Source organism: Carex rostrata, chromosome 16, assembly GCF_964058835.1.
Source record: "Carex rostrata chromosome 16, lpCarRost1.2, whole genome shotgun sequence".
NCBI classification, from domain to species: domain Eukaryota; kingdom Viridiplantae; phylum Streptophyta; class Magnoliopsida; order Poales; family Cyperaceae; genus Carex; species Carex rostrata.
In genome coordinates, this window is record NC_135933.1 from 1,343,938 (window position 1) to 1,409,901 (window position 65,964).

Below are 65,964 nucleotides of genomic sequence, written 5' to 3' on the forward strand. Positions count from 1 at the left end.
GAACAGCTTTCAGTTTCATTTTGTTCCCTTAATTATGTCTCTCTAACTCGTTTTTTCATAAATTAAGCTTAGAAATATGTAGCACTACAAGGCTACAAGCTCAGTATTAGTCAGGGAAATACTCTTGGGAAAATCCTTCTAGTATGTTGCCGAGAAATGATAATAGTAATCATACTAGTGAGACGGTCATGACAGTAAAACCAGTAGCAGCAGTTATAGTGACGGTGGTGATACAAGAGGAAAAAAAAAAAGAGAGATGTGGATTCAGCCAATGATTGATATTTCATAAGCTACCTTTCAAGAAAAAGGATACAAGCAATTGGTTGTATCATGTAGCTTGCACTCAGAAATGGCACAAAATATATGGTGAACTGATATAACTAAAGATAAGGATAAATTCTTTCTCATCTAATAAATAAAGAAAGAAAGAAGTTAGGGGTGAATACGGATTAAATAGTGATAAAACCATATCTGTTTTTATTTTTCAGATATAGTCAGATACGGATCAAATATTAGATGGATATATATCGGATATTTATCTAATTATAACGGTGAATAACATAATTTTTTTTCATAATATAAAATTTAAATCCATATCCGTATATGCACAGATATTCAGATACCGTATATCCATATCTAATTTTTTAGTACGGATCAAATACGGATTGGACATTATCTGCTCCGTTTTCACCCCTAGATTTGCACGGTGCAATGGCCATCTGTATTGCCTGACAGAGCAACATGCCATAAAATTGTGCCATTTCTGAGTGCAACCTGTCTACATGATACAACCAATGAAAATTGGACAGTATGATTTCTGAGTATAGTACCTTAAAAAAGGAGTATCAATGTACATCCAGACAGCAGTTTAAAAAATTAACAGAGTCAGAAAAAGAAGAGAAATAGACACCACCATGTTCTTAAGATAACTGAACTCCAGCACACTTGAAACTTGAAATAGAAAACTACAACTCAATTTTGCAAATACAGTGCTTGTTTTTTTTTTTGATTGAAACAAATACAGTGCTTGTTGAAAAGGGAAAAGAAAGGGTAAGTCCCTGAAAACAGAGAAAAAGAGGATTGCCTAGCGGAAAGGGACACTTAGAAACGGAATAGAACTAAAAACCATACCCCAAATCATCCTCATCTATTAGGCCTTTAGGGGGAGGGCCAGGGGGAGGGGTAGGGCCAGGGTGAGGAGGAGTCTTGTTGGTTACACTCTTGAAACGAGCTGCAACATTCTCCTTCAAACGGGTTGACACGTTGTCTATCGCAGTATTGAGCTGCTTTATCTTTGAATTCAGCATATCCCTCGTCTTCTGTTTTTGTTGAAAAGAAATATAATGAATGAATAAAAGGATACAAGACTGCAACTAAAATTTGATATTTTTATCATCATTTTAATAATTTTACAAAACAATTCCTAGTTTTGGGTTTCAACATGCACCAGAAAGTATCATTTTTATAAGACCAGATAGGCTTGGATAAGCCCAAGGGCTTCAGAATTTTACTTTGAAACTGTTCCATCCTACAGGCCCGCAAGGAAATCACTAAATGCATAGGAACATGACCAATGTAGGTGGTTTGGGTTTTGGGTTTTGGGCTTTGGGGTTTAGGTTTAGGCATAACCTCCAAGTGTACAACACCTCTTAGCTGGAACAAGAAACAGAAATATAATAATAAGAAAATAAACAAACCTCAAGACCCTCGTCCTCATCATCATAATAGAAGTAGACATCACTGGAGGAATTTTCAATCTTTGGTATTTTGAACCCATGCTCATTCTCATGCTCTACTACTCGACGGATCTAAAAGCAATTGGAAAAAAAAAAAAAATGTTTATGTAATACACAACAGTGGCAATTTATTTGAAAAAAATATTAGGCAGAAGGCCAGAAGCATTTAATCACATGCGTACTCGCATCCTAATGAATAAACTGGGGTTCTCTAAGCCCTAAACATAAACTCTGACTAGAATTAAGTAAAAGATCGTAAACAGTGGCCCAATTGACTGTAAAGTAATTGGCAAGGGCATACAACCATGCTAATTGCAAGTCAAGAAGCGATTTAAGTAAGCCCAAACTAAGTGACAGTTGGTTCAAAGAGCCATTAAATCACTGTGTAAAAGGTTGATTTAGTACCTGAGGAGCATAGTAATAAGCCAGGGCACCAAAGATAGCACCACCTAGAACAAAGCCAGTAAGGAACTGTCCTCCTCCCGAACTGTCTCTGCATAGTTTATTTCATTAACAGCTTATGGTCAAATAGATATCAAATATCTTATATACCTCTCCAGAACCCCAAAATATCTCATATAATCACACTCCCTTGTTAAATGAAATTTCGCTGATTGAGAATGAGACCAATTTATTTTACCTCCTGGCACAGACGGAAAGATTGCGGCGTCCTTTGATTTGATATGATTTCTGGTTAATATGCAACCCAGGTAGATAAGCACTGGAGGCTTTACCGGCCAAATTAACATTGCTTTTGTTGGACATTACTCCACCTAGCATGATACAGCAAAAGGACCCGGTGACAAACTGAAATTTTAAATGACGAACTGTCTTCGTAATGGGTTTTAAATGAAAGAAGGTATTATCCGGGACATTGAAATCAAAATTTCAGTAAAAATAATTAGATAGGTAAGGTAAGATATCTTATTGCTTTTAGGATAACAGCATAATAAAAAAAATTCCAATAGTGGTTTCTATCAACTAAATCTCCTGGAGACCTCTCGAATCACATCAAGCGAGATACGAAATATATTGGGAACGACGTCGATCGAGAGCCAGTAGAGGATATAGACAGATCCCAAATGTAAAACGCATAAAAAAAAATCAACAGGGCATCAACTCAGGATCTAGGTAAAATCATAAAATAAGTTTTGTAAAGGTGTGGAATATAAGCACGAACCAGTGAGAGCGATAGTAGCTGAAGAGGTAGCGATCGCCATTGGAACCAGTGAGGAGAGAGAGAGAGAGAGAGAGAGAGAGAGAGTGCGAGTTCGCAAGAAAGAGAAGACTACAGTACAGAACTCTTGAGTGGAACACAAAATTGGGCAAGTGAACGGCGATGAAACCGAAGAAAAGTGGATAGCTTGCTTTATCCATTAATGGGCTTTTCTGTTAGTTCATTATCGAATTAAATTGTAAGCCTAAAAGAAATGGGCCGGGTACAATTCCAAGTCCGACTAAAACCATTGAGCGAGCCATTTCAGCCCCGAATGCCGAAGCTCATCGACAGGGGGCTTCGAAATAACAACAACTACACCATCATCATCATATCAGAACTGTCTGATCGGACTAAGATTCGATTAATCGTAGGGCCCAGCTATGTCTAGTAAACATTTTTCGTGAGTCCGAAGTTTATGGCATAGCGCGTAGTGAGTGATACATGAACATCAATTAAATTGTATTTTTTAAAAGCTTTTCAGAAGTTGCGAATTCGTGAGTGGAGTTTGAAATCTCGGTTGTTGGATAACCACAACTTAGGATCTTTTCTTCTAATCAACTGTATTACCGCCCTATCTTTAGAAAAGGAGTCCGTATTTGTTACTTTTTCAAAAATGAAAAAAATAAGATCAAACTATTTAATTTGGATCATTGGTTTTAAATTAATGGATTTATTTAATCCAATTTGAAATAATTAAACTTTATTTGTCTGCTTAAAAGAGTAAGTGTTATAGTAAAGACTTTATATTTTTTAAGAACTGAGTGGAGGATGTCAAGCTTGTACAAAAGTTAAATTAAAGAGAAATATTCTGGTACCCCGAGCCGTCATACTTGAGCACATCCCTCAAGTAATTTAATAGAAAAAACTTTCAATGTTGTCTAACTTTCATTTTCAGCACTAATATCAAAATATTTAAAACTATGTTTATAACATTTTATAATGCAACACGTAAGCATGTAAACATCTGTCTGAAAGTATTAAAATTCTAAATCTGCATAGTTTTAACTCATAACTACTTTTGTCTTTAAGCCAAAAACGGAAATATTCATTTCACCCACTCTTTTTTATTTTTTCTATGATCATTATAATTTATTTTTCCGATGATCCGTGATGAATTTTACGAATCTAAAAAATGAACGTTTTCTATTCGATTTTATCTTTCAAATAAGATCCATGAAGAAATAATTTTGAGTAATTTTAAAGTCATTTGTTTTTTTTAAAGTAAAACTCATGAGCACTTTAAATTTTCAAGTTTTTAACTCTCAGTCTACACTCTACAACCATTAAAATTTTCAAGGCTTTGTACATGAGGTTTATATGCTTTGTAAATGAGCTTTGTAAATGGAGTGTTATTGTTGAGGTTTATATGCTTTTAAATATTATTGTCGAGGTTTTAATTCTTTGTACATGAGGTTTATATGTTTTATTCTAGAGATTTAAAGTGTTATTAATGAAATTTATATAGTTGCACATAAGGTTTATATGCTTGTGAACAGAGGTTTAAATTATTTTGAAGCAAAAAAAAAAAAAAACTGAAAGTCACAAAGATTTAAAGTGGTAAAAGAAATTACGACACAAATATAACTCGAAAGTTATTCTTCATGAATCTCATTTGAAAGAGAAAATCGGATAAAAAACGTTCATATTTTTAGATTCACAAAATTCATCATGGATCGTCGAGAAAATGGATGAGAATGATCAAAGAAAAAATTAAAAAAAACAGTGGGGAAATGAATCTTTATGTTTTTTGCTTGAAAATAAAAGTAGTTAGGAGTTAAAACTATACAGATTTAGAATTTTAATGCTTGCAGATAGAGGTTTAAATGCTTGCGAGTAGCATTGTAAAATGTTATAAATAGAGCTTTAAATGTTTGGATATTAGCGCTGAAAATGGAAGTTAGATAACATTGGAAAAGTTTTTTCTGTTAAACTACTTGGGGGACACGCTCGAGAATTTTGTTTGAGGTACAATTATTAGACTCCTAAATTAAATCCATTGGATTATAAACAACAAACTCTACTCAGATTTAGCTCCATCGAGTGCTCTGTTGGCAGTTATTTTTCCATAGCACCGCTCCTTGGATACTCTTCTTTGCTAACGAGCCTGGTGCTCATGTTTTTCCTTAAAAGATCTTCTCATTGTGTTGTTTCCAGATTAATAAAAGAAAATTCAAACATCGTAATTTTATTCATAGAAAAACAGTAGCGCTAATTTTCTAATATTTTTTTAAAATAACTAAATCGAATTATCGGAATGAAGTGCATCGGTCATCCGTCTGTGACGAAACAAAAAGTCCAGACTTTGGCAGTGACAAAATATTATGTCCATATTTGCACGAATTATAATAGGAAGCATCTAATAGTTCCCCAACTCTAATCCCTCAAAAATTTCCGGATATTTTCAAAAATCCTGTAAACTAATGTAGCGAATTCGGTAAACTTCAATACTAAATCATGTAAACCAAATTCAACGAATCCTGTTAATAGAAAACTTCTCATTTCTGTGTGGTCCCCAATAACTTCCACTGTAACTACCACTTTAACCTCCGCTTTAACAACTTTAATGTTTTGATTAGGACCACTTTTAGACCTTTGATCAGGACCACATCTAGAAGATCTCTAACAGTTTTTCAAAACTAATTACTAACCAATACCACTTTAAAATTCTGTAAATAGATATATGTAAAAAAAAAAAAAACTTTTTTTTCAAAATTAATTTTTTTTTTCAAATATCCTTCTAGGTGCTACTTTCAATTATTTTAAATTATGTAAACCTTATTACATAGTTCTGTAGATAGTTTCGTTGAGTCATGTAAACGGTAAAAAAAAAATTCAAAATTTCATTTTTTAAAATTTGCATCTAGATGCTACTTTCAATTGTTCTGAATTATGTAAACCTGATCACAAAACTCTGTAGACAATTTCATTTAATACTGTAAACCGGTAAAAAAAGTTTCAATTTTTTTCAAACTTTTTCTTTTTTAAATTTGCATCTAGATGCTACTTTCAATTCTTTTGAATTCTACCTTATCACATAACTCTATAAACAGTTTCGTTGAATACTGTAAACCGGTAAAAAAAATTCAAATTATATTTATTTTGAATTCTATAAACCTTATCACATGACTCGGTAGATAATTTCATTGAATCATGTAAACCGGTAAAAAAAGTTATAATTTTTTCTATTCTACATCTAGATACTACTTCCAATTATTTTGAATTCTGTAAACCTTCTTTGAACACTGTAAATCTAGATGCTACTTATTACTTAAAATTGTACACTGTAAAATTTAATACATGAATTCAAATACAAGCATGTAATGTATACAAACTATAAATCATTCACTCAGCCTATACATCAGTTCTGGCATCGACCATGATTAAGCATCTCCTTGTAATTCAAAATTGGATTTAAACTTTAAATCTTAAGTTGCTTCTTGAACTGATTGATGAAATCATTGGCTCTAGACTACATATAAAATAAAATATGATAGTTACTGAACTACTAATTATCTAAGTATGATGATCCTATGTACAATTCCATCCAAAAATAAGTGACATTCAAACCTTTTAAATGGATAAATCAAATTAATACAAAACTTGAAAGCAACCAAAACTTTCTTTTTTCTCTTTAGTTTCCTTTATTACTTTTATTTGTTTAAAACTCCTCTCTTCCGGATATTGAACCCAAACTTAGGATTGTTATAATAACCCCCCCCCCCCCCCCCCCCCCCCATTCTACTTTACTTTCTTCTATTTTCTGAAATTATTTCATAAAATCGAAAATTAGTTTTTAACCATACTCCATGTGGTTCGACACCTCAAATACTACATTGATAGGTTGTGCGCTTGCAATCAACTATTCATTTAGTATTAAGGTTAATAAATTTAAGAGATAAAAGAGTATAAATGAAGCACAAATAGCCATGTACTCCCTTAGGGTACGTTTGGATCGTGCAAGGATTTGTGCAAAAATACCAATTTTTGGGTTAGTGATTGAGAACAGTGCTAACCCAAGTGGTTTGAAAATAGCACTAACTTTGGACTATTCGGATTAGTAAAAATGTCACTTGGGTTATATGTTTGGAATAGCGATGGAGGAAATAAATAAAATAATGATTAAAATAATATGATATTTAAACCAATATTATATTACGTTGAATCTAATATTTTCTAATACTAATTAATATTTATTTAATACTAATCTAATTTAATCTGACGTTATATTTATTTAATGCTAATTATTAATATTTTATTTAATAATATAATATTTAAAGTAATACTATATTACATTTAATATTTAAATTAATATTATATTAGATTTAATATTTAAAATAAAATTATTTTATATTTAATCTAATATTTTTTTTAATTTTAATCAAATGTTAAAAGTAATCTAATTAGATATTATATTTATTTAATACTAATATTATATTACATTCAACACTTAACATTTACACTAATATTATATTAAAGATTTAAATTAATATTATATTATCTGTTATACTAATCTAATTTGATATTGATATTGTAGATATTGTAGTTATTTAATACTTATTTAATATTTAAATTAATATTATATTATATTTAATATTTAAACTAATATTATATTACATTTAATATTTAAACCAATATTATATTATATTTAATATTTAAATGACTACAATATAATATTTAATCTAACATTTTATTTAATATTAATCTAATTCAATATTATATTTATTTAATACTAATCTATATTTTAAATTAATATTATATTATATTTAACATTTAAACTGATATTTTTAATGTAACACTATTCTAATCTAATATTATATTATATCTAATACTAATTTAATATTTAAACTAACTCTACTTGAAAAGAATCAAATATTTTATTAATATCACTAACTTCACTAGCTCTATTCTTACTAACTCATCATTTTTATTAATTAGTATAATAGAGCTATTCTTGAGCTAACCCAATTTGCTAAAGTATGTTTGGATTAGGGAACATTTATAAAGTAACATTCTTCGAAAAAAGTTCAAACAAAATGCCCTCATTTAAAATTTATTGACGAAATGCCCTTGTGGGACCCACATGCACACTCTCATTTACTCTCTTTTCTTTTCCTCCCATCTACTCCCAACTATACATCATTACACCCTCATTTGTTCACACTGGATCCCTTATACAGTTCTATTAATATAAATATACCAGAACGGTAAGACGTTTTACGACTTTTAGCATTCAAGCAAACAAATAATGGAGTTTATACGACTTAAATCATTATGTTATGTAACAACTAGTATCGTGCCCGTGCGTTGCAACGGGACATATTATAAGATTTAATGTTAATATTAAACAAAGAGACAAATAATAAATAATAGTAAAAGAAAAAACAACACATGATTCTATAATTCAACAACCTTCCTTTCATGTCAATGCATACACAATTATTTATTGTTTTAGAATTATTTACAACACAAATGAAAATATATATTAAATTCGAAGCTAAATATGAACTAATAATTATTTTATTTCTTCATTCAACAAAGATGGTGGCAAAAAAATATTTACTTCAATTGATGATATCACAAAAATGTAATTTTTCTTACTATCTACACCAAGAAAACACAAATAAAATCATTTGATGTACAACAAACATATCAAATATAACATGACAAAAGTGTTGGGGTTTACGGTGCTGCAACCAAAACCCGTTTAGGCTTAAGCTGCGGAATGACCGTAGAACAAAAATTTCTACAGCCAACTTAAGCTCAGGATTAAACGGGGTATGTCAGGAAACTTTCCAAGGCGGTCCACCTTCAGTATTCCTTTGGCATCAAAACCCAATTTAATCCTTTTTACAGATCTACTCCATGATTGATTTCTAAAACTTTAATCTACTTACCAATTAAATAGATTAATATAGCATATTTATATCTTGTTTCCAAATCACAGTTGGAATGCAGACCGAGCGAGTAGAGCCTCACTAAGAAAGGAATCGACTCGGAGTATCACACGTCTGATACCTCTATCGGTTATCCACCAGGACTAACCGGAGAGCGGTTTATTTCTTCTGCCAGAAATATCGTAAACCGCGGAATTATGCAAAAACACTATTCATTGGGAAAAAGACGAAAACCCGTAAACACGAATTTTCGGTTGCTCAGTTTCATCAATATGCAAAACTGACATACCGCGAAATTTGATAAAACACTATTCATCGATCCCGTAAATATACTTCACAACAACTCCCAAGATTATACGTCAACTACGTATAACTTTCTTTTCTCAACCGAAACACTATTTGGGAGAGAAACCGAGAAAGAGAGAAAATACCGATTCGATTATGCACGAAATGATACGTGTGAATTAGTCGTTTTTCTCTCTACATGCACCCCTCTCTATTTATAGGCTTTTGAGGAGGTTCGCAAAAGACCGAAATACCCCTCAACATATGCCTATTTACAATATATGTCATTGAATGGATAAGGATGGCATGTCATGTGGATAGGATTGATGACGTGTCATCTGGATAGGATCGATGACGTGTCATGCAGATAAGGACGAATCTGAAAAGACCCGAATGCCCTCGGCCCGAATACAAATAATATTCGTATAATTATTCTGAATAATTATATATATATTTATATTTTATTTCTTGCGGTTGTTGCTTCGGTAATTTATACAACGTGTCCTGCACATTTATAAATTAACCGGTTAACTTTTATACAACGTGTCACATGTTCGCATGAAAGCGCAACGCAAGTTTCGGTACGCTTGGGAGCGTACCTTTTAAAACCGCGGTTACACCTTCCGATTAGGGTTGCAAGTGCACAACCCTATCGAGGAGTATAATCGGGTATCGATCCACAGGGACGGTTCCTTTATCTAGATATTTACTTATCTCAACTAAAGACTAGAAGTGAGAAAGAAGGAGTTTTGGTATTTAATCTTCCTAAAGGATCAATTCAAACAATCAAACAATGCAATAGAATAGTAACTGTGCAAGGAAAAGTATAAACTGTGTTTTGATTTAGGATAAAAGATGTTTCAAGGGTTTCAGACTTCATCTCTGATTTGCCTCTAGTGGTACGGGTCTTACCAAGTTGGTACGGCTAGGCCGCACCAACCTGGTCCGACCAAGCCGTGTGGGGCTTGGTACGGGTAGGTCGCACCACTCTTGTAAGACCCGTACTGATGTACCAGAACAGAGTTTACAAGTTCGAGTTGATGCATTTCTTGCTGGTACCTCGTATAAAACTCTTGAGAAATGTTCAATTGACCATACCTAAGGTTCCTAAACCTCAACTCTCATTTGTTGGTTCAAGATCTAGGTTTTGGAGTCAATTCTTCACCTTCTAGGGTTTCTAAACCTCAACTCTCGTGTTTTGGTCCAGATCCTCTAGTTGATTGATTGGAGATCTCAGGTATCCTCTAATCTGTCAATTAGAGGAGAATTCAACCTTTCGGCTTCAATTCGAACAAGTCTACCTAAAGGGATTGGTTTGGTTGAGAGAAGGCAATGGTCACATGACCTTGTTAGGGTTGATCTACCACTATAGGCACACCATATGCAATCACAGAAAGACAAAGCAATCAAGACAAGCAAATACATAATCAATTCAATCAAAAGAGTTCATACAAGATCCAAATTAAGAAAAGCAAAACAAATCAAGAAAATCCATCATCAAACCCTAGAAACAATGATCAACTACTCACAAGTCATAGATCTGTCCAGAAATACAAATAAAGAGATAAAGAGAGGCATGATAGAACTAGATCGAAGATCGGGAGTTGAGAAGAGGTTGATCCGTCGATTCTCGCCTCTTCCTCTTCCTTCTTCTTCTCTCCTTGCTCCTTTGCTCTCTTTCTCTCTTTCTCTGAGCTCTCAATCTGGAATGGAATGGAATCCTCGAAAATGGAGAGATCCTTCGCTTTAAATAGCCTCTGCCAAGATTTGAATTCTGTCAGGCGGCATCTATGTACGGCCCGTACCAAGGTGGTACGGCCAGGCTGTACAAGATGGGAAAGATGCTGGATCGGCTAAGTCTGGTAAGGGCCGTACCAAGTCTGGTAAGGGCCGTACCAAGTCTGGTAAGGGCCGTACCAAATCTGGTAAGGGCCGTACCAAGCCTGGTAAGGGTAGGCCGTACCAAGCCTGGTAAGGGCCGTACCAAGCCTGGTAAGGGTCGTACCAGGGAGTCCAAAAACGCCGTTTCTTCGTGTATTTTGCTCCAATCCTGCAGAAAACAAACAAACTCTCAGCAGTACCAAATTCTAAGGATATATCAATGAAATGCACATGATTTTGACAATTTAGAACGTGAATTTGGTACGAAATCAAGTCAAATATAGGCTAAATATGCGAGGTATCATCACACACGTTTATAAATTAATCAATGTTTTTGCTTGTTATTTTTACATAACATTTATAATTTAATTATAACACGTATAATTAATTATAACCATCTTACTATTGATCATAACCAATTTATAATCAATCACAATAAGATTCTCCGATTAACTCCTATATGGTGTGACCCAATAGGATCTGTGTTATGTTGGTAAATAGAGTTAAAACTGTTTTAACTTCTATAATCATGAGCGGCGTCTAGCAACACATCATGACCATCCAATTACACAGATGATGTTGTACAGTACAATATCACGATCTAGTAAACAATTTACTTATGTCTATTCTTATGTCTAATAGCTATCAGATTAGTTTCAAGGTAGGTGTGTGTCATCCTTGTAAACTTAATCTTTTCTTGATCTTGAGCAGATTATCAAATATGATTACTCTTGTAATCATACCGCGCGCTGATAATCTTATTCTATCAAGGGGCCCAGTGATGCTATAGCTCGTATAGAGATACGAGGGACAATAGTACTTTTGGTAAACCATCACTACCTCAGCTAAGTCATGTATACCGAAGAGCTATCGTTATAACTGCATTTTACCGACAGCGTTTGATAACAATCACACATATACATTTCTTAGTAGGAAAGATGAATACCTCATACTTTAGAACTTAACACTGAATGAAAACATTAATGACACGAACACAATTATGTATAATGTTTCATTCGGGGTCTGTCAGATATCATGTTCCTGGAACATATATCTATGTGATTAAAATGACAACTCCTTGTCTATGGTCTGTAAAACTTGACCATCATTTAATCCACATACTAACCTTACAGCGGTAATTAGTGTTCCTGCTAATTACCTTGGTCAGTGACCTTTTAAGAGTATATATCATCTATATTATGGAGTTTCACAATTTCAGTCATGAACTCAAAATGATCCATAAATGCAATAATACTCAAGGAAACAGAATGATATTAATCATCCAATTCATGAACAAAGCTTTATATATAATCAATTATCGTATTATTGACTTCTAGATTATTACACTAACAAAAAGTTCTTCAAGTATCATTGTCAGTGTGATGCTCTTCGATGTAGTCCAACATTTTTGAAATTGAACAAACAAAATATAAAAAGTAGAGCTCTCTGATTCCTAATATATGATAATTACATTTACACAAACTGGCTCGAAATATGATTTTTTAAGTAAATAAATTAGACCCATAACCTTATATCGTAAGGATGGGCATGATTATATTTTAGTTGTATCATGGCCATCTTTTAAGTCTGTAAATAATGAAAATGCCTACTGCCATTAAGATCGCCATCACAACAATTGGAATTGCAATAACAATGTATATTTTAGAACTGTTGCTCTTCTTTTTGAATAGATTGCATGAGGTCACGTAAGAACAAAGTTTTGTATCATCTGCTACTAAATGAAATTATTTCAAACAAAAGATGTAGAATAAAAGTTGGTTATTGAGTCTTAAAAATTAAAAGATACCTTAAAGTAAGTGAACTATCTTGTGACTTTTTTATGAGACCAAATGAAATTGACTGTATTGAGTTGGTTGCCCGTTAAATCTCTATTTAATGAGAAACAACTTGGATCATGTCATTAAATTTAAAGGAACTAAAAATTACAAGAAGGTTGCTTGAGTTTACAAACTTACAACAGTCGGAAAGATCAGATATTTATATTATATTATAAGATTTAATGTTAATAAGTTGGTTGAAAATAAACGATGTGGGGAATTTACGACAAATATTTAGATTATATTATTGATTTCCTTCACAAGTTGAAAAATATCATATATGGCCGTGAGGTGATCTTTCAAGTATGACAAGATCAGATAATTTCCATATTTATTTTCTTGATTGTCTCCACAAAACATTATACGATTTATATTATATTCTTGATTTTTCACAAATTCAGAGATAATTTCCATATTTATTTTTGAAAATATAGCAAGAAATGTTTGGAAAGATTGAATAATTGCATCATAGAGATCTGAAGAAGAGAAATAAGGAAAGAAGAGCAAAATTTCTAAAACCTGGAGTCTCTTCAAATTTTATTCTAACAAGATATTGTGTGCAGTGTGTGTGGTAGTTCATGTAGTGAGTAAATATCTAACTAAATTTAAACTTATACACGTAAAAAATATGTGTTTAATTAAAAAAAAGACAGATTATGTCATTGGAGAGTTGAGATTAAATCTAAAATTCTATTTTTCAATCGTAGCCGTTGGCGGATCGAACACCTAACGTGCTTAATAATAGAATGAAGATATACAAAAGGCCTTTCTCTTGTTTTAATTTGTTAAGCTCTGATGTATTATCTTTCCACGTTGATAAACAGTTTAGACTCAGTAGTTGACTGAAGTCAAAGTGGTGCAAAAGTGTGCTTAACAAACTCTTTGGTTAGTTACAATCTTGTATATATTAGTTGATATCACCTTATTAGACCTATTATTTCGACTTGTTTCCATACAAAAATCTATGTTTTGAACCGACAAATAGTGCCTTTTACATTGAATATCCATAGAATGTGGTACTGCTATGTTTTGGTTCTTACTTTGCAGGAATCAGGCGAAATCGGGCAAAATCAGGCAAATGGCAGACTTCAGGAAGATCTGATGCGAGTCACATCACCCAAGAAGCGGGTCGCATCAAAGCCCAAAGCGACCTGCGATGCGACCCTCACTCCTCACTTGAAGACCAGATGATGCGAGTCGCATCACGTGTTGCCGCCTAATTCAAATTCAACCCGATAAGCCCCAAGTCAGATCCGTTGCCTATATAAGCAGGTCCTATGCCAGAATTTCGAGAGCTTTTTCCCCCTTTACATTCCAGATCACTTAGAGAGCAGAGATCAAGAGAGAAGAAAGAGATTGGAGCTTGCTTGAAGAAGAAGAGAAGAGAAGATTGCAAGATCCTCTCCAATCCACCTTGGATCTTCGAGCTTCATCATGATCTGCCTATTCTCCCTCTTTTTTATGCTTTCTTTCACCATGCTTGAGTAGATCTTTAGTTCCTAGGGTTAGGATGTAGTCTCTAAACTTTGTCTTTGAGTTGCATGTTGTTTTGATCTAAGTTTGAACTTGTGTGATTCTTTGTTTGAGTATTCATTGATTGCTTGATTTTGATTGCTTGATTGATTCTTGATTGTCTACTGTTAGATGTCTATAGCATCTCTTCTAGTAATTTGACCTTGATGTTTCTTGCAATTGTGATTGAGTATTTGAAGTAGATCTAAGATCAATAGTAGCCGAGAGGTGAACTTTCCATTATCGAAAGGTTGTGGATACTTCTAGCAAACCAGACAATCAATTTAGGTCAGATACCAGTAGGTGAGAGTTACAGGTTGAAGCCTCGCACAAGAAATCAACTTAGATACGAACACATGTCAGCTCTGCTCGAGGACCATGCGACCCTCATCAGAAATGATGCGAGTCGCATCAAACGGGTCGCATCAGAGATGATGCGAGTCGGATGATAGGTCCAGAGAGGGCAAAGTTTGGGATGAAACCTGAAACCCTGGGAGCGCCTTTTATCATTGTTCAAAACCAAAACCTTTAATTGCTTCATTTACTGTTAATTGAATTGTCACTCGAAATTAGGAAATATAAACAAACCAAACCCAACTTTTCACACTTCTAGTACCTAACTCAGATTAGTAAGAATTTAGAGTCGAATTATACCGTCCCTGAGGATCGATACCTTATTATACTATACGGATAGGATTGTGCACTTGCAATCTTAGACGAGAGTAGATTCAAGGTTTAAACTGGTACAGCTAGCTGTACCTGAAACTTTGTAGCATACTTTTGTAAGCGAACATTAGTCTCTAAACAACTCTTTGTATTGAGAACACTGTGATAAAGAATTGAAATAAATTCAATTTGATTCTTCTATCAATCAACATACTGCTATATATCTCTTATCCCTCCATATTATATTTCTATCACTCTTTTATATGTGTAAGTGAAAAGCAACATAATTTTCACTCACTCTTTTCAAGGATGAAAACAAATTTTGATGTAATTCCCTGATATGTTATCATGTAATCGGCCTACGAGCGTTTTGAACTGCACAAAAAAATGGATAATATGATACGGTGCTATGTATCAAACAGGTTATTGTTACCTTTTTATATATGTGAGAAATAATTTATAGTATTTGACCAACATTCAATATTAATTATACGTTAATTTTATCTTACTTAGAATCTCAAAATTAAATATGTTTGTTTGTATCAAAGTTTTTTATAACTTGTACACAAATGAAAATGCTATTTCGGTTATGAGCTAGAGTTCATGATCCTTTCTTTTTATTCTATCCTTACTCAAATTTTATTTTTTTGGTTTTTTTCTAGTTAAATACTTACCTAGATAAGAATTATTATTTTATCACATGTGAACATAAATAAAAAATAATAATAGATTCAAAGAGCATTTTAATGTAGTCACAAAATTAGAACTTGTATCAATTATATGTGGGCATGAATATGCTCTAACAATTTAATTATATAGTATCTTATCACACAAACCAAATTTTGACGAGTAAATACTGAAATTGTTGGGAGTAAATGGAAGGAAGAGAAAAGAGAGTAAATAAGGGTGTATATGTAGGTCCTACAAGGGCATTTTGTTAAACATATTTAGATGATGGTATTTTGTTTGAACTTTTTTCAAAGAAGGTTATTTTATAAATTTTCCCTTTAGATCACCAAGATTTGAAAATAGTGGAGCTAAAAAAGCACCCTTAAAAAAGATCGGCCGAATAACCCTGTGATTGGAATGGCCAAGCGATTTCTCAAACGCGAAATGGAAAAGGAATTCGCGTTGCGTTTGTAACATTATATAATTTTACGTACGTGTGATCTAATTGAAAATTTCATTTTAAAAATATAAATAACTATGTAACACCACGTAATTGAAAATACTAAATTAAGGTACAACATAAATATATGTCAACTTTAAAATAAAAACCGATCAAGAAGTTATATAATCCAATTAGATATCGCCCAGGAGTTGCATTCTGCCAAAAAGTTGCGACTCTAAATTCAAATATATAACTTCCCAAAATAACCGACTCTCTGATCCAAGTTATGAACTATTCGCTATATATATATATATATATATATGATTAAACCCTAATTCCGCATCAGGCTGTTGATTGAGCACCCTTTTAATGTTTAAATTACACAACCCTTGATCTAACCCCCAGCCCCTATATATATAAATCCCGATCAACCTTTCATCATTTAACACTACAAACCTTTCCCTCTCTGATTTCTCTTAACCGCTTTCCCTTTTATTTCCCTGCCGCTCTCGCCCATCATGTACAATTGGATATTAGTTAACCTGTTCAATTCCATGCCACATCTCTCTCTCCTCTCTTCTTCACAGCCATCGATCAAAGAAGACATCCAAATTAATCGCACCCGTTAGCAAACCGATGTAATCTGTCTCTTTGATTGAAAACCCTGCATTTAAGGTACTCAGACTACGTTATTTGTTAAATTGATTAGAATATGATATGAATTAGAATAGGTTAATTTTTATAAATAGAGTATGATAGATTTATGAAGCGAATCGATAAGTAGATCTATATTGAGTAAAATAATTTTTGGTTCTGTAATTATTTTCATTTGCATTATAAATTATTTTCGATAATAATAAAATCTGAAAAATCAGTCTTATGATTTCATCAGTTTAGTATCTAATTTTGATTATATTAATACTTAATCTCTTATCTCTTGAAGCAAGTATTATTAAATTAACATATGCTCATAATTAAATTATGACAGGCGTTATTATTTTTATAAAACATTAGATAATTTATTTTACATATCTTTTAAAGTTTCATATATGAATTTAAACCTTAAATAAACAATATCAAATATATGTATTAAGTTAGTAGTGCAATTATGTTACATTTCTAGATAATCATATTTTGTGATCTGCATTTACTCTTTCAGAATTGATGAGAGTAAGAAGATTTTTCCGTACAATCTATATATAAATGATGTCTTCTAAAACATTACTAATTTCCTTGTACACACATGTATATTTTATCAAAGCATTATACTAATTTAATTATATGTATTTTATATAATATATTCTTCTTCCATCTCATCACTAAATTAATATTTCGATTATACAATTCACATTAATTATCATTAATATTAACATTTTGAATTTAACTTACAATTAACCTTCCTAACTTGAAACTAATTTATTTGTTTATATGTCTCCAGTATATACAAGCATATACATCATACTATGTATATATTCAGAAATTGATTCTAATTATGTTATTTACATTAAATAGTAAAATTTCACCAAAGATCCCGGGATTATTAGCTGATGACCCTGAAGTCATTTTCATTATAAAACAGCCTAGTTATTATCTTATAGATATAATTTTGTTCAATGAGAAGTGTATATAAATATTAATTAGAAATCATGTTTCGTGGCCTAGATCTAGATCCGAGTGTCGAAGTAGGAAAAGATGTAAAGACAACAGTGAACTGCTACACGACAACAGGTACGGGTTTCCTGGACCTTGTCAAATTGTACTTACCGTTTTGTATGCATATTATTTATTCAATTGTTTGGAATTGTGCATGTTGAGTCGAACGATCCCTTTGGCTTGTTTAGAATTACAATAGGACTATTTCATATCGATCATGAGACTCGTAAGTAGGGTGTGTTGAGCATGATATCATGTAGTGTTAAGTGACGAACGTAAAAGGTAACAGATATGTTAAAGGAAAGGGGCCAACATGTGTTGAATGCATGTTGGAATGTATACATTGGGTCTAGGTTCGACTAGACCCCTCGTCAACGTGGCGTTGGATGGATTTCCCGTCACGGGTCAAGACCTAGCGTAGGGTGGATTCCCCGTCTAGTGAGATAGCCAATATCTAGCGTAGGGTGGATTCCCCGTCTAGTGAGAAGTCTTCCGTTGTTGGATGGATTTCCCAGCGGAGTGGCGGTCTTCCGGTGTTGGATGGATTTCCCACTGGATTGGCAAATAAATGGATTAATGGAAAACTTGAAAGATAATTAAAGAAGTGTATGTGTGTGTGTGTGTTTTAAATATTGCATGACATGTGAGGATATAATAATTATATTCTATTTGTAATAATAAGTAAATTTGACAAATTCCGGGACTGGAACTAAATCCCGTACTGAGAGACTGTTCGATCTCTCACCTGTTTCCACTTATGTGGGTTCCAGGAAATGATGAAGCCGGCGAGGAGAACGAATAGGAGGGATGCGGATCAGGAAGGCAATGAGCTAACTGCTCAAGTATCTTTTTAATTTCTTTAGTTAAACTTTAAATTCTCTCTTTAGAAGTGATTACATTGACTGACATGGCAATTATCGGTTTATTTACCATGTTTGTCTTGATCTCATGTTGAATTTATGTGGTGTGTTTGAACTACTTGTGGTGTTAAAAGACTTCGTTTGACTTTTACATATTGCATAAGTATTTATTATTGATAATGTATGTGATGTGCACACGCCTTACGTATCATTACGTGGCGGGTTGTCTCGGGGTGTGACAGCGTTCATGATCAGAAGCGAAGATTAAAGACAGCGAGAATCGAGTCGGTAGGATTTGAGAAGAAAAAAGTTGCTCAGCAAAATCGCGTGAAAAGTGAAGGTATTTGACAAGAATCGAATTCAGTGAAGTGTTAAGACATAATAACCCTTTGTCTTCTTCTCTTTCTTCGTACTTCTGTGTAGAACTAAGATGTGGTTCTTTTGAGCACTTAGCGGAAGGTCAATCTTCTGATTAGACTCTTCACATTTACTATGATTCTCTGTATGCGGCTTTTACTTTGTAATTATTTTTCTTACTTAATTCCAAACCCTAGTTGTTAGACTTTAATGGCAGCTTTTGTAAATTAAGTAAAAACTTTGATTTTTTTTGCTACTTCAAATACTGAATTCTCTCTCAATGCTTGAAGGTTCCGATTAATAAAATTCAATTCTATATTATCTCTTTTCATCTCTTTTCTATTGAATTGAACTAATTTTTTAATGCTGAACATCATGTTTGGTTGTGGCCTAAAGGGTGGACCAAGGAGCTTAAGCCTCGTTATTCCACCAAACGAGCATTAATTGAGCCAGACTAAGATGGCATAAGCCGATCTTTAAGCCGGTCTAAATAAAACCACCTCACATGATGGTTTAATTTTATTCCAGCTCGTGGCCTAACTTGAATGATTATAATAATATTTTATTTGTATATAATTAGTATATTATTATTAATAATAATTATCAGTATATAATTATATAATTAATATCTTATATTGTTAATACATTAAATAATAATTATAATAATATTATATAATTAATATCCTTTTATTAATAATTATTATTAATAAATAATTATATAATTATTATGCTATATTGTTAATATATTAAATTATTATTATATAATATTGTAATATATTATAGTAATTATTGATATATTAATATTATGTAATTAGTATCTCATTAACGATATATAATTATATAATTAATATGTTATATTGTTAATATATTAAATAATTATTATAATAATATTATAATATTTTATAGTTATTATTAATATATTAATATTATATAATTAGTATTTTCTTATTCATAATTATTATTAATATGTAATTATATAATGAATATGTGATATTGTTCATATATTAAATAATTATTATAATATATTATAGTTTTTATTAATATATTAATATTATATAATTAGTATCTTATTATTAATAATAATTATTAATTATAATTATATAATTAATATTGTTAATATAGTAAATCATTATTATAATAATATCATAATATATTATAGTTATTATTAATATATGAGGAGGGATCAAGTTACAATAATTTTTGAGTTACAACAAGTTACAACAACCATTTTCTACATTTTTGATGTCCAAATCGTCGATCCAACCCGTTAGATGTGATCTCTACAATAAAATGTGCTTGGAGACCAAATTTTATATTTTTTTGAAATTTTTTTACTATTTATTAAGAGGAGTACAAAATTCAATGGTCTGAATTTGACTTGTTTTTGTACCCATCTTAATAAATAGTAAAAAAATTCAAAAAAATGTAAAATTTGGTCTCTAAGCACATTTTATTGTAGAGATCATATCTAACGGTTTGGATCGATGATTTGGGCTTTGAAAATATAAAAAATGGTTGTTGTAACTTGTTGTAACTCAAAAATTGTTGTAACTTGATCCCTCCTCTTAATATATTAATATTATATAATTAGTATCTTATTATTAATAATAAATATTAATATATAATTATATAATTAATATTTTATATTGTTAATATATTAAATAATTATTTTAATAAGATTATATAGGTAGTATCTTTTTACTAATAATTATTATTAATTTATAATTATATAATTAGTATTTTATTATTAATATATAATTAATATTTTATATTATTTAAATATTAAATAAATTTTATAATAATATATAATATATTACAGTTATTATTAATATATTAATATTATATAATTAGTATCTTATTATAAATAATTAACTAATTTAGGCTTTCAAAACTTTAGTCCTTTACCAACTCTAACCAAACAAAAAATACTTTAAACTATGATTTAACTTTAGATCTCAACTCTCAACTAAATATGAATAATTTAGATCACAATCAAAGTGTTCCAATCACAGTGTCAATGGTGACCCATTCCTTGGCAACGAGGAAAAGCGCAAGCTGCGCAACGCGGGAAGACGGAGAAAACATCCACAGGGTCGTCTCAGTGCATTGATTTATGGAATACTTTAGCGGTTTAGCCAATTGTCCCGCCTAATTGCCCCAAGGTCACATATCAATATTTTATTCCCCGGGACCCATTCTCACAAATCCGTTACAGGAGTAGAAGCGCATTCTTAGCTACATGAAATCTGAATCGGGTCCTCGGCCAAGTCCTCAATCCTCATCCTATTTCCACGCGTTTGAGTTTACAATTTGCTCCCTCCTCCTTGAAGATTCCCTTTCCGAGGAAGTCCTTTTCACAATTACAACCTCTAAGACTTATGTTTCGGTTTCTAAGATCGATCAACCCAACGATCACTATCTCTTCCATCTAAATTCACCATTATTAAATTCCAATCACCTTTTTCTCTCAGCAGGAATATATAATTTTTTGGACAAAACCCTTAATTTTTATTGGTCGATCTGAACTGTTCATTACAAAAGCAAATTAAAACAAAATGATGGGTGTAGGTGTAAAAGTTCACTGAGACATTACATTAGACATTTTTTCTCCTAAAAGGCTAAAACCCATCTGTCAAAACAAAATACAAAACATAACCATTAACGCCAAGAGATCAGTAATCCAAGGAAACCGCTAGATCCGTCTCAATTCCAACTTGTCCCCCAAAAAATTAAGAGCTCGGAACTCCGAAAAAGCTGCTGCTCTTCTATCTACTATCTAGCTGAGTTCTCTCAGCACGAAAATTTAGTCTAGAATGGCGAGGAGGGGAAGGGTTTTGGACAACTGGGAGCGGCTAGTGATAGCCGCCTCGCAGCGGCAGCATCTCAGCTCTTCTTCCACCTCCGGCCCCGGAGGCGCCGCAGCGGGCCTCGCCGGAGCTGCTCCATCCTCGCTTGGTGGCAGGGCTTCTGATATTGATCGGATCCTACAGGCCGCAAATGAGATTGAGGAGGATGACCCCAATGTTGCGCGAATTTGTAAGTTCCACTGTAATTTTAAGCTTTTGTAAATTCAAATGGCCTGTAACTATATTGGTCTCTTGAAGAACCGGAGAAGCTTACCATTTCAAAGGCCATCTGGAAAATTTTTGTGAAACTTATAAATTTTCTACCTTCCAATTGTTTATTTATTTCTCGTAATTTGTTGACTGCTTTGTCCAGTATGTGAATCGGCATTCACCATGGCCCAAGAACTGGATCCAAGCAGTGAAGGGAGAGGCGTCTTGCAATTTAAAACTGCCCTGATGTCTGTTATCAAGGTCTGAACAAGCACACTTATATTCTACAATTTTGGTTTCATAATCTTACAATCCAGGGTCATGCATTGTTTCTTTACTTACTGGATAGGCAAACCGCTAGTCGATTCAGATTAGATACATATAAACTGTAATAATTATGGTAATAATAGTTCCAAGTTCCAACATCTTAATGGGTATAAAACCTATACCATATATGATCCCTCTACCTGGCAAACATATGAAGGCCTGCCCACTCTAAATTTTTGCCTGAGAATCCTATTACAGGACCTCCATAAAATCAAATTAAGCACAAAGTATATGCAAATATCCAAGATTGTATAAGCAACTAGCATTTAAACCATTGAGCATTTGGTTCCGTGTTTAATATGTATTCTCTTTTTGGTACAACTGGTGTAGACAAAGAAGAAAGAAGGGACCTCGCATGATCGGGATCGTGATATACAACACCTGTGGAACTTCTATTCGAGATATAAGAGGCACAAGCGAGTTGCTGAGATGGAACGTGATCAACAAGACTGGAGAGAGTCTGGGACCTTCAGTACTAATTTTCAAGAGTATGTCAAAAGATTATAAATATAACTTAGTTTAATTTTTTACCATATGCCCTTTTTGGAATCCATCCCTCCACATGCAGTCATTTATGGAGCATTAAGACTGGCATTTTTTTTACCCATTTGAGGCTTCATTGTCCAAACTCCAAAGCATTGTAATGCACTGGTAGCAGCTGCTATGTTTACTTGGGATTTTCTTGAAACTATTGGAACATCTTGTGCAAAAGGTTTCCTTGGAAGTATCTTAGCCAAATATTTCCAATCATCAACATTATCTACTCGTTTTACATGATCTTTCAAAGGAATTTGTTCCAATATTCTTCCAACAACATATATTACTTTTCAAACTGTAGATAAGATCCATGCTCATTATGACATTTTAGACATATGATAAAGAATATCCTCTTTTTTCATATTAACTGTTTAATTTTTTGATAAAATTTTATTTAACAGAATGGAAGTGAAGGCTGGTCAAATGAAAAAGGTCTTTGTTACTTTGAGAGCCCTACTTGATGTCCTGGAATTTTTGGTTGGAGATTCCACTGATAGCCAGAGTAGACAGATCCTTGTGGAGGTAACATACCCAAGTTGGAGATAAGCTTTTACATTTATGCTTTGTAGAATTAGATATTAGGAGGCTTGTACTGTTGCCAAACCGAGCTGTTTCTATACCACAGAAAAAGTAAACAAATGATAAAACCACTGTTGAATATATTCACTGACTTGTGCTGATTGGTAAAATAGTCTTATCAGTACTAATTCAAAGTCCACTCCTGTTGTGGAGGCCTCTAATATGCATCAATTACATTATTTTTTTAACATCAAGAACATTCTTCATGTTTCTATGAGATGATAATATATGATGTGAACTGGTACAGGTCAAAAAAATCAAAAGATCTGACGATGTGCTGAGGGGGGAACTATTGCCATACAACATTGTGCCACTTGATGCTCCTTCCTTAACCAATGCTGTTGGTTATTTCCCTGAGGTAATAACATCCCTGTTTCTGTACCTCCTTTTGACATTTAAATTTTTTAGGTGCCTTCAAATGAACAAACCTAAGTAGCAATTAACATAGATATCTATCGGGGTACACAGCAATACCCAATCCCATGGGATTTTGTGGGCTTTTCAGATTGATGGGTATGATTTTCCATCACCGGTAGGCATCAAAGCCCACCAAACCTCAAAATCCATGGGAAGAAAAGAACTTTGGTCGGACCAACTTTTTTTTTTTTCAGAAACATTGTGGCTCCTTGGTCGGCTTTGCCTCTCTCAAAATGATCCGAAGAAAGGAAAAAAAGAATATTCATTTAGTATGCTCAGATGTTCTTCTATTCTCTAAATGCTAGTTCAATAATATTAATACAAGGGAAAATTTTATGTTGTTTTGTTTTCCCTTGTTTACCATATTTTTTCTTTCTTTCATTGTTACTTTTTTTTTTACTAATTTGTAGATTATTCTCGTCTTTAACATATTAAATAATTTCCATTAATTCAATATAGAAAATAGATTGAGAATAGTACCATGACATGCTCCGTGTGATCAGAACACTTCTTTCACACACATTCAATAGTTTTTTGTTATGACACAGATTCCCCTCAATTGAGTGGGACAGACCCATGCCAGTAAGATCCTATTCTGCTAGACAGGTCCTGACTGCACAAAAAGATCCATGCATGCACATATCCATGGAAAAAAGAGAGGAAAGCAAGAGGAAATGCTATGTTATAAATAAATTAAGTGAATCAGGAAACTGCAAATAACTATAGGCTAAATTTAGAACCTGACTATTACAGTCCATGACCATGTAATATTAAAAAGTTGTTATGACTGTATTTACTAGGTGTTATATAAAGTTATTTTATCTGATAAAGTATCGTTATCCAAATGCAACGTCTTCTAAAGTTCATTAATAAAACATTGAATAGGTGCGAGCAGCTGTCGCAGCCATAGGATACACACCAGATATCCCTCGGCTTGCTTCAAGCTTTGAGGCCCCAGAAATGAGAAAACCGGATATTTTTGACCTCCTTCAGTTTATGTTCGGTTTCCAGGTTAGCAATCCTTCTTTTAAACCAATAATATTAGATTGGTACTTTTAGAGCTGCCATGCAAATTATCGAGGCCTTGTTTTGAAGTGAGATGTCGTACACATATTCACATCCAAAGCCAACCATGCCAAGCTATTTTAAGATAAAGCTCTATTTTTGAAAAAAGTGTATTTGCATGGTCTCGAGGGTTGTTGTACTATTTCTAAATCACAATAATAAAGTGATTCCTTTTTGGTCAGGTGGATAACATCAGAAACCAAAGAGAAAATGTGATTCTGACAATTGCAAATGCTCAAGCTCGGATTGGATTACCTTCTGGAACTGATCCGGTAAGCTCTTTTCTTCCTTCTTTGTTACAAATGCTGGGCTGTTAATGACCAAGAAAAATAAAGAGAACTCTAAAACATAATGAAAGAAACATGAAAAGAAGAAAAGATATTGAAACACTGCACAATGGTTTTAAAGGTGTACCTTATCATAGATAAAGGTTTACTAAATCAAAGTGGTTCACTGCATCAAAAAGCTTGAAAAAAAGTATGGTGGTGGCAGGTGCTCTTTTCATGATAAACATGTTTCTTTATTTATATTTGTTTTCGTATCAGCCTCCATTTCATCAATTATTCTCTTGTGATTGCATTTGTGCTTCTCTTTCCTTGTGTTACCTGTGAAAGCTGTTATTAACTTGTTTTCAACCCCTTGGGTGTGGATGTGGTAGTGTAAGTTTGAACTTTGGCTGATTATTGAAGGATGTCCAAGGTGAGGCATGAGTGACGCTTTCTTTTATTTTTCTTGCCTTTATATATTTGGAAAATGTAGACTGCCTTTTGAGTAAACTAAAGTATGGGATTAGAATCTTTTAGGTCATACATGCAAATTTATAATTTGAGGCAGTTATCTTCTTCTTCTTCTTCAAAGCCTTTATTTCCAAACAAGTTGGGGTAGGCTAGAAATGAAACCCAACCGGAATCAACAACACATGGACTTCCCAGGAGGTCACCTATCCTAGTACTACTACTGTCTAATTCGCGAGGGTTTCATTTCCATAAAGAGGCTGTTTTTTTTTGCTGCTGGCTCGCCAAGCCTATCACGAACCCTCCTCCTTTTTTCTGGCTTGGGACAGGCTGTGTAGCTTCACAGGCAGAGTTAATTTGAGGCAGTTATCTGCATTGAATTTTTTACATTCCAAGCAATCATAACTTTATGTTAAAAAAAAAAACTAAATAGTATCAGTTTTATTAAATACAACTGACTTCGATAAACTTTTGAATAATAAATAGAAAATTGAAGATGCAGCTGTGATGGAGGTTTTTAACAAGGTACTAGATAACTATATGAAGTGGTGCACATACCTGGGACTTCGTATTGCATGGAAAAGGTATCAATTTGTCTTTTCCTGATCAATTCTTAATTACTATTTCTTACTTATAATTGGTGATAATAATTGTTACTTATGTAGAACGCCAGCATTGAACAAGACCAGAAAGATCATATTGATTGCTCTTTATTTCCTCATATGGGGTGAGGCGTCCAATGTTCGCTTCCTGCCAGAGGGCATTTGCTATATTTTTCACCATGTGAGCATAACATAGCTTTTGTTTCATATATGATTTTTTTTTTCTTGTTATCAATTAAGATGTCTCAAACAGTTCTAAACTCTTTGCCACTTTCCATAGCACTTTTTTTTTTTTTGACAAAAGTGGGTTGTACCCACCAGTTTCATTACGAAACATAATAGTTCACACTTTTCATAGCACTTAAGTCAACAAATCATGGACATATCTGCTTTCTATTGTGAAACAGTTTGACTTGTTAATGTTAGTAGATTTTGCCAAGAAAGTATGAATCTGGTTTGCTGGAGATTAGTTTACTGCCAATTTCTTTGTCAGTAACTATTTTTTTTTTTTGAAATTCAGATGGCAGAGGAGTTAGAAGAAAAGATAGATTCACAAGAGGCGATTCCAGCAACAAGCTGCATACGTGAGGATGGCTCAGTATCATACCTAAAGAACATTATTTATCCTATATATGACACTATGAAAGCGGTTTGTGACAACTTCTTTAGCTTTGTTGTGTTAATATGTTTATTCTAGTTTCTATTAATGTTGGATTCAGGGGTGTGAATTATAGCCAGTAAGAACTAAACCATAAAGTATTGTGGGTTGTAGGCTATATATTTCTTGCTTAGAATAAAATAAAATCTAATAGATACCATCATATCTGGTACCAGGTGGTGCCAGAAATCAGTTTTGCAAATGTTGGTTCAAATGTAATGTGCTAAGTTGTATCTTTCCTACATTGTTTTCTTTGACAATACTTCCAGCTCTATTCTCCCTTGTTATTAACTGTTGAGGTTATTATCATCAGGAAACTTTAAATATTAAAGGAGGAAAAGCTTCTCATGCTGCTTGGAGGAATTATGATGATTTTAACGAGTATTTCTGGTATTCCTTTCCTCTTCTTGCAGTGTGTTTGGTTGCATTTAAACAGAAATCAAACAAAAATAATTTTTCTACCACTCACGTAGGTCACCTAGGCGTGTCAAGCATTTGGGCTGGCCACCTAAAGCAAGCTCTTCATTTCTCCTTAAGCCGAGAAAGGGTAAAAGGGTATGTGACACACTCTTCTCTCCGATACCTTTAAATTGCTGGCTTCAAATGTATTGCTGAAACTTAGCCTCTGAAATGCCTTTTCCATTTATTCAATTATTATTCTTTCTATAGAAGACACCCAATCTTGTAACTGGACCTTTACTTGAAAAATCCTCTTTCTCATGTGCTACTTCATTAGGATCTGCCAACAGTTACATTTGCTATCTGATGCTGACCTAACCAAAATAAATAGAAGGAATAAGAATCCATAATATAATCAAGAAGTGCCTAAATTTTATGCCTTCTGTATTATTCAAGAACAAAATATACAAAGTTATGCATGAAAGAGCCTGATAACTTGTCCTATTTGCATGAAAACTCGTAGTAATTGGATATACTAGTTATTATACACTTTTTTTTTTTTTTTTAACTTGTGAAATTGAACAGATGGGAAAAACAAACTTTGTGGAGCACCGCACATTCTTGCATCTGTATCGGAGTTTTCACCGCCTGTGGATTTTCTTAATCTTGATGTTCCAGGTTATTTTCCTTTTCTAGGTCGACATTTGTCTTCTCTTGTTGTGTTATAGTGGGTGCTAGCTCAAGATACAATGGTGAAGATTCTTTGGTCCGGAACATGAAATTCACATTCAATAGTATTTGAATCACCAAAAAGGGATTTAGGGTATGCTCCCAAATTGGTTATAGGGGTAAGATGGAAAGGGAAAGGACTGACTCCCATTTATCCTTGCTCCTGAGTTCATATTTGAGGGGATTACTGGAGAAATGAATAAAAAAGGGGTGAACTCTTCAATGCATTTCACCATGATATAACAGGACAGAACTAAAGATTGTTAATCCTTGGGGCTGCTGTGGTTGATATATAGATTAGGCTCAAGCCTTCAAAGAAAAATGAAGAGGATTATAATTTAATCTAAAACTTCTTTTAATTTTGTTCAGCTGTTAACTATAATAGGCTTTCATGATGGCACTATAAACACCAGAACCTTCAAAGTCATGCTCAGTGCTGGGCCGGCCTTTTTTATTCTGAATTTTATTGAGTGTAAGTCCCCCCACTGGCCCCTCTCTCTCTTCTGTACATATCATTCTAGTCTTTTTGGTTCCAACTATATCTTTCTTTCTCTAACTCCAGTATCTTGTTGTGCAGGCTGTCTTGATGTTTTGCTGATGTTTGGTGCTTACAAGTCTGCCAGAGGTTTTGCAATCTCAAGGCAGGTCATAAAGTTCATCTGGTATGGCGTGTTATCAGCATTTGTTTTCTATCTGTATTGGTGAGTTAAGCTTCTTCGTTTTGGCTTCTATTAAATTTTGCATATAGGCAATGGTCATTTTTGGAAGATGCAATACATTGGATACAATTGACTTGTTAGCGTAGTCCTTTGCTGAACGTAGGTCCAAATTTCGGACTTAATAGTTGAATAATAAAAACTAGGATTCATCTCTTGTATGTTTGTGTATCATGGGATAGAGACTTCAGGGGAAAGCTATTTTTACAGAGATTTAGAGAGAGAGAAAAGTAAAAAAGGATATAGTTTGCCTAGGAATAGTTCCCTCTTATACCTAAAACTGTCATCTTTTAACAGGGTTTGAGGATAAAGATGACTGATATTTTTATTCCCACAGAAGTAATGGAATGAATAACCTTCTTAATGTTCTCCATTGCAGGAAAGTAATGGATGAGACTAATAGTTCAAATTCAGACTCGACGTACTATCGAATATACCTTCTGGTCCTTGGGGTGTATGCAGCTATTCGATTGTCCTTTGGATTGTTAGTCAAGATCCCGGCCTGCCATAAACTCTCAGAGATATCGGATCGACATGCATTTTTTCAGTTTTTCAAATGGATTTATGAGGTGGGCAACATTACACAAAGTGACAGATATATTATGCAAAGCATGTACATGCGTTCATGCATAAACATACATATGCAAATTGGATATACATGAAGCATAAGCTGCATCAGATTTCAATTCCAGATACTGGTATGATTAAGGTTGCATCTAGTACGAGTACAGTGCAGGGGCAAGCCTCAAACCTTTGTTTGGAGGCCTATCAATTTGATTGTGTTGTGATTGTTGTTGTATTGGATGTCTATATATAATTAATGATGGAACCCTGTTCAGTTCTAGGATTAATGTTAGGAATATGTTTTGTTTTGATTCAGTACAACCAAGTATGTTACTTTTGTGGTATGGGTGTTATAGATGAAATTATAAGCCATCATTGTTTGGTTTTTGATTCTGATTTGTTATATTTTCTCACCTTTGTCTGCTTTTGGAATATAGGAACGCTATTTTGTGGGTCGGGGTATGTTTGAGAGTCCTACGGACTACTTGAGGTAAACAATTTTCTGTCCTTCCCAAGTTATGAAAGCCTTATTAGTAAGCTGGATTTGGTGCCCTTCTCATTGTTTTCTATTATAATAGTTTAACTCTTAGCGTACCTCATTTTTTGTTGTAAAATTACAGATATGTCGTCGTTTGGGTTGTTATTCTTGCCTGCAAGTTCACTTTTGCTTACTTCCTTCAAGTAAGTTGGATCTTATGTATGATGTCCACATTTTAGCCCGAATATACTGGTGCCACATTTGGCCGGTGGTACCATACTAATAGACAGTTTATTATCTTATTATTGGGTGGAAAATTTTCCGGTCCTGTATAACAATTTTAACTTTGACAGATCAAGCCATTGGTTGAGCCTACAAAAGTTATAGTGCAACTAACTAATTTGCCGTATACATGGCACGACCTTGTATCAGGAGGTCAGTTCATATTACTGTTTAATATTTTGCATGATTCAGCTACTATTGAACAAGTCCTTTTCACCTGGATTAATTCTGGATGCGGGACACTATACTATGGACCTGTGGTATTAAAAGTCTTTATGAATGAGGATATCTTGTTGAAGTTTTACTGACCAAATTATTAATCATATAAATCAAGTATTGCTGGTGCTTAAATTCTTAGAAGAGAAGGAGAAGTTGTTTGATATCTTTTGTTAATGGTACTACAGTATGTGCTACGAAGAACCCTTGTTGGTGTCTTGTTTCTGAGGTTGAGCTACCTGATCCTTAATTTTCTTTAGTGATTGCTATTTTGAAACTAAATCTTATTTTTTTTTGTGATTTTATTTAGGAAATCACAATGCTCTGACTATTGCGAGTTTGTGGACACCTGTCGTTGCTGTGAGTGTGGCCTCTATATGAATCTATCTTTTATAGTTTTTTATGTATTGGTTTCATTTGGTTGGGACTACCTTAAATTGGAAAAGAGTGCTTTGGGAATTAATATTTTATATGAGGGACAAGGAATTGTCCTTTCTTCGTTATTCTTAATGGAATGCATGCTTTTATTGACACAAACCCTGGTTGTGTGATCCTGAAGGTTTACCACAAATTGCTTGTCCCGGGCATGTATCAGAAGTCAGAATAACATCTGATCCTTTCCTGCCTTAATTGTACAAGCTAGGCTATCTTTGATGATTGAATATATTTTTTAATACTTGAAAGTTTCTAAGCATTGTTGTAACTATCAATACATATGTTTAGATTTACATAATGGACCTTCATATTTGGTACACTATCCTCTATGCCCTTGTTGGTGGCGTAATGGGTGCAATGGATCGCTTAGGGGAGGTATTACCTTTTTAATCTCTAGTTTTTAAATTTCCTGATGCTGAAATTCTTTTTGTTCTGACCTGGCATGGTTGTGACATGTGAAATTCCTGTCAACGTTGTCATTCTTCTTGGACTTATTTCATTTTAAAAACTGTTGTAGCTACTCTATTGAAACCTAGATTGGTCGATCAACTGAAAGGATAAAAAGGTTCAAAGATGGGAGTTGTTGAGTGCAAATGCAATTAGCTTGGATAGATCTAGCTCATTAATGGTTGCCTCTGTTGAATTTTCTAAATATTTGCAGATTCGATCTATTGATATGTTGCACAGGCGTTTCCAGAGCTTTCCAGAAGCCTTTTCAAAAAATCTTGTTTCACAGACAACAAAAAGGTATACTTTCTCACAGTGAAAGTTTGTCAAAGGAAAAGAAGTTCCTTTTGACTTCGAGAGGGATCACTTGGCCATGCTTGTTTACACTTCCATTAGCATCAGGAGCATTTGGAAATCTAAACCAACATTTTGGATGTGCTCGAGACATTTACATCTTCTAATTGATAAATCTCATAATTTGGAACATGTTTTAATTCATTCGTGATTTTTGAATTTTCAGAGTGCATAACTCATTCAAAACCCTTTGATGAATGTCAATGAACATCTAGGTTATACAAACAGTGAATTAAAACATTGCTGTGCATTTGTATTCCTGTTATATGGTCTTTGCTGAGATTTCTAATTTTGTGAAGTTAAACCATTTTCAAGTGATCCCTAGTCTCAACTCTGGGGGAAACCCAAATTGTAAGTACTATAGTGTCTTACTTGAGTATATTCATGGTTATTATAATTACTTGAGTAACCTTTTACTCTCTGTGGCAGGATTTTTGCGAGTAGACAAGCTTCTCAGGTAAAAAACATTATTTTCCTTCTTTATCATTACTGCTATTTGATGAACTAGAATGCTATGACTTCTCACGTTTTGCACATAATCTGGATTCTGAAAATTTTATTTGTCGAGGTTTCTCTTGTTGAAATTTTTGCTTGAATGCAAGCTGACACACAACAAAAACAGGACGCTATTGATTTGGAGAAGCAACATGCAACGACCTTTTCTCCTTTCTGGAATGAAATCATCAAGAGCTTACGAGAAGAAGACTACATCAGCCACAGGTATGCAAAAAGACAAAAGTTATAGATTTTCTTATATGGCAATTTTAACAAATGTATCGGTGATGCACACCATTCATTCAGGGAAAGAGATTTACTCATGATGCCAAGCAACAGTGGGAGTTTGAAGATGGTACAGTGGCCTCTATTCCTTCTCACCAGCAAGGTACATTTCCCAGCTTGTACAGCCTACTAGCTTTCAATTAATACATTAAATTCTTAATTGCTTATTGTATGATTCTTTTGTTCTTTGGTCAGATTCCATTGGCAATTGATCTGGCTGTTGATTGCAAGGATAGCCAAGCAGATCTATGGGGCAGAATTTCAAGAGATAGATACATGGCGTATGCGGTGCAGGAGTGCTATTATAGTGCTGAAATCATTCTTAGTTATCTTGTTGAAGCTGAAGGAAGGCTTTGGTATGGATTTTTCAATGTGTTTAAAGTTGTCACATGCTTTCTTCAAAGGGTTTGAGTTAGACCATGAATAAGATCATCTAACTAACATGAACCTTCAAATTCTGTATAGACAGATAATAACTGAGAAAATATCTCGTAATTTCAGCCAGTGATTTCATTATAACCTCAACCAAGGTCACATTTGTATATATGGAAATAAATCCAAGTAAAACATGCGGCCCAAAAGAAATGAACTTCAACCTTCTATGTCATATTGTTGATTTTTTTTATGTGTTTCAGAAGACACCCTTTCTTACCTTGTCAGATTAAAGGTAAGTTGGTCACGTTATTGTTTGTGTAAACAGGGTGGAGCGACTTTTCCAGAGATTGAGAAATAGCATTGTTGATGGTTCCCTCTTTGCCACAGTAAACATAGCACAGCTTCAGTGGGTTTTGACCCGTCTTACTGCATTGACTGGCCTTCTTGTAAGTTTCTTCTTTCTCATTGTTCCCTGCAACCATTCCTACCCGGGAATGAGCTGTTATAATATTATCTCCCTCCTCTTGTGCTGTTCCGTAGAGTTTTGGTCTCTTATCTTGTTTGAGGTCATCTGAATGGTTTCTTGGAAGACTTAAATTGTATAGTAACGAGAAGTGGTCTCGGTTCCATTTGGGGTTCAAGATGAAATGGAAGTCGGTAATATTGCAAGATACATTTTAAAAAAAAAAAACAAAAAAAGCAAAGCCAGGCATGCAGTTCAGTTCAGTATCATGCAGTGTAGTTGTATAGTTGGATTTGGCAGTATTGGATTGTGCTGAGACAAATTATTTGTTGAAATAGCCATACCAGAATGTTTTCTTTTGGGCTTGTTATTAGTTTTGCATAAGCGGCAGCTTCTCATATTAATTGGAATCTACACTACTTTTCTCCATAGACACAAAATGAGAGTCCAGAACTTGCAAGAGGAGCCTCAGATGCTGTTTACCAACTATATGATGCTATCACACACACTTTTTTGACACAACAGTTAAGGTACTATACTATGTCAACATAATTATCACTGAATATCCTATAAATAGAGAAAATATTGCTATACACTTCCAAATACTTCAAGAGTGACAGACCCAGTACATGCTATGAACTGAGATGGTTTTATGTGGGCTCAACATGTTGGCAGATTTGGCGACTAATGAATTCTGGAATATTTATTTCAGTGACTTGTATTAGAATATATAATGGGGTCTACTTATTGTCTGCGTACATGCTTAAGCTTACTAAAAGATATACTTCCAATTTTTCATGGAAGAGATTCTGAAATGTCCCCTTTCTTTATAGTTTTGATATGTGACCTATTTTGTTGTCTCCCTAGGGAAGAATTTGACACATGGCATACTCTGGCTAAAGCAAGAAATGAAGGCCGACTTTTTCAAAGGATTAACTGGCCCAGGGACCCTCAAATTGTAAGCTACCAGTTTCATAATAGGGAACTTATTGGTTTGTGCAAGGATTCCCAAATTTTCCACATCCTTATACGCCTTGATCATTAAAAGGTCACTGGCTAAATGGTTAACAACCAGCATTAAGATGCACAGTTGCTTCATTGTTCAGATTGCTAGCTGAGTCACCCTGTTTTTCAGAGGAAGATACATCTCTGTTGTGTTTCTTAGTTGGTTTGATTTTCTTATTGCAGAAGGAGCTGGTCAAACGGTTGCATCTTCTCCTAACAGTGAAGGAGTCAGCGGCAAATATTCCTAAGAACTTAGAAGCAGGGAGGCGTTTGCAATTTTTCACAAATTCCCTCTTCATGAACATGCCTGTAGCTAAGCCTGTCTCTGAAATGGTGCCTTTCAGGTGATTTTGTTTTTAAACTCACAATAAATTTAACAGTGATTGTCACTTTATACTAGTGAAGAAAGTTTTACCTTACAAATAGATCCTTGCCAGAAAACATACATTTATTGGGTTGTGTATGTCAACTTGTTATTAGGCTCTTTACTTTATTAATCTAAACGCTTACTGACAAGGTTATTTAAATTTTAACCTCTTTTTGGACAGTGTTTTTACCCCATACTATAAAGAGACGGTGCTTTTCAGTGCCTCTGAGCTTCAAAAGGAAAATGAGGATGGGATTTCAACTCTTTTCTATCTTCAAAAGATCTTTCCTGGTAACGTTTCTTTTTATATTGCGGCTAGTACCTTATCATGATCTTGCAGCGATATGTGATACCTTGTAAGGCTTGCCTAGTTTTAGTGTTGACAACCTTATGGAGCAGTTTTTTGTTCCTCTATGTTTTATGGCACCTGCGCTGATGCAGGCAGCTTATATGATGCTAAACAGAATATACATGTTCCAAAACACAAGGACGAAAAGTTGCGTTGAATATCATGAACTGTTAGGGAAAGAAAAGTAGAACAAAATGTAAGCTTGCATTGGAATAAATTTCCAGCCATGTGAAGCTGCTTATATCAGTTGAAATTCCTTTCCAAATTGATGTTTGTCTATTGATTATCTTATCAGATGAGTGGACAAATTTCTTGGAAAGAATAGACCGCCTTGACTCGTCAGCAAAGGATATTGTTGAGAGCCCGAGTCATATCTTGGAGCTGCGCTTTTGGGCTTCCTATCGGGGACAAACCCTAGCCAGAACAGGTTCATGAGCAATTAATATATTACAGCACTTAGTATTTACCAATTACCACTAATTGAGTGGGAAAATTCAGATAAAATTCAGCCGATGTTGTGTTCCCTTCTGTCTTTTCTTTTCTTGATTCATACTTTTGTTATTTCAGTCCGCGGTATGATGTATTATCGAAGAGCTCTCCTTTTGCAAAGCTACCTTGAAAAGAGATCTCTTGGAGGTATATTTTTAAGAAGTTTAATTGACACCCGAATACTCACCCCTATACCGACACATACACATACACACAGACACATTCACATACTGATAGAATTGCCATGCATACTGAGACCTGACCAGCATGAACCCGGGACATATTCTTGGTGTCAGATTTTTGTCTCGTATGTACCTTTACAGGCCTGTCTTCAGGGTTTTGACAAATATATATTTTAGGTATGGAGGAAGCCTACTCAATTGGTGACCTCATAAACACACAGGGATTTGAGCTAAATATTGAAGCACGGGCACAAGCAGATCTCAAGTTCATATATGTCATCTCTTGCCAGATTTATGGCCAGCAAAAGCAAAATAAGACTTCACAAGCAACTGATATTGCCCTCCTCTTGCAAAGGTTGACTGAAAACGCTGCATCTTGTTGTCTTATTCTTTATACATTGGGTATTTTCTTGGTTTGCCTGAATCTGGTGCATAGGGTTTAATACACACCAGGAACTGAAACTTGAACTCCAGTACTGATAGTCTGGTACATACTGCATATACTCTGGACCTTTGCGGTGCAGCCTTGTTCGCATGATCATTCTTGGTGGGGCAACTGAAGTGTTAACTATATGATTTATTTGTTTACTAAAAGTATTTTGAAATGGGTATAGAAATGAGGGACTTCGGGTTGCATTCATACATGAGGAGGAGACGGTATTGTCAGATGGCAGCATCTCAAAGGAGTACTACTCCAAGTTAGTAAAAGCTGACATCCATGGTAAAGATCAGGTTGGTATCTCCCTCCCTTTCCCGTCCATTGAGTGTACCATCCTTTCTTTTTAGTACTTATTCTTTCTTGTTTTATTTAGGAAATATTCTCGATAAAGCTGCCTGGAAACCCAATTCTTGGAGAAGGCAAACCTGAGAACCAAAACCATGCCATTGTTTTCACTAGAGGTGAAGCCATCCAGACTATTGACATGAACCAGGTGATATTTCCTTTACTCTTTAGCAATACCAATAAGTGCATTCTGGTACTTGATCCTACTTGATTAGGACGCACAATGCAGGCAGGTTATGGTCTCTGTTGGGTTTATATCTCTGGTGTGTTTATTTTTCTAATTTGTGTGAATAAATCATAAATTCATTCAAGGGGGTCAACGTTGACGGGAGCTGCTTTGGGCATACGTGTTTGTTTGAATTCTTGTCTAGATTCATAGGTTTTGCATCCTTTTTTCTTATAACGATTGATAAGGAGCTTATAAAATTTGCATGTGTTGACTGGGTCCTTCTATTTGGGTTGTGACTTATTTTCGTTTTATTTGGGTGCAGGATAACTATCTAGAGGAGGCGATGAAAATGAGAAACCTGCTGGAGGAATTTCATGCGAAGCATGGTTTCCGACCTCCCACTATTCTTGGTGTCAGAGAGCATGTTTTTACTGGCAGGTTCTTCATCTCTCTCTCTCTCTCATACACACATATTCACACACCCAGTGTAGACTGTAGAGTCATTGAGTTTTTTGTCTGTCCTTTGCACTTGAATGCTTTGTATTTCTCTATGCCTTCTTGTAGTGTGTCTTCGCTGGCATCATTTATGTCGAATCAGGAGACAAGCTTTGTTACCTTGGGACAGCGTGTCCTCGCTTTTCTCAAGTGAGTATTGAAATCATCAAATCTATTGGTTGTCATAAAAACTTTTTAACTCAAAAGGGAAACAATAAATAAACATAAAGGTGCTGTCAGTACTACAAGTGAAATTCTGGAGGTGGTATAACATGTTTCCTTGGTACAGAGTGCGGATGCATTATGGCCATCCGGATGTATTTGACAGAATATTCCACATTACACGAGGTGGCATCAGCAAGGCATCTCGTATCATCAACATCAGTGAAGATATCTATGCTGGTCAATTGATTTCTCTTAAATTATCCATTTTTTTTTCTTTCTTAAAATATGTTCTAAAAGCTAGCTTGGCAGCCTCTGCTAAGTTCTCAAAAAAAAAAAAAAAAATGTTCTAAAAGCTAAGTTAGCAGGGCCCTTGATCTGCATAATAGAAGCATGCTTTCCTATACAATGATGAGTGCTGTAACTCCCACTACAAGTCTATTATCAAAATCCAACTTATACCTAACCATTATGGATAAGGGCAAACTGGCAAGCTGCACTTTTTTGTACTGAGGAGAGACGTCTATTAAGTCCAGCACATCTGATTCGTAATTTGTTTTGGGTTTGCAGTTATCTCTTAAAGAGATATAAGGGCTGTATTGGAAATAAATGTGAAATTGATTAAACTTTTGTAGGGTTCAATTCTACTCTCCGACAGGGCAATATTACACACCATGAGTATATACAGGTATTGACTGAATGTTAAAACCTTTTTCTTAGCGTATCAATGTTGTTCAATAATATATATCACCTCATCCTTGTGCATATTTTTAAGGTTGGAAAAGGTAGAGATGTGGGGCTTAACCAGATTGCAATTTTTGAGGGAAAAGTAGCAGGAGGCAATGGAGAGCAAGTGTTGAGTCGAGATGTGTACCGGCTTGGTCAACTCTTTGACTTCTTCCGGATGTTGACATTTTACTTTACAACTGTTGGATTCTATGTCTGCACGATGGTAATATCTTTTCCCCAAATGTTATGCACCCTGGCTGCATAAGTATCTCTTACATCTGTCTTTGGTTTTGTATTCAGGCAACTGTTCTTACTGTTTACATCTACTTATATGGACGGGTGTACCTGGTAAGCTTTTAGTGTTCTTCATGTCTTTCTAGTGTCTTTTTGTACTTATTCTTTGTATTTGACGGTTTAAACTTGATTGAATTGGAATTGAATTTCAGGCACTTTCTGGTCTCGATTCAGCGATTTCTAAGTCCCGGCTAGCGACTAAGTTGAATGGCAACATATCCCTTGATGCCACTCTCAATGCACAATTCCTCGTACAAATTGGTGTCTTCACTGCAGTTCCCATGATAATGGGCTTCATTATAGAACTCGGGCTCATCAAGGTTTTACTGTTTTCTACGAATTGGTGTTTTGATAAAAATGCAGCTCTTTTTGTCTATTTCACAGTATTATGAAATTGGTGTCTTGATAATGATGCAACTCTTTTTGTTTATTTCACAGTATGCTTTTGGTTTTGTTGTTGAAGTGGGAAAAGTTATGTCTGATCGGTGTCTGGTTTTAGACAATAGGTACCTCTAAGGATTATAGCATAGTGTTCGGCAACTATATGAAGCTTAAATTTTAAGCTGCACTAAGGAACACCCGTTTGACAATAAAGTTGAAAAGTAACTTTCTTAAGAAAATTTTAAGCTTGGCAAAATGCTTAAGCCATGTGAAACTATGGCTTAAAAACTTGGGCAAGCTTAAGAAAGGTGGGCAAAAGGAGCAATAAGGAGCTCTAAGCCATGGTTGCCGAACACTGCCCAAGTTCAGTGGGTATGGTACCTGACACAAAGTAGATAAGTGCCATGGTTAGCATTGCAGTTGATGTTTTTGGTTCTCTAATGGAACTAGTGTCCTTGCATACCTTTTTGTACATTAAATGATGTTCCTTCAATCCTCTAGCTGCTGGAAAGTTTCCAAATAATAGGAGTGATTCAAAAGATGTCCTTTTTTATATCATTAATAGGCACCATTTGACTCTATGTTCATTACTTCATTTTTCTTTTACTATGTATTATTTTTGAGCTTTTCTATATTTCTTTTTCAGGCTATGTCTAGCTTTGTGATCATGCAGCTACAGTTGTGTTCAGTTTTCTTTACTTTCTCTTTGGGTACTCGGACTCACTACTTTGGTAGAACTATTCTTCATGGAGGTGCAGGGGTAAGTTTTTATTTTATTCTACTGTTCTTCCTAGTCAAAGGTAATTAAATATTCAGGGAAGAAGTCTGTTTCATCTAGGGCACTTTTTGTTGGTGGTACATATCAAGGTTGACTATTATAGCTCAGATCCTCAATTGATTTGCTGTAGTTGTAAATGCCAGACAACCACAAATCAAACCCTCAATTGATTTGTGGTAGTTGTAAATGCCAAACAACCACAAATCGAATTAGGTCCAGCAAAATTTGTACCGAGCAGTGCCATGCATGTGTATTGCCGGAAAAAAAAAAGGTTAGAAAGCAGGGTTTAAACAGAAGGAAAAAACCCTTGCCAAATATCTGGAATACATTGGCTCCATACCTTGATAGAACTCTGTTTGTCCTGGTTGAAATAAAAAAATTTTGAAAGAAGAAACCAAAACTAAAATTTTCAAAATTAAAATCCTGCACACTCTCAAAGCTTCAAGGAAATTAATGAAAACTGTGGACCAACCTCTGTGGGAGGCCCTTTACCATTTTTAAGCAGTTTGCAAGGTGAACTCTGAAGTCTGAACATTTTAATCTAGGTCAACTTAAGAAGAAGATTACCCAGTATTACCTATGGGTCGCTATCTAAGAGTGGGATTCCTTATTTTTAAAATTTTGCAATTTGGTATACACTTTCTGAATTTTCTTTTGACAGTTCTAGACATAAAACCTTCCTATGTTGTTCCTGTACAGGACTTAATTTTACAATTTACCAAGTAGTTCACCCTCTAATTTATATAGTTCTCATTTTTCTTTTGTTTTGATTAAATGTTTACAGTACAAGGCAACGGGCAGAGGTTTTGTGGTGGAGCACATTAAATTTGCTGACAATTACCGGCTATATTCACGGAGCCATTTTGTTAAAGCGTATGCTCTTTTACTTGATAGCATGTTAATATTTGCTGGAACCATGATAAGATATAGGGTTTCTTTAACTATTTATATGTCTTGGTGATATGTGCCAAAATATGAGTTGTAGGTATTATTTTTTCTGGTCACCATTGTCCTTATTTGAAAATCCTATAAAACACCGAAGTTTAAATGAGGTTGCAAAATTGTGGTTTGAGAAAACTAATTTATTTTAAATTATGTTTGCATTACAGTTTTGAGGTTGCCTTGTTGCTGATAGTGTATATAGCATATGGGTACACGAAAGGCGGTGCAACATCATTTATTCTGATCACTATCAGCAGTTGGTTCTTGGTCTTCTCTTGGCTTTTCGCTCCTTACATTTTTAACCCTTCTGGCTTTGAATGGCAAAAGTATGTCTAGCAATTTCAATTTTTTTTTTTTCAAATTATAATAATAGAGGTGATGTGTCATGCTATAGTTTAACTAACAGAGGTGATGTGTCACTAACAGAGTGGTTGTGTTTCTGGGAATTAAGTCCAAGGGGTGGTATAGGTAACACCTTTGATAATTCATGTTACATGTAGTATTTCTGGGGGTATATATGTTTTTTGTAAATTTGCAGGGAAACAAATAAATTACTCTATTGAGTAATTCATAAAGTTATGGTTCTGTTAGATGTTAATCATTTATGCCACATTTGGTTAACATTAATGAAATTCTGACTGAAGTGTTTGAGATGTTTCCACTTAATTGATTAGATCAACTAGATCTTTCAAAAGTTATCAAAGGGAAAAAGAAAGAAAGATATGTTGGTGATCTAGGATATTGGAAATCCTCTACTTGTCAAATTTATCTTGTCCCTGGATGTCCATTGCTTCAATCTCTGGTAATTTTTGGACTTAAAATTGTAGAACGGTTGGAGATTTTGATGATTGGATTAGCTGGCTAATGTACAAAGGTGGAGTTGGAGTGAATGGCAACAATAGCTGGGAGTCCTGGTGGGACGAAGAACAGGTTTTTTTTTTTTTCCCCTTTCCTTTTTTATGCATAGTGCATATAGATATATACTCGTTCTATTTTCTTTCTTTGCCACCTTACTGCCAGTACATTGTTTTTTTTTCCTAAATTTTGTTTTTCTATTGGAAATTATTATAGGCACATATTCAGACACTCAGGGGACGCATACTGGAGACTATATTGAGTCTCCGCTTCTTAATTTTCCAGTATGGAATTGTCTATAAGCTACATCTTGCTGGCCATAATACTTCCCTTGCGGTAATATAGCTGACAAATCATCACTTATTTTCTAGGTTCTTATTTGAGGTTTGTCTTAATATTTGGAACAATTATAGAAGTTTTATAGCTTGCATGTTTTCCTACTTTTGGTTGCAGATCTACGGTTTCTCTTGGATAGCTCTTATTATCATTGTAGCTTTATTCAAGGTTTGTTTTCATTTTATCCAAGTTCCTTATTACAGTTCTTTGTCAACTATACCTGGTTGATGTTTAGAAATATTAAGACTCTTGTCAGTATAATTCTTGAAAGCAACTAAAACCCACCTGGATTGGAATTATTGTGTTTTAACACTCTCCCTCCCCCCTCTCTAAACAGGCATTCACAATTAGCCCAAAGAAGCATGCCAATCTGCCAGTCCTATGGAGGTTCCTTCAAGGAGTAATAGCTATTTTCCTACTAGTTGGGCTTATTTTGCTAGTTATCTTCACAGAATTATCAGTACCTGATCTCTTTGCGAGTTCCCTGGCATTCATTGCCACTGGCTGGACCGTTCTGTCTGTAAGTGCTTAGATTTTTACTTCCACAAATTGATTGCTTTTGACTTTTGTAGTTCGTGCAGTTTGAGATGGGTGTTTACATTTACACCCTAAGTCAGAAAAAGAACACAACAGGCCAAAGGACGATTCATGCTCATGTAGTTGGAATTTAAAAAAGTTCCATGACACTTCTGTCAAAAATTTATCTGAGAAGAAAGGATGAGAAACACTAGTAAAACTATCTTTCTTTTTCTGTTACATCTAACTTCTCCACTTGCATTTTTCACAGCTGGCAATTGCATGGAAGCGGTTTGTAAAGCGCATTGGTGCGTGGGACTCAATACAAGAAATTGCACGCATGTATGATGCTGGTATGGGCCTAATGATCTTTGTGCCTGTAGCACTTCTGTCGTGGTTCCCATTTGTGTCCACCTTCCAATCACGCCTCCTCTTCAACCAAGCCTTCAGCCGTGGACTGGAGATCTCTCTTATCCTGGCTGGAAACAAAGCAAATGTTGAGAAGGTTGCTTGATGATGATTGGGCAGTGTGTGTTTACAAGCTAGTGGTCTTTAGGTAGTGTAGATTTTGATTATTGGACATTTTTGTACAGTATCTACGATTTTTGTAGGAGGAATGCATTTACTTTAGTATCTTTTAGGTTTCTTTGGTATTAGAATATGCACATACGCGATGAACTAAATATTTTATGAGACTGATTCTGATTGTCGTTCCAGTAAGATTTTAATCATTGTTAAATAGTGCGTTTAGCATGTTCTTGTAAAAGCTATAAATCCTGATCAATTTGTTTCCTCCCCTATTGGAAGAAAGAAAACGCACTTAAAAGAATTTTTGCAGAAACAACTGCAATGGAAAAAATAGAAGAGATTTAATAGTACTTTGTTGACTTGTATAATACAAAAAGTTTATATTACAAGGGCTTGTGAAAAGCTGCACCCCTGTTCTTCAGGAACTTCATCCTCATCGACTTGCTAGATTCAAGTAGGAGTCAATCGATAAGATAACATAAGCGTCTTAATAAATGCTTGAGTTGAAAACTATGACGAAATTATTTTCTTTTCTTGACAGGATAATCGGTAGAAACCTTGTCATTGATTCATTTGGCCCTCTCATTGCTTGGTCCCTTCTTTCTTCATCAGTTATCACGCTTCTTCAAATCATTGATTCGTCAAAATTTTGTAGGCCATTTATACTAGAGAAGTCCCTTCATTAACCTGTAGTAATTGTTAGTATACTCAAATGCGTACGAGTTCAAAATCCTCAATAGTTGTTTAATCTTCTAACCACATTTTCTACCAAATATATAGCATAAATAGTTTGTTCAACCTAATAGCATAAATAGGGATTGAGTTGGCTATATTAATATTAGATGAGATACAATTGATGAGCGTTGTTTAAAGTTAGTTATCACAGTCCTCTCTGTAACAACCAATTGAACAGCAGGTTCTCCCTAATTTTAACATGATCCGGTTACAAGCTTTGACCAACTGAAATTTTAACATGATCCGGTTACAAGCTGTCTAAAGTTGGTTATCATAGCTTTTCTATTTAAAATCGCCCAAAATTTAGTCCATTTGCCATTTGCCATTTGCCATTTGCCATCTGATTCCCTCAGGAGCAATGAGCTTGGCATGTTTGACGTGCCATCTGATACCTAGCCGTGCCCCCGGCATGTCTCCAGATCATGACGACAACACAACCCATTACCGTAGTCCCGAGGTAAGATGTTGCGGTGCAAAAAGAAATTGGTCCGGGGAACTCACTCGAAGCCCATATGCAGAGCTCAGAAGCATCAAATCATTGTACCCTATAAGGGAAGAAAATGGATGCAGCAAGAGCAGAAAAAAGCGTCAAAATGATAGCCCGGCAATTGCTATTACAGAGCCCAGGCTTGTGCGAAGTGGTGGCGTGCGAAGAAATTGGACCTTTGAGGAACTCGATGAAAGGAAGGTTCCTTGCAAGTGCTAGAGAGAATTATCAAGATATGTCATGGTATTGACACAACAACTTGATTCTATTCTGGCTACGAGGAATGACAAATACTATAAAAGATTTCTCAAGAGAAGAGATCGCTTTAATGGAGTGCTTTGTCATATTTTGTTTGTATAATATGATACATGTTTGCCTTTTGCAGCTAGCTTTGATTTTCAAAGAAAGGGGAGGGGTTTGGATGCTTTTTCGTATGTGTAATTGCATGTTTCAATTATAAACTAATATATAAATTAGTTGATAAATTAAATTATGTGAAAACTTGTATATCTGATAAATTATTATTATACCATCTGGTACTGATCTCTGTTTTGTGATATGAGTGGTGGATACCCAGTACTGGTTGCTGGTACCATTTGAGATTAGGTTGAATTTGGTAAGGGCTATTAAAAGTATCTGAGACAAAGTAGGCCATCACTTTGCTTGGATTTTGTACTTTGGTTTTGTTGGCTGCGTAATCTGGTAGTTCAGTTAATGAAATTGATAGCAATTTTTTTTTTTAAAATAAAAAATGAATAAAAAAAATCAAGTTTAATGTACCTATTCACTCCAGTTTATTCATTTTAATTTGTTACATCTTTTGTCATTCACTTCAAGTTGGTTCTTAGTGTCATCCATATATATATATATATATCACACAAATTGGTTAATTACTTCTCATTTTAAGAAGTCGGCACATGGACACATGATGCACAAAATTAAAAAAAGAAAACAAATCTAAATATTTAATAGATCCATTCTAACTGACCTGAAATTTCCTTTATGGCATGGAAAAGACACAAACACCAATAATTACGTGCGACTGTGTCCAATGAGGATCGAGAACGTGAACTGGTAGAGCAGGAGTACATACAAAAATACCGACTCTCATTAAGAACAAAATAAAAATAACATAATATTTATTTATTAATGATAATAAATTAGAAGAGTAGAACTAGGATGTTCTTAAGTTCACCAAGTTTTTTGGTAAACTCAAGTCTAAAATTAGTTAAATCGGCTTCAAATTACGAATTCCAACCGTTGAAAGCCACCTACCTTACGAGTGATGCATCAACATGTGAAAATTTTAAACATTCAAATTAATTTAATATAAAGTCAAACGGTCAAAATTAGAAGGTTAATAAATTAATTTTAATGCATTCATTTTTTGAATGTTTCTTTACCACTTGACTCTGTACAAAACTAATTTCAAATTTTTTTTTTTTTTTATATACAGACGCATCACTCATAAAGTAGGTGTGTTTCAACGGTTCAAGTTCGTCATTTAAAGCTAATTTGATGAGTTTTAGACTTGAGCTCACCAAAGGATTTGGTGAACTTGAGAACACCCCAAGTTCTACTCAAAGAAAGTGTTTATAAAGAGAAATATATATAGAAGAATTAGAACATATTTATCCCAACAAACAAGTATACTCTGTCTTAAGATATATCTCCTTCATGTGTCAAGTTTGTGAAATCATTTTAGGATACCAACATATTGTATTTTTTCTTTAATAGCATGTCAGTAAAAGAAGCTGACTATGGTTCCTTCAATATCAAGCATTATAATAATGACAACAATAACAATAAATAATAATAGCAAATAATAATAAATAATAAATAATAATAATAATAACAATAATAATAATAAATAAATAAATAAAATAAAATAAAAAATAATAATAATTTAAAATTTACTTATAATGTAGTTTTTGAAAAATTAGAGATAAAGCTTTTAATTTATAATTCTATACTTTGGTTATTGTTTAGATGGCAAAGGGAATATATTAGGTGGTGCAAACGGATCGGATATGGAACATGGTAAAACCATATTCGTATCCACTTTTATTTTTCGGATACGGATACGGATTGGATATCGGATATCTATAGATATATACTTAAATATTTTTATAATATATATTAAACTATATGCTATATATCTATTATTCGGATACAGATAATTAAAATTCAAAATCATATCCGTATCCGCACGGATATTTGAATATCGGATATCCACATTTATTTTTAGATATGGATCCGGATACGGTCGGATAATATCCAGCCCGTTTGCACCCCTAGAATATATTGTTTAGTACATAGACTAAAATGTATTAGTTGATGTTTGATAGTGATCGTAGTATTATCATACGAAAATTAAGCATACATCTGACTAGGTAATTAAGAAATATTGAATTAAACATTTAATTACAAAGGCCATTTACAAAATGACATAACATCATCACAGTCACAGCACATATAGACTGTACGTAGTAAATCCTTTCTTTAATTACCAGTTAACTAATTAAACACACATGGTAAAGGCTCCTCGGGGTAACTTGAACCAAAACGAATATATACTGTTTTTACCTAACATAAAAAAATACCCGTGTCCAATCAAAACACCTTTTGAACTTGAAATCCGTACCGAAGAAACGGTGAAGTTTAATGTTCTTTCCAAAGCTTGCAAAGTTCCATTAATTCAAACTTGTGAGAACTTGTATCGTTTTGTTATGCTTATTTCTTCCAAAATATTAACTTCTTTTCTTACTGTTACTTTTAACCGTAGTAATTAATTATAGCAAGCAGCACAGTCGTGCATTACTTCTACTCGGTACGTAATATATATAATTCCTTGATACACACACCATGCAAACCTTTTTTAAGTGTAAACAGTTGTGGTCCATGCATGCTTTACATGCCTTTAATTATTTTATATATATATTTGTCATGATTTCATATACTTAACTAGACAACACATTAACGTCATCACCTGAAGATTAACATTTAATTTCCTGAGAAACCCTTGTAAAGTATTATTGGTTTGGTTTCAAACTTTCAATGCAGATGAAGAATAATTGACTTTTACTACAACCACTTATTAAGGATTTAATTGGTACGTAGATGATATTAGATAAAAAAAAAAAATAGTACAGTAAAAATTATAAATGAAGTTGTGTCTACGTCATTATACAGGAAATGCACTAGTTTTAGGTCGAGAACACAACGATATGTTCAATTTCTTACAAGGTAGGTAAAGGTGGTTTATTATAGGTCCCATATGGTTCACCTAAAAAATATCAAGTAATGATTCCTTGTGGGGCAAGGCTTTATATCCTGATTTTGTGTGCTCAGACAATTAGACATGTTGTGTAGTTCATCTGGATCATCTCCATTTAACAGAACTAATGAAGGCACCTTTTTGTTAATTACATTTTACATCTCTCATTTTACAAGTTTGAATTGTCTGATTAACATTTACTGTAGTGATTTGTGACTTGGTTTCTTATTTCAAAATGGAAGAGAAAACACTATTCAGAATTTTTTCTTTATTTTATTCTGGTCAATTTGTAAAAGATGTGGTGCGATGGGGATAGTTTAAGAAGAATAAAATCTACTTAATTGTAAGTACTAAACACATTCAAAAATTAAATTTAGGAATGTAAAACATTTGGATTAATGAATTTTGTAAAAGTTTGAACCCAATCTAGCTATACTAGATTTTTTTTTTCAAGTCGATCCAATCCACCCACTTAATCCTAGATTAAAATTTCTAGGATACACTTCTATTTTATTAGATATGTATTAACATATTAATATCATGGAAACTAAAAGTTAGATTAATGCTAAATAAAATAATAAAATAAAATAAGCATTAGCAAATTGGTAAAAGATGAATTTACACTTCATCAATAAATAGTTACCATAAGTTATTCAGATTTCATTTGACTAAATAGTAAACTTTCATTGAAAATTTGAAATTGTATAAGATAAAAAAAAAATTAAAGATTGTGGTGGCTATTAGTACATTTAGTTTTTTTTTTTTTTTTTTCTTTCGAGATTCTCGGTCGATGCTGCCAAGTGGCTTAACATAACAAACAATAAATGACAACACATTCTCAGTCCCATAGCACCTAAATTACAAAATATCCTATTAGTACATTTAGTCATTGATTGATTCTTATATGGGTAATTAGATACATTATATTGAGTTTATAAAATACCCTTCCTTTTCAAATCATCAAACAAAATATCCCTTTCCCAAAATTGTTAACAAAATGTCTTTGTGGATCCCACTTTACCTCTCTCTTCCCCTCCCTCCTTGGTAATTTTCAAAAATAAAAAATAAATTGTGAAGTAAATGTAAAAGATTGGGATGGAGGGGAAGAGAGGTAAAGTGGGGTCCACAATGGCATTTTGTTAATAATTTTAGGAAGGGGGTATTTTGTTTGTTGATTTGAAAAGGAAGAGTATTTTATAAAATTTCTCTTATATTGACTAATTTAAATTTTAAATATATAAGAAATATATGATATTTTTACAATATTAGATACAAGCCGTTGGATTAATTAAGTCAATTTAAAAAAAAAAATCACAACTTAAACTGAAATAACAGTTTAGAAAAAGTTTAAACCCCCATTGACCCAACATAACAACTAAATAAAATAAAGGATCAAATTGGATGTGTTAAATGGGGGTTGGAAGGATTGGAATTTTTTGTACTATCAAATCAAATCCATTGGCTTCCAATAGTCAATGGAAAACCATTTTATAGTTTTAGAATGAGAATTCTTTTTAATCTCGGCTAATTTGAATTGGAAATTCAGCACTAGTAAGATCAGAATTCGTTTTGGGAATTCCAAGTTATTGAGGTTTGAATTGTCTCAGATCCTGAGTCATTTTAAAATCGAGCTGCTATGGAACTTGGATCGGTTAGGTTTCAAATCAGAGAAGTTTGAATATTGGGTCAATCGGATTTGAATTCGAATTTAGAATCAAGGTTGTATAATCATCAAAATTTACCTTGATTATGTTCCACTTGGAGCCATATATTAGCCAATCTTATCCAAACTCCAAGGATTCTCTTTTAACGAAATAATTAAAAAAGAAAAAGAAATATATATTTAGAAGAGGAAAGTCCAGTTGAAATGACAAGACAGTTCAACGCAATTAATTGCCAAAGCCTTAATTGAGGTAATTAATTAGAGTACAAGAGCTAACATTCAACTCAAGGTCAATTAAATCTGAGATGTAATTAATTAAAGCCAACAACAAAATGTAACATTCTACTCAGACTTTGTTGCTAAGAAAGTCTTCTTTATTTTTGAGAATTAATATTAACGTTATTATTTTTTATTAATACAGCATTTTTTTAAAGGTATGAATGATTTATATCTTTTCAAAATATAATTAATGTTGTGATTATTTATAATTTTTTTATTTTTTTATAATTCCTAGATGCTTTTTCTTCTTCTTTTTGTGATTTTTTTCGACTATCAAAATATATATATCTTTATTTTCTTATTATTATTTCTCATATAAAATCCTGTGCTTGTAAAAAAAAAATGCATAGTATTTAATAAAAATAATATGCATAGTAATTGCCGAAAATATATATATTATCCGGTATATTATTATATATGTACCAGTGGAAATGATGTTGTGCCAATAAAATTCACTTGTTTGCAAAAAAGTTGGTAACTGTCAACTTATGTGTATTAAGTACGATATATGGGTTCTAAATATATAATTTGTATAAAATTAACCCAACCTGTACATTAAACAACGACTGAGAGAGAGAGACTTGTGGATTTAGGATTTAGCTAGTGTACCTAATAACTAACTAATTGTGCGACTTGTAATCCAAAGGAAGCAATTTAAACAGACTAATTAACTAACCCGGCCGCAATTTTGTGTGAACATTTTCTTTAAGAGCAAATATACAAAAAGGAATTACAAGTATATCTCATTAGTTTCTATGTATTCCAATTCTTAAATTTCAAAATCATTTTCATTCTTAAAATTTTAACTAATACTAATTAAATTGAAAATTTTCAAAAAATTTCAAAAAATGTAAAATTTGGTCTCCAAGCACATTTCAATATGAATAACATGTTGAGAAGTTCGAATTGACTATTTGAACTTTGAAACTAGATATATGAGCGCAAATTAAAACAACCACTTTAATTTGCAAAGCATGGTAGCCTATATATATTTTTTTTTTTGAAATGATGGCGTAGCTGCCATACAATTATATTTAAATTAAGTAAAGTGTTACAATTACATTTCTCTCCATTCATCACATCTATTCTACACTAACCTACAAAACTAGTTCTGTCATCCATCTACCTCATAGCCTGTTACAACAAAATAATAAAAAACAAAACAACAATAGAGTAGAAATATAAAGACATTTTTATGTAGGTTAGTGTAGAATAGATGTGATATATATATTGAGTAAGGCTACCATACATTGCAATGCATAGACATTTTTATGTATTGGATTATAAATCATCAGATTCAAAGTCCAAATGACCGATCCAAACCGTTCATCTTGTTCTCCATATTAATATGTGTTTGGAGACCAAATTTTACATTTTTTGAAAATTTTTTACTATTTATTAAGCCACTTTAAAAATTGCTGATCCAATGGTAATAGTAAAATCAAAAGGCACCGTTGGATAAGCGATTTTCAAAGTGGATTAATAAATAGTAAAAAAAAATTTCAAAAAATGTAAAATTTGGTCTCCAAACACATATTAATATGAAGAACAAGATGAACGGTTTGAATCGGTCATTTGAATTTTTAATCCGGTGATTTATAGTCCAATGTACAAAAATGCATATACATTGCAATGTATGGTAGACTTACTCTATATATATTATCATATATAATATGGACGTTAACTAGAATTTATATATAATAATTACTGATAGCAATAAGACCTTATTGATACAAATAAAAAAAAAAGGACCGAAATATATAAGATTTGAAAATTAAAGGACTAATTAGTTATAATTACTCCACTAGAAGATCGCTCCACAGGGAAGAGAACAAATTAACCCAAAGTTGTGGAGAAAACATGGTGAAACTTGTGCATTTATGCAGGTGCATTTTAAAAGTCAAATATCCCTTGGGAAATGCTACAGAACACCAATAATTAAGCCATTGTGTGATATTGCAATTGATGGCAAGTTGAGTCAAACTCTACTTATTAATATTATAATTATTGTAAGTGATCCTAACCTATAACTATCCCCTAATAGTTCGTTTAACTAGTTTTCAGGTTGAAGTTTATATATGTGGTTCAAAATGAATGTGGAAGATCAAAATAGCGTGTATTTTTGTACTAGATAATTAAATCTCCATTCTACAATTACTCAGCGTTAATTGTGGATAACAGCAGTTGTGTTTAGATTTAAATATATAATAGAGTGTCAATTTTACAAAAATCAAATGCTCCTTTTAAGGTACATGGAAAATTTTATGAGGATAATAATTAAAGGGGAGTTTAGTGGAGGTAGTAAATTAATTATCTGCCGAACTAAATAATTAGCTATATATATTAATTATGTCCGGTGTTGAAATTATAGTAAACTTTATTGGATTCAATGCGTCGATGTAAGTATATAATGACATTTCGGGACAACAATGTGCAAACATTTATTGTTAGGTGACCATTTTATGGTAAACAATAGGCACACAAAATTAAGATGAGTCAGTATATATATATATAGTAACTATATATATATCCCTCTTATGTATAATAAAATGAGTGCTTAAGTAACCATTAACTGGGAGGAAATTAATTAACATTTTTCAGTTGAAAGATGTCTTTGTATGATTGGCCAAATTAATGGCCATGTTAATTAAACCGTTTACTTGTTGGACGAGAGAAAGGAAAGGCGTATGTTTGCAAGGCTTTAGTTAAACCTTCTTCCACAAGACACTAGCTAGCAACTCCAATTGACGCTAACTAACAAATATTAAAGTAATAAACCGTTGTATCCATTGTCCATCAGCCACCCAATCCCTGATCGATCTCTAGCTACCATTTTTCTGATGTGTGTGTGTGTGTAGTGTTTCAACACAACTACACAAGTGATCTGTCTCATCACACAAAAGCAATTAACATTGACATGTACAACATCCCCATCACACCAATTATAACAACATATATACAACACAGCAAAAATGGCAGTGGTGGTATATATATTAGTATTAATTAATAATTATATAATTATAGTAATGATGACGATGATGATCGTAATCATTATAACAACAACAATAATTATATAATATTAATGATCACAATGATGATAGCTAACAATTAATTAATTGAAAAATAACACTAATTAAAGTGCTGATGAGAACTTAAAAGTTTCCAAGCGATATATTCCCTTCTAACATAATTAAGGGCTGGCAAAATAAATAAAAAATTGAGTGTGATGGGGATGGGGACGTTGTGTCAGTTTTGAACCAAAAAACAGGAGTCTCCCATGCTACGGCTCAATATTCGAGTTTTCAAAATCCTAACAGTCGATTCGAACCGTTTATCTTGTTCTCCATATATATTAATATGTGTTTGGAGACCAAATTTTATATTTTTTAGAAATTTTTTACTATTTTTTTAGATTTATTGAATATCGCTGTTTTTTATGGTCCAGATTTGTCTGAAAAACAATGATTTTCAATAAATCTAAAAAAATAGTAAAAATTTCTAAAAAATGTAAAATTTGGTCTCCAAACACATATTAATATGGAGAACAAGATGAACGGTTTGGATCGACCGTTAGAATTTTAAAAACTCGAATATTGAGCCGTAGCACGGGAGGCCTCTATGCAACCCATAGCACCGTAGCCAAGTCCTATATATATATATATAACAACATATATATACAAAAAAAAATACAAACTACAACCAAAAACACAAGTTTACGATATTAACCATGTGTAAGTTAAAAATTGAGTCAGTTTTGAACTTAGACATACATTAATTACCAATTTCGGTTTAATTTGACCAGTTTTGTAATTTTGATCTGACAATGTCTAAGTTGAACATACTTTTAAATTAAGACTTAAAGTATGTCATAAGTGACACAGTACGATTGGCTAAGAAAAAGTTTTAGAACTGTTATATTCAAAGGTTGAACTTCTGTAAAAGACGAAGGTTTTAAAAAAAAAAAAACATACAAAAGTATTTTCTATCTATTCCATTTTTTTCCATACCATGCGTCAAGGATTTATTGTTGGTAAGTTTATTAATTTGCTTTTTGCTTCAACTAAGAATTACCTCCCAAAAAATAATAACAATACAATAAAAATAAATAAAAAAAAGAACTCAACATATATAATTAATCCACTCATTTCGTCCATATGGTGCTCATTTACATGGTACTTCATATATATTTAGAAGAAAATTTAACCAATAACAAACAAAAAATAAATAACTGTGTTTCTAATTAACTAATAATATAGATGTACAAGACAATATATTTTTTTGTACACAAGCAATCCCTTAATTAACATTTCTATCAATGCAACACTTTAACTAAATATTGAGTTAATTATTGATGTGCAAATCCTCAAATCTTTTTTGGAGAAGTATGTATCCATGCAATATGCATTGACTCGCTGCTTCTCTATGGTGAGTTCAACCATGAAAACTGCCTGCATGGACCAAATAAAAAAAATAACGCGTTAAGTCAATTTTTTCTATGATATGTACAATAATCAAAACTTATATATAAACCTCAGAAAGGCAGATAAATTATCATATAAATATAGCTAGCTCTATGTGATATCATATATATGTTGCATGTTTTCTCCACCTTGACTAAATCAGGATATTGCATTTCATGCATACTTTGTTTCAACCACCAAATGAATTATCCCTAATAAACTTAACGTCTAAACCGATCGAGCTACAGACATGATCTACAATTAATTAGCAAGACAAATTAAATTAAAATTTTTAGAATGCAAAATTTGACTTACTCTAACAAGTCCTTCCACCCTAGTTCTGTGTTGATCCCATCCAAATTGAGTCCCTCCAATCCATCAAACGGGCTCGACTCTAGTGAACTAGTCGACGCATCATGAGATGTACTGCACTCTGGAACACATGGTTTCTCCTCTGGAGAAGATGACATTAATTTAGGCGTACCATTTGACTTGTCAGGTAGCACATTTGGACTATTGAGATTGCTAGCTGTACCATTGACATCGGTTGAACTCAACCCATCCATGCAAACCGCAGGTGGTATGTTGTATCCTTGCAATTCGTTGAAACCTGGACTGCTTGAGGTAGTTAACGCCGAGCCCTGAGATCCAAGCAAACCGTTAATAAGCCCCTGATAGTATTGCTGACCCAGAGAATTATTTGAACCTATGAGGCTCATCCAGTCCAAATTCGGGGTGGTTGGAACGCCATTAGATAGTGCTTGAACTAAGGTTTGTAAAAGTTGCACTTTTGCCAATTGTGCAGCATCAGCTTGGAGTTTTAAGGCACCAGTGATGTCAAATTGTTGGTTTGAGAGGCCGGCGGCTGCTAAAAGGCTGAGAGGTAGACCAGCTGCAAGCAAGCTGAGATCAGCACGGGGTCGGTGTGTCACCGGGTCGATGCCCATGCTAAGAAGGCGCTTGCGTAAGTGCGTATTCCAGTAGTTCTTTATCTCGTTATCTGTCCTTCCAGGTAGCCTAGTTGCTATTGATGACCACCTTTTTAAATAGCAACCAATTAAAGCATATAGATTAGAAATTAACCTAAGATGACTATTAGTGTGGACAGGCAAACACATCATTTATTTAATTTATAAGAATGGTGAATATGACATAAACCAAATCCTTCTGAAATAAAATAAGATTTGATATTACTTAACTCTGTTGAAAATTAGGAAAATTGTTCACCTAGATGGACACTTCTAAAAGAAGTCTCTGTTGCTATAGGCATACTAGCTTTCTACATTATTTTTAAAGTACATTTGTACATATCACATTTGAACTTTAACACACTCATTGAAGGCATAAACCCTTGCATTAAAGAGAATTATATAAGTATATAAGTTTTTTTTTTTTTCTAAACTTGGTAAACTTAATTTATGGATGAAATATATATATTATATCAAACGCTAGGTTTTTCAATATGAAATATGGTAAATTTTTGTGTCTACTACTTAAAAAATAAGTAGATCTGGATAAGGAAAAAGTTAGCTAGCTATAGATTTTTGCATACTTATTCCCAAGAACGGAGTGGAGGTGAATAATGAGTTTCTCCTCCTCTTCGGTGAACCGGCCTCGTTTGATGTCGGGCCGCAGATAGTTGGTCCATCGGAGCCGACAGCTCTTCCCGCATCTATTCAGCCCTGCCAGCTTTGGCAGCCTACGCCAGCTTCCGTGCCCGTTCTGTTGTATGTAATCAACGAGCAATTTATCCTCTTCAGGCGTCCATGGCCCCTTCTTCACCCCTATCTCATCGCAACACGGTGCTCTCCCCATAGCTAGAGAAGGAACTTTTATATTTTCTAGTTAGCTAGCTATATGGGTTAATGATTAGTTTTGTGAGGTTAAGTACAGAAGGAAGTTATGTTGAGGTATGGAAAAGAAGAAAGGATATTGATCTATGGTTGGTTATGGCGTTGGGGCCAGGGCTGTTAGGGTTTTATAGGGTTTTGGTGAGAGCAGATAATGACAAATCAAGATTAAAGCAAATCTTTGTGTATGGGAGACGCAGCCACGCATGACCACAGTCTCAGATTTTGGTCCCTTTGCTTTGTTTTCTAATTGTTTAATTTGTTTGTTTTCCAAAAAGTGCCAATTAGTTGCATCCCTTTGATTAACACTATTTCATGTCTTTCTTATCTAATCTAATATAATATATGGATGAAGAAAAGGTCCGTGGACTGTGTGGTGAAACTTCGTAGATCATCGGTCGGAGAGAGGTACAATAATACCATGCAAAAGCCACGTACTAGATTTTTTCATGCAAATATCATATTTTTTTTAATATGTTATACGACGTCACCCTTTAGACTATATAGCAAGAAGTAAGAGATAAGAAGAAAATTTTCTATAGTAGGAACATGATCTTAGGAAATTTGCTAATATTGTTGGTCATGTTGGTTTCCGTGTAACGGTGATTCTTCATACATATTTGTTTGAAAATTGAAATATATATGAGGTAATAATTAATGTAAACAATCATCAAATTCAACCTTAACACCTAATTAAACCTAAATAGAACAAAATGGGAGTCTTTCGATCGACATATATGCAACTCAATGAATAAATGTATCCCTAAAAAAAGTCCAATAAACAAATGAACCCCAAAGAAACAAGAAGCCCAAAACACTATTATTTTTTATGTATACATACGTACATCTATCGATCGGATATTCGGATCCGATCGAGTAAGGTAGTGAGATGGTTTCAATGTTGTTTTGTGCTCTCCATTTTGGAGAAACGGAGGGGCATATAAATCTTAATTTCACTCAAAAGAAAAGCCATGCATGATTGTATATAAATGAGCAAGTAATTAACTAATTCTGAACTTACCTCTCAAATGAGCAAAGGCAATGGAGAGAGAGAATTTTCCTCAATTTTAGTGATCTTATTCAACACGTTAGTGAAGAGGCAGATTAAGGTTAGGTTAAGTGATGACACGTGACAACCAGGGAGAGGTGAGAGCAGGTGATCGATGTATTTCCCCAACAGGAAGCAAAGAAACAGAACTACCCTGTCCCCTTTGTTATAGCACAATAGTTCCCAATTGGATCTTTTGTGGCCTACACACTGCAACCATTTACATGTCTATGTTTCTATATCTGTCAATTTCTTACTTGGCAGATGGCAGATCAACTTTTTTATCCAATGAATTGGAAACATTATCGCCCTTAATTAGCTAGAAGATATAATAAATATGGTGATTTAGTTATCAAAAAAAATATGTGTGTTTTTTACTTTGTTTATTATATATATTCCAACTGATTTTGAAAGTAATTCAATCAAATGTTTTGCATTTTTTTTATAAAGTGGTATATATTTCAAATAGTATGGGGTCATAGCTAGTCTCTATATATATTATGGTTAAAGCTCCTCATCATAGATTTATTATTACTAGCTAGTAAGATATTCTAATTAATTCCATATTGGGTCTTTCTATGAAATGCTACAGAAGATCTATGCGTTATCTGAGGTCAGAAGTGGTTGACTTTGTTAACATTTCACTACATCCAACATATTTTTATGTTGCGAATAGAACACTGGAAATTTACATTAGCAACCATGGATGCATATATATATTTCCATCCAAAATTATTTAAGATGACATACTGATGCTTTTGTTTTCTTAAAAACTCTCACTTTTCTTAAAAATTGATGCTTTTGTTTTCTTAAATATTCTCATTTTGAATTTAGAAAGTTATAATATTTTTAATAGCTACCTCACCGAAAATGGAGCGGTGAAATTAATTCGTTTCATTTCGAAAAAAAAAATATATATATGCTAACAATTATTTAGGACATTTTTTTTCCTCAAGCTCGTCTATATTTTCAATGCATCGCATTATTCTTGTATTTTTTTTGCCCATAAATTATATTAAACCCTGTATAAATTTATAATTTATATATGATATATTTTTGTCAGAAGTTTATGCTTTTTTTCGTGCTTGGCAAACTCTGATTCATTTGTGGCATAACAAAGAGATGAGTTTGGAACGAGTTGCTCCGGAGAAACAAACTATAAAATTTTATTTTGGAAATAAAAACTAAATTGAGCTTCTTCCTAAATATATATATATATATATATATATATATATAGGAATATGCTAGCATGCTATGCATAGCATAGAGCCCCTCCGTGCAACGGCTTGGATTTCGACTTTTCAAAATCCTAACGGTCGATCCGAACCGTTCATCTTGTTCTCCATATTAATATGTGTTTGGAGACCAAATTTTACATTTTTTGAAATTTTTTTACTATTTCTTTAGATTTATTGAAAATCGCTGTTTTCAGCAAATCTGGACCATAAAAAAACAGTGATTTTCAATAAATCTAAAGAAATAGTAAAAAAATTCCAAAAAAATGTAAAATTTGGTCTCCAAATACATATTAATATGGAGAACAAGATGAACGGTTCGGATCGACCGTTAGGATTTTGAAAAGTCGAAATCCAAGGCGTTGCATGGAGGGGCTCTATGCTATGCATAGCATGCTAACATATTCCTATATATATATATATATATATATATAGAGAGAGATAGGCTAATATGCTTTCGGTAGCACTTCGGCCGAAGTACTACCGGTCCAATTTTCGATTTTTAAAATTCAAACGGTCGATCCAAACCGTTCATCTTATTCTCCATATTAATATTTGTTTGGAGACCAAATTTTACATTTTTCTGAATTTTTTTACTATTTATTAAGCCACTTTGAAAATCGCTAATCCAACGGTTTTACTGTTTTGTGCAGTCACCGTTGGATCAACAATTTTGTAAAATACTTAATAAATAGTAAAAAAATTCAGAAAAATGTAAAATTTGGTCTCCAAGCAGATATTAATATGGAGAATAAGATGAACGGTTTGGATTGACCGTTTGAATTTTAAAAATCGAAAATTGGACCGGTAGCACTTCGGCCGAAGTGCTACCGAAAGCATATTAGCCTATCTCTCTCTCTCTCTCTATATATATATATATATATATATATATAATATTTTCTCAGCTTTTCAATGATTTCTATGAATGTAAGATTGTACTTATCATGCAGATTAATATATATATATAACCCACTTGTAGCTAGGCTAGATATAGTGTGTGGTCCTAGTTGTTAGATACTTAGATTTACCCCACGGACATGTTTGTACTTGAAAAAATTGCCATTTAATTGGCATATTTTAAACCAAAAATATTCGCTGTTTTTTTTTCATGGAAGGTCAAAACCTTAAACGGTGACGGTACCGTTGTTATTCAGAACTTCTGACATAATAGCTAAGAACCATTGAGTTTTTTTATTAAAAAAAAATTATGAAGTGTTATATTTGGCGAGGTTTCGGTAAAATATTTTAAATTTTTTTGAAGTGTTTAAATCAATATTGTAGGTTTTGATCAAATTAATATGGTGGAGAATCGAAAATGCATTGTTGCATGTATATATTAATTCTAAAGATTTCTGCATTAATAATTTTTTTTTTAAGATTACTATATATATTACCTTTCTAGTTATGTTATAAGTATTCTCTATAAATTAACGCATTCGCTTGCGTTACGCATTGTACGTAGTCACAAGTCATACTGAGATAGTTGTGTTATATATATATATATAGCACAGGCACCCCTTCGTTTTAGTTTATCAAGTATTAATTTAATCACAGACTTCTCTCTCTCATTTTGTACTTGTCAGAAATCATCTTCTAGCTAGAGAGTCGATCTGAGAGAGAGATTTTCTGGATGATACATACATTTATTCTGTCATAAAATATATATATTCTCTCACCTTTATGAAATTAAGTTAATTTAAAAAAATCTGTAATTGCCATATGGCATGGATAGTACTGTACTGTACTGTTTGGGGTGTTTTAAAAAGGATTGAATCTGTTGAAGATAAAAATATCAATTAATTAAAGATCGAGTATGACAAATTAATTAGAGGTCAATTATATATATTACTAAAAGATCAATTATTAGAAACTAATAAGTATCGATGTATACTTATGTAATTTAATTTAGTGTGCCTAGCTAGCTACTGAGATAATTACCGACTCTCATCACGTTTTTGAGGAATGCATAAATAAATTAACCAAATATTAATTGCATGATTATAATGATGTTTTATATATAGAGTTCTAGTATGATGCATGTGAATAAAATTCCATGTTAGGTTTATTTGAAATGCATCAGAAGATCTGCCACTGAGGTCAGAAGTGGTTGACTTAATTAATTTGTTTAATTAATATGTATTACATACTACATATTTTTATGCTGCGCGCGAATAGAACACTTAAAAATTTCGCCTACAGGCTAGCTTCTAATATCTCCATAGAAATTAAAACGCTGGAAATTTGCATTAATTAGTAACCACGATTAATTGCATATATATATTCCCAGTTGGATAAAACTATATGGCTTTATGCCCAAGTAATACAGATAACAAATTGAGGCTTTTGTTGAGTTTAGTTTCTCAAAAGCATAATTTCAAGAGGAGACCAACTACAAGAATCTAGAGGTATCTATTGTCGAGGTTAAACCGACATAAATTATTATTTTCAAGAGTATCACTATTATCGACATTAATATATATCTACAAAGATACAGACACAATTAAGCACTTTTACCCTATTCAAATACCTACATTTTTGTGCATCCATCATACCATCTTTTAATTTTTTAAAAAATTCTAAAACTTAAACATCAACATAAAACCGTTAGATGTGATATATATTATTTTCTCAACATGCAAATAAAAAATTATCACTTCGATTTAGATTTTATATTAATCAATAAGTTGAAAAATTAACATACAAAATTTATCCACATTGGTGTAATTTGCAAGCTCTTGATACTAATGAAAATAAAATCAAAATATCGTGATCTTTTATATATGTGTGCATAGGGAAAACATTTTAGATCATAATATCTAGCAATTTATTTGACATTTAAGTTTTAAATTTTAAGTTATTGTAGTTTCAAAAATGAAGGCATTTGTGCCCTAGCTCCTCTAATTTCAATTTAGAATCATGGGCTAATTTGTTTCTAACAGCTGCATTAATTACTGAAGATAAAGTGTTGGCATAGTCGTTCAATTTAATTAGAATAAGAATGGCCTAGCTAGCTAATTAATCACCTACTCATCCATCATTTTCAGTGCAAAAAAATATTCTCTTGCACTTTCATATATAAATTTGAACATGTAAATGATTCATCTCTATAGTAAAATTAAGTTATATAAAATTCCCATTTTATTTTCACACATGATGAGACGAAATTGATGAATAACATCCGGAACGAAATTACTGATCTTAACTAGTAAACTTATTTTTCTTAATAAAATGACAATTAACAAACTGATCATGAGCCACTTTCTATAGAATTATAATATTAAGAACGAAACTTCTTAATGAGTTGTACACTTGTACCGTATGAATGTTAACCTGTACTCCAGATACTTTTATAAAAAAAAATTTGGAAATAAGGCTCAAGATCCGTTTCATATAGAAACAATTGAAGTTACAAAAGCTAAAGATAGTCTTATAAAATAAGACTGATATATAATAAACTCTTATATATATATATGATGTCGTCATTGCTATTTGTTTGATTTGCTCGATAGACATGTTGCATGTATATTTTTTTTTATGGAAAGAAATGTTGTACTTGACAAAATTGCCATTTGGCAAATGCATGTGAAAACATCAACTTTCTTTTGGAAGGTCAAAACCTTGAACGGTAATTAAGGTCAATAGTACTGTTGGGGCAACTCTAATCTGACGTCAAAACAGAGAACCTTTATGGTTTTAAAAAATGCTCCATAAAATTTATATATAGATGCCAATTTGAAAAAAAAATATATAATCTAAAATTCCATCGGCAACTGTTTGCTTTCAGAAAATAAAAAATAAATAATGTTTTATATATGTCCGACTATTTTTTTCTTCATTATCAAATCAACACAAAACAGGGAATATTTTTTAGTAAAACTGGGGTCAAGTATTAACAACGAATCTTCCATCCAGATTCCGATTTTTTTTTTCCACTAGATAAAAAAAAAAGTTCTCAAAACATCTAAATTTTAACTGCTCAAAATTAATTGAAAATGTTGAAAAATGTTTATCTAGTTGTTGAGACCATTCAGTGGATATTAGAATTGCAGAACCATAATTTTCTATTTATTACCAAACAATAATTTTATTATTAAAAATTAAATGGTCTAAAGAACTTTCTTCATGTTATTAAATTATGCATTCCTATCGGAAATTGACATCCCTGGTTATTAAATTTTTATATTAGAAAGAATGCCTTGTCTATAAACATTCCCCGTTTATATTTTTGAAAAAGTAAAGATCGATGTACCATATTTTGACAAAACAATAATAACCCTGAAACAACTAAGCCAAAAGAGCAACAATAAGACCACATAATTCTATGTTCTGAACAACTAATTAAAAAAAAATACATTATATTATGAACTTTAGTTAGTTAACTAACAACAAACGTCGCTTCATTAGTCCCTAAAGCACAATATATATCACTGTCATGTCTGAACCATCCCTGATATAGTTACAACTAACAGCAATAGGTGCATATATTGGTGGAGATGAGATGCATGGCCAATTCCAAAATATCTGGCTCAATATCTTCTCAAGTTGTTTTATATGGAGTTCTCCTTTTGTAAACATAATTCAAAACTTATTGGAATTTGGAATTAGGGGTGGCAACGAGCTGCTAAAGAGCGAGCTAGGCCTCACTCGTAATCAATTTGTTTATGGATCAAGCTAAGCGAGCGAGTTTGAATTTTAGGTTCCGAACTGAAATTGTTGCTCAAGACTGACTCGTAGCTTGTCCGAGTGAGCCGAGCTGGCTCGTTACCAACTTGGCAGATTCATAAATTTATATATTTTTTTTCTTGCTACATCTTAAATTTTCGGAACACATCTTATCAATGAGTATGACTAAATTGCTACCGGTAGCACTTCGACCTAAGTGCTTACGGGGTCATATCTTAGTATTTGATGTTCAAACAACAAATTCAAACCGTTAGATGTTCAATCTATATTAAAATGTGTTTGGAGACCAAATTTTACATTTTTTGGAATTTTTTTACTATTTATTAAGATGGTTTGAAAATCACTGTTTTTATTAAAATTCTGCACCATTAAAAAACAGCGATTCCAAACCATCTTAATAAATAGTAAAAAAATTCCAAAAAATATAAAATTTGGTCTCCAAACACATTTTAATATAGATTGAACATCTAACGGTTTGAATTTCTTGTTTGAACATCAAATACGAAGATATGACCCCGTAAGCACTTAGGTCGAAGTGCTACCGGTAGCAATTTAGCCATATTCCTTATCAATTATGGCTAAAACAAAATAATATTTATATGACTAATTATTGAGGAATACTCTTAATTCAACTGCAATTAAGTAAATCAACTACTATAAATTAAGTTTACAGCTAAATTCATACATACAAAAATATCAAAATCCTAAATTCATACAAACATATTTACAGAATAAATTCATGCATACCAAATCAAACAAATTCATACAAATTAACTTAGTTGCTTATAATTAATTTACACATATTCCATACAAAATTACCAATCAACTCAAGCACAGTCCAAAGTGCAATTACCATAACACTGGCTATAACATCCATAGACCATGATATCCCCAATCTAAAGTGAACGGATCCGATTAAACTATTAAACTATACGTATATTAAATAGCTCGTTAATGACTGAGCAGGCTCGTGCCGAGCCAAGCCAAACTCAAACTCATTAATTATGGCTTGAGTCTGTGGCGAGTGAGCTAATTTTAACTCGGTCCACTAATAAATGAGTTATTACCGATCGAGTCACGAGCGAATACCAAGCGAGCCACGAGCTTTTTTGACAGCCTTAGTTGGCATGCATCCTCTGTCATTAATGGAAGTATAAATACCATCCAAAATTGGATCAATTATCTTGATGCTAGATAGATATATAGCAGTGTACGTAATAAATTGCGTAACTAAATTTTCAAAGAATCAATTGATCAAGTGGCTCTATTTGAGGACTAAATGGGCATTAATTAATCCAAAAAAGTATCTAGATAATAATTATTCTGCTGTTGAGATGTTGATTTGGGCATGAGTCATATTCGTATTAGTTGAAAACTAACCCAAAGAGATCCTACTTTCGGATCTCAATTCAGAAGTGTTTTAGATATTAATTCAGTATAGGTCTTGATCATGATAGGTATATATTGCCTGTAGCAGACTATATTAATTATAAACCTCTCTACTATGGCTACGATCTTTTCTGTTGAAGCCACGAAATTAACCCAAATGCTTAATTATAATAATAATAATAATAATTAATTTAATCTTCATTTGTTTGTGTGCCAAGTATTCTTTGAACTTCATTTTTTTTTAAAGCCGGGCAGAGGCTGCTAGGAGATTTATATTTTAATTAACAGAAAAACAACAGTACAAGCACTCTTCAAACAAAAACCAAAAGAAACCACCAGATAAACAACTTTGACTACAATTAATAAATAAACTTGAGCAACTTCAACGCTTGGCCAACTACTCAACAGTGTTTCTCCCACAGTACTGTAGCTTCCCGAATTATCCACTGAATTAGAACATTGGTTTCTTCGCAGTGTAGGATTCTTTGAACTTCGAAGAGCTAGTGAGATTATGAAAGAGAAAGGTTTTAAGGATATCTAACAATTGATGATTTCATGCATAGCGTAACAATAATGATTGCTAACAAATTGAATAATTAATACGGTCTTAAGTCTTAACAAACATGCCTCCATCTTATATTTGGCCACTTTATTTTTTTATTATAGTGAGCCTGGATTTTGTCCCTTGAACAGTTAGTTGCTCAAGCTGATGATATATATCAGGAATTTTGTACAATCTTTTATACTTTGTTGAAATAACATTCTCAATTTTGAGAATACAAGTTCAATCTGAATCTGCTGGCAGTTTGATCTTATTGATGACTTCTGCAAGAAATCTTATATATCTTGTATAAGATTCAGGATTCGGGAATAATTTCCATTCTTTGATTATTGATCATCATTTTAAATTCATAAGTTGTGTCCTCTGTGTGGAAGATCATGAGTTCGAAATCCGAATGGAAGAAATTCTTTGTTGTAATAATAAAAGTATAAAATTTGAAGACTTGATCTTCATCTTTCTTTCAAACAAAAAAAAATTGAGTTGGGTCAGAGTTTGAATAAGTAGTACAGTTGACATTACAGGAGTGATACCAGACAGTCGAGAAGTTTATAAATTGATCTATATTTTCTTTTTATTTCAAGTTTTGAAGGGAAGCACACAGATTAAAGGTTAAGTAGCCAACTATTAGTAATTTTCAAATAATGTGCTTGTTTGCAAAGCTATATATATGTAATACATGAAGAACCCGCTAATTAATTAATTAATATGGTCATGATCATATTAGTGCTACACCATATATATATAAGCAAACAAATTAAGCTCTATATATACAATGGCCACAGTCACGCAATGTCATATATATTTAAAAAAAAAAAAACATTTTTTTTAGTAAGGATCAAATTTTTGTAAGGTCATGTATATATGCATGGTCATCAACGGCACAGATATTTTGGACAACAAATCTATCTAATATTTAAAAAGCCGTTATTTTTTTTCCTCTAATAGGGATCAAATAATTTTCCGAAATCTAAATCCTAAAAAAAATTGGAGCTGAGATCAAGATCACTTTATCAGTTTTTTGACAAGCATGCAAAAATATATTAATTCGATTTTTTTTACGAGCATTAATAGGAAAAGCCTCGATATTGTTCACCATCATCTACTTTTGAAAGCCACGTAACTTGCTAATTTATCTATCAAAATATTAAAAAAGTTATAATTTATTATTTTTTAAACATATACTCATTACATGTCATTGTTCTAAATAGCGTCACTATAGAGTTTTTGGACCCTAAACACTAAGTTATGGCATCAAAACGGATGCTGTGCGGTAATAGCGGTCCGCTATAGTGCATAGCATGTAGCGCAAATAGCGCGCGCTATATGCACCATGAGTTTTTTTTTTTTTCAATTTATATGGGCTTTAAATAAAGCCTCAGATTGGATTTAAACTGTGATTTTTTTTTTTGTAATTGACGTACTAAGCTTTATATTAAACTATTAATTATTAAATGAGAGATCCATCGAACAAAATCAAATAAGGAAGCTACAGCACGCTATGCAACATGAGCTTTTTTTCAATTTATATGAGCTTTAAATAAAGGCTCAGATTGAATATATTAAGATATTTCTTGAAGTAACAAAACGATACTTACTATATGGTAGTTTGAATATTTTGAATAGATTAAGATAGTTAATTATGCCATGATGTCTAGGTTATTTTGAAATTTAAATAGAAAAAAGATAGATTATGTTATGATGCTGAATATA

At 33.0% G+C, this 65,964-nt stretch overlaps 4 protein-coding genes across 5 annotated transcripts; 2 read left to right on the plus strand and 2 right to left on the minus strand.

The window, feature by feature from the left end:
* Positions 1-863: 863 nt before the first annotated feature.
* LOC144567529 (uncharacterized) lies at positions 864-3,091 on the minus strand. 2 transcript variants are annotated; one of them, XM_078317691.1, is made up of 5 exons: positions 2,917-3,091; positions 2,377-2,509; positions 2,142-2,229; positions 1,698-1,808; positions 864-1,319 (listed from the first exon to the last, which is right to left on the minus strand). In XM_078317691.1, the coding sequence occupies exons 1-5, from the start codon at positions 2,954-2,956 to the stop codon at positions 1,119-1,121; spliced, it is 573 nt and encodes a 190-aa protein (XP_078173817.1). In that variant the 5' UTR covers positions 2,957-3,091; the 3' UTR covers positions 864-1,118. The 2 variants fall into 2 exon arrangements, with proteins under 2 accessions (XP_078173817.1, XP_078173818.1); XM_078317692.1 differs by having other exon boundaries at positions 918-1,316; positions 2,917-3,070.
* Positions 3,092-21,630: 18,539 nt separating this feature from the next.
* On the plus strand, positions 21,631-42,797 carry GSL8 (glucan synthase-like 8). Its single transcript, XM_078317086.1, has 51 exons — positions 21,631-22,048; positions 22,232-22,329; positions 22,726-22,883; positions 23,334-23,454; positions 23,759-23,869; positions 24,814-24,939; positions 25,176-25,265; positions 26,214-26,311; positions 26,393-26,510; positions 26,850-26,978; positions 27,301-27,377; positions 27,461-27,542; positions 27,972-28,064; positions 28,485-28,587; positions 28,693-28,816; positions 29,211-29,400; positions 29,833-29,885; positions 30,016-30,076; positions 30,227-30,308; positions 30,682-30,731; positions 31,095-31,181; positions 31,468-31,553; positions 32,037-32,064; positions 32,230-32,327; positions 32,409-32,490; positions 32,583-32,743; positions 33,088-33,208; positions 33,658-33,755; positions 34,093-34,183; positions 34,414-34,574; positions 34,779-34,888; positions 35,242-35,373; positions 35,514-35,582; positions 35,795-35,972; positions 36,232-36,349; positions 36,430-36,549; positions 36,893-37,008; positions 37,135-37,215; positions 37,355-37,467; positions 37,863-37,915; positions 38,003-38,179; positions 38,257-38,304; positions 38,403-38,570; positions 39,278-39,391; positions 40,194-40,282; positions 40,519-40,677; positions 41,179-41,281; positions 41,423-41,542; positions 41,660-41,710; positions 41,880-42,062; positions 42,330-42,797. The coding sequence occupies exons 1-51, from the start codon at positions 21,826-21,828 to the stop codon at positions 42,570-42,572; spliced, it is 5,745 nt and encodes a 1,914-aa protein (XP_078173212.1). The 5' UTR covers positions 21,631-21,825; the 3' UTR covers positions 42,573-42,797.
* An 882-nt stretch (positions 42,798-43,679) lies between these two features.
* Positions 43,680-44,027, plus strand: LOC144567648 (plant/protein). Its single transcript, XM_078317817.1, has one exon. It carries the CDS (start codon positions 43,680-43,682, stop codon positions 44,025-44,027), a length of 348 nt encoding a protein of 115 aa, XP_078173943.1.
* Positions 44,028-53,154: 9,127 nt separating this feature from the next.
* LOC144567335 (transcription factor MYB41-like) lies at positions 53,155-55,438 on the minus strand. Its single transcript, XM_078317441.1, has 3 exons — positions 55,040-55,438; positions 53,803-54,525; positions 53,155-53,475 (listed from the first exon to the last, which is right to left on the minus strand). The coding sequence occupies exons 1-3, from the start codon at positions 55,300-55,302 to the stop codon at positions 53,448-53,450; spliced, it is 1,014 nt and encodes a 337-aa protein (XP_078173567.1). The 5' UTR covers positions 55,303-55,438; the 3' UTR covers positions 53,155-53,447.
* Between the last annotated feature and the right edge of the window lie 10,526 nt (positions 55,439-65,964).

What these genes read in the sequence shown, in the direction of transcription:
- GSL8 (XM_078317086.1), top strand. Translation starts at nt 21,826, where the DNA reads ATGGCGAGGAGGGGAAGGGTTTTGGACAACTGGGAGCGGCTAGTGATA. An exon ending in AGCCGAGAAAGGGTAAAAGG is followed by an intron (nt 27,543 to 27,971) that starts GTATGTGACACA and finishes GAAATTGAACAG; the next exon opens with ATGGGAAAAACAAACTTTGT. An exon ending in TCTGGCTTTGAATGGCAAAA is followed by an intron (nt 40,678 to 41,178) that starts GTATGTCTAGCA and finishes TTAAAATTGTAG; the next exon opens with AACGGTTGGAGATTTTGATG.
- LOC144567529 (XM_078317691.1), bottom strand. Translation starts at nt 2,956, where the DNA reads ATGGCGATCGCTACCTCTTCAGCTACTATCGCTCTCACTG. An exon ending in AGCTACTATCGCTCTCACTG is followed by an intron (nt 2,510 to 2,916) that starts GTTCGTGCTTAT and finishes GTATCATGCTAG; the next exon opens with GTGGAGTAATGTCCAACAAA. An exon ending in CTTTCCGTCTGTGCCAGGAG is followed by an intron (nt 2,230 to 2,376) that starts GTAAAATAAATT and finishes TAAACTATGCAG; the next exon opens with AGACAGTTCGGGAGGAGGAC.
- LOC144567648 (XM_078317817.1), top strand. Translation starts at nt 43,680, where the DNA reads ATGAGCTTGGCATGTTTGACGTGCCATCTGATACCTAGCCGTGCCCCC.
- LOC144567335 (XM_078317441.1), bottom strand. Translation starts at nt 55,302, where the DNA reads ATGGGGAGAGCACCGTGTTGCGATGAGATAGGGGTGAAGAAGGGGCCA. An exon ending in CACTCCGTTCTTGGGAATAA is followed by an intron (nt 54,526 to 55,039) that starts GTATGCAAAAAT and finishes CTATTTAAAAAG; the next exon opens with GTGGTCATCAATAGCAACTA. An exon ending in GGGTGGAAGGACTTGTTAGA is followed by an intron (nt 53,476 to 53,802) that starts GTAAGTCAAATT and finishes TGGTCCATGCAG; the next exon opens with GCAGTTTTCATGGTTGAACT.